Below are 69,929 nucleotides of genomic sequence, written 5' to 3'. Positions count from 1 at the left end.
GGCTGGGAGCTGAACTGGGAAGCTGCAGCTTTCGGGACTTGTCACCTTGGCCGTGACGCCGTACTCGAGGTCACCTCGCCGGGAAGCGAGGGAGGGCAGAGCTGAATCGTTGGACTCGGAGATGCGGTTGTGTTTAACTGAAGCAAAATGACAATCAATGCCCCTGGTTGTGCTTTCTTACAGCACACAGTGGGTTTTCCTTAGGAGAACCCTTGCTGTTGAAAGCTGTGGGAACGGAGCCGATAGTTTTGCATTCAGGTGGCCTCTTAAGTGGCAAATAAATATGTTCCATGGGAAGATAATGTTCTAGCTTTTGGCTTTGTAGGTGAGGTAAAAATTTCAGCTGTTGAGCTGCAGCAGGCACAGTTCTCTGTAGCTTCAGTAATGCCAGTGTCAGTAACCCTTGCTGCTTGTCGGTGTGGGTTTTGAGGGGAGATGGTATTTTACTTGGTATGAAGGACTCAACACTGTTTTACTGTCTGCAGTCCCAATTTGATGCTCTGTTGACCATTCGCAGTGTGTTCAGAAGCGTTCTTAGCCTCACCTTCCTTCAGAGAAGTCCTCTCTGATGTCTCTGGTGTACCTACTGTTCTACGGTTTCCCAAACCTCAACCCAAATCAAAAGGCAGTACCTAGGAATCGTTCCCTTTTGGGTGGAGTTTCTAAACAGTTTTGTGTAGGTGCCTCCAGCAAAGAAGATAAAAATAGCCATTTCAGTTTCTAGGTGCTTTGTCTGAAGTTTCTGCAAAGCTTTAAGCTCGCTCACATCAATCCGTGAGGCTTTAGAATTATCTCTTGTTTTATTTTGTTTTGTGGTTTTGTTTGGATTTTTTTAAACACAACTTTTCCTGTGTCCCTTGAAACAACTCTCCTGGTAGAGGTGGAGGGAGAAGGACTGGGAAGAGTCATGGCTCAGGGGTGACGTAGCCAGGCACGCTGCTGGATGCAAACTCTAACGGACTGAGGCCCATGGACTGCAATTAGACAGCCCAAACTGCTACAGCCCCCAAAGGTGTTCCTCGTGCTTCTGAGTGTGGCTGTGCTCGAGGCAGGAGTGTTCGGCCTTCCTGTGAACCACCAGTTGAGCCCTGTGTTTGAGGGTGCTGTAACACTGGGTAGTATGATGACTTGGGGAACTTTTCTGCCCAGTTAGAATCCAACAACTTTGCAAAGGCAGTAACTTTTGTAATTACGTCTTTTTTTACGAGGTGCTTGGTGGACGAGGAGAAGCTGAGCCTGGAGAGCTGTGGCTGAGCAACCCCAGGGCGATGCTTACGGACTGGTCCCACATGTGGGATTGGAGAGACGGGAGCAGGTCAGTTAACAAACACCTCCATCTCGGGGGGACGTGAAACGAGCTTTTTTGGCAATGAAGGGGGAGGGAAATGGCTAGCTTCATCTAGCTAGAGACAGGCTGATTCAAAGTGTGAAAGTCTCCTTGAAAACAAAGAACCCTGAAGTAGTGGAGAACTTGCTGTGCTTCAGAAGTTTTGGTTAAAATTTAGGCACTCACGAATAAGAACCTCTAAATACCTGTAGCCTGTGCACGTAAATACAACGTAGGCAGAGAAGTTTCTTGGAAAAGCTTTACACCTCTACCGTGCTTTACCAGTTCAGCAGTGTCAGCAACTGGGGATTTTAAAAGCTCTGGTTCTCAGATCAGAGTTCACGGTACAGGTTTCTAGGTGTGCGCTGTGTGTTTTATTCTGGCAGAAGAACAGGCCTGTATGCTGTGACCCCTGCGGTACCTTGTGGGTGTAGCTATCAGTACACCTTCAAGGTGAAAAGTGTGTATATGTCCAGAGAACCCAGTTATTTCCAGGCCCACCCAGTTTCCTGGAGGATGGTGAGGACTGTGCAAGGACTGAGCTGTGAACGGAAGGAGTTTGCCATCAGCTGAAGTAAAGGTCTGCAGGGTTGTTTTGTGATTAGGAAAGATAATTGGCTGCTGGTCTTCCAGTTCCTCGAGCCCCTTGCTTCTGTCAGGAAAAAGGGCAGCTGTCTGGTACAAGACCAGTTGTGCTGGTGGGTTGCTGGGGAGGTGTTCAAACCAGGGCTCGCTTGCCAAGGGCAGCATCAGGTGGTGAAGAGGGAGACCCCCGAGTCCGAGTTGCCAGGGCCAGGAGCAGCAGTCGGTCTCTGCCCAGACTTTTGGAATGCTGTGGGGACAGGTTTGCTCGTGCCAGGCTGGGGTCTGTTGGGATACAGCCTACGCTCAGCCACGGGGAGTGGAATTTCGGGGTGGGATTACTGTGCAGCACAGGGGGGCACAAATTCCTGTGTTTTCATCTCCCCCTTTAGCGTAAGACTTAAGTTTTTATACGGTGCTGACTCAGCAGCCTATTTCAGCAGCTTAGAATTAGGAAAGGTTGTTTCACAATTAAAGCTACTGAATTTCGTGCTGCTAGTCAGAAGCTGGAGGTGTGAAGTAATTCGAATTCAGATGTTTCATGTGGCTGTAAATGATTCCTGGGTTGTCACCTGGGGGGTCAGTCTGTGGGCGCGGGGGTGGAGGCGGCACAGCAGGAGGTGTGTTCCTGCGGGGCGGGTGGCGAAGGGGTGAGCGTGCGAGGGGAGACCTCTGGGCGTAGTCACAAGGGAGACTTGTGCAGGACGTGCAAAGTGGGGGGTTTATGGTGGTCCTACGCTAGCGTGGTACAAACTGCCTACAACGGCGGGCACTGGTGCTGCGCTGCAGAAGGGAACGTCCTAACCCCTGGCCTGTGTTGCCCCCGAGACTTCCTCATGTCACATCCCACTTCTTCGTTGCCCCTTCCCCATGGGCTCAGGGTTACAGTCTTCCCGTGTCTCAAGTGTGTTTCTGACCGTCAGAACAAATTTCTAATGAGTTTAATATTTAGGAAAATGAATGTAATACTTATTGTAGTTTACTCATGCATTAATTACCGAGTTGGAAAAAAAGCCGTGTTCTTTGAGGTGTGAGCCATGTTCAGCGTCCTTGTTGTGATCCATTTTATACTCATGTTGTGTAATGCTGACCTTGGGGATGAAGGTATTTCTACGTGTTTTATTGACTTACATCTTGAAAGTGAGGTGTTGATATGTACATTAGATGTTAGGCAAGACAAAAACATAATAAAAAAGCACAGTAATGGTATCTTTCCTCTCACCCAGTTATTATGGTAGAGCAAGTTTTTTTTGTTGGGGCTTTTGTTGTTGTTGGTGGTGGGTTGGGTTTTTTTGTATTTAGAATGGTCTGTCTGTTCCTGTTTAGACACAGAGGCATGTGAGATGTTAAAGCTGTTGTGACCTGATTTATCTACAGCTCCAAATTAAGTGGATGAGTGGGTTAATTGATACAATATTGAAACAGAGGAACCTATTTTATTGTAGTTCTGATTTTGCATACATACGAGATATGATGTAATAATATTTATGCAATGCATGAGTAACTATTCATTATTAAAAACTGTAGAGCCTGAGGTGGTCTGGCAGGTATCAGGCTTTCTGTGTGTGAGGTTAACTCCTTCAGGCTCATTTTCTTTTAAGAAAATGTTTAGGCTCTGCCATATCACGAATGCGGCATCACAAAGTAAACAGTGAAGTAGTTTAGTTGTCCAGCTGTTAGAAACACAGTAGGAAATCCCTGGCTTCTCAAGCCGTAAACTGTGATATGAGTTTGCATAATACAGGCGTTTCTAATTTGTCTTGGTTAGAGAAGGCACTTCACTATAGTCTGCAAAGGAAGTGTGATTTGGCCATTTTCTATCTGTTTCCATGTGAAACTTTGTAATGGCTTTTTTTACTTTCTATACCTTTAGTGATGATTGCTAATAAGCTTCAAGAACTTCTTATTACATCTGTGGTGTTTTTTTTTTTTTTTTTAAAAAAAAGGAGATAAATGTAATTCTGTCTCTTTTCAGAGGTGTTGGACCCACGCAGTCATTGTCAGAAGTCCTGTAGGTGACTTCAGAGAGGCACCTATCCAATTATTTGCTTGAGAGTTGAAATACAGAATGAAATCAAGTGTAATCGCCTGTGTCCACACTGACATTTTCTTTGAGGAGAAAGAAATAGCAGAAACAACTTCTAACCTGCTGTACAAGAGAGCGGAGTGTCCTTCCTGTTTGGCTCGCAGGCAGCGCGATGCTTGTCTTCCCTGGAGTTGGTAGGGATCAGAACGCCCCTTTCTCACGGGGTCTGACGTGCGTGTCTTGCCTGCAGGAAGGCGCTCAGCTGCCGGGCTGCCTGCCTGCCAGCCACCCACCCTGCCTGTACAGGCTGCTGCTCCTGTGGCGTGGGGAGCTCTGCACCAGCCTCCGTCTGTGTCAGGCTGGGTGTCCAGGCTGGGCAGCTGCTGGGGAGTCAGGGTCAGCCCAGGCTCCTCGTTCCACCTGCGCAGTGAAGGGGCGGATGGGCACGTGGAAGCGGCTGATGCGGATGTTCAGAAGCCGAACGTCCAGCAGCGCTGCAGCTCGTGGCTAGTGCCAGCTGTGGGCGCTGGCTCTGAAGCTGCCTACCTAGTCTTTCTGCCTCTTCTTCTGGAGGGGTTGTGCTCAGCGAGGTGTATGAACAAGGCCTGCCAGTGTTCTTCTCTCTGAGGGCTTTTGTGTGCTCCTGTGCTCAGCCATCGGTTTGTAAAGGTTTGCTGGTACAATCTAGGAAGTTAAAGTGGTTTGTGCTGTGGTGGTTGGGGGAAGTGAAACCCTGACTTTTAATTGAAAATGGTGGAAGGATCAGCTCCTCGAATGGACTGTGCTGGCACTAAGGTTTGACAACTTCTGTAGGTCTTCTGAAGGAGAAATCTCGTTGCATTTGGCAAGACTATGGGCATCCTCTCTTGATGTCCTGCATCTTTACGTAGTAAGAGCTTGAAAGGCAAGGCATCAAACTTTTGTTTGAACCCAAAAATCCGCCTACGATTTTCTGTTGTTCTGTAAAATACAGAGAGTAAAATTTTGACTACAGTAGCAAAGTGAAGTGAAGCACCACTAGAATTCATGTTTGAATGCATCTTAGCTGGTTGAGCCGTTTTATTCCATTTTAGCCCTTCGGTGCTTGGAGCAGACTGGCTTGTCTGTTGACACAGTGACTTGGACAAAAGTGTAATTTCAGAAATGCTGTAACGCTGCCGTAGTGGTAATACAATGAAAGCAGAGTTAAATTCATGCTTTGAGGTGCAAGGTTGTCGGTATTATTTGATGCGGTAGTCTTTGTATCTCTAAAGGAGTCTCACAATGTTGCTGCTTATATATAGAAACAATAGCTTGTAATTCACTAGGCAATGCTGAACTGTGAAACAAAATTTTGTTACCTTCTAAGGCAGTATTTCCTTTCAACACACAAAAAAACCCCTTTGAGAAATTGCAAGGCCTGTTTATTAGAGAAAAATCATAATGAAAATGGGGTTTTCTGTTTACATACGGCCTTTTGTTTAGTTGGTGATTCTTGAATTGTTCTTGTTGCTAACTTGGGGTGTATGGAGGTATCAAAGTTTTGATTTATTTCCTACCAGCTCTTGGCCATTTCAAGCTCTTGAGTCTTTCCTCAAGATTTCCGTGACTGCTTCAAAATGAGTATGTGACTGTTCAGTTGGGCGTTTCTGTCAGGTGCTTATTCAGCTGCAGGAAGACAGAACCAAGCTGTAAATCCAGCCGTAAAGAAATCAGAGGGAGACTAGATGTCATGTTAGGGGAGACATTAACAAACGAGCCGACGTTGCTAAATTACTGCTTTGCTTAACAAGCCTGAGTGCAAAGCAGCTGAGGACACTGAGAGGAAACAGCATACAAGATACCTGTTGGTGTGTGTTGAGTGTTGTAAAACAGATAGGTGAAGTGTTTTTAAAAATCAGAATTCTGATTTGAGGCTGCCACGTGACAAATTTTACAGAAATAGGTACACATTTTAAAATTGCATTTGAAGGGTGTTAGCCTGAGAAATGTGTGTTCAGTTGACAGGAGGGCCTTTGGAGAAGGCAGATTGGGAATTTACCTAAGAGAAAGCAACGTGTAATTTGAGGAATATTATAACTGCTGTCCTTAACTGCCACCTTATGTATTTGTTTCTTTTTGAAGGGTTTTGTGTTTTACATTATGAAATCACTGATCCAAGAATGAATCTTACTTCAGGGCAGCACAAACACTCAGCCAAAGAGGAGGATGTTCTGAAGTCACTCTTGTGTGCTTTTGATGGCGAGTTTTTCTGAGGCTAGGTGTGATTCAGAGTAGGGGTTTGCAGTCAGCAAAATCTGAATGCATTTCAGGTAGGGGTCTAAGTTTGGTGGCTTCTCCTTGGTTTTCTGAGAGGGGAAAAAAGCAGAGGCAAGTGCTCCAGCTCTAATCCGGCTCCCTTCTAGCAGCAGTAGCTCTGGTCTGGCTCAGTGAGGGGGCCTGCTTCTCTTCTTTCCTCTGTTCTTCCCTTCCCTCCCCTGGCTGGGCTGTGTATCTGATGCCATCCAAGTGTCTGTCTCTCCTCCACTGCTGCTCACTTGAGAAGGAATGAGCTCATGGCAGGAACTCGCTGCTTTCTACACTCAGCGCGGGATTAACTTTTCATTTCCCACAGTGCTCCTGCCCCGTAGCCTCCTTGGTTCACTGTCCCAGTGCTCACGGCCCGGCATCGTTCCAGTTGCCGTCACTTCCCGTGTTCCGTTTTTCAGAAGTGGGCACTTCTTGTCCACAGCCTTCCGGTCCCTTCTGTGGTTTCATAGGGAGGGGCTGAGGCTGCAAAGCGGATACAGCCATTGTGGTGCGGCTTATGCCTCTGCCTTCCTTTCTCACACCCTCTCCCAAACTACCCCAGCGTCCAGCTCCGGACAGGGGGTTATTCTGCGGGCTGCAGCGTGGCCTCGCAGATTGTCGGCATCGTACAGTGTAGCTCCGCTTCCAGCACACCATTTCTGCGCCTCGCACGGGCAGGCTTCTCGTGCTTCTGAAGAGCTCTTTGGAAAATAGCCTCCTGTCCTTTTGTTTCTCTTTTTTCTCCAGAGGTTTATAGCTTCTGTGAGCTGTGAATAGGGCTGGAGTAGGACTGAGGAATTGGAGACCGTGTAGTTATTCTGAGATTGTTTTCAGTGTTGGAATTTTGTCAGTGATGAGATGGGAGGTCATTAGCCTCTACCTTCCCTGGTTCTTAAAAGGATGTGTTGTCTGGTGCGTCGTGGGGGTGTTTTTTGGAGAACCTTCTCCTTTTTTGAGGCGTTTATTCCATACTTTGTATAGATTGCCTGCTGAGTTGTTTGAGCAATGAGAGGCTGCCTGAATAGACTGCGAGATTCAGCTCTGCTGGCATGAAACTCGTTCAGTAGCAAATTTAGTACCCATCTGTGGTACCGTATATACAGCTTGCTTTAGTTCTGTTTCTTGAATAAACCTTAAAATACTGTGAGAAAATCGATGTTCTAGAATGCAGATATTGCTTTCATAACCGTTCTTCGGTTTGCCACTGTGGGTCACCTCTTGATCAAGTCACTGAATATAGTTGTGCTTTTGTAATTCAACCAAAAAACCACATGTATAACTGACACTGCATGCTTAGAACTCCATCAGCTGCAGACTTCAAAGCGTTTCACAAAGTAGCTGCATCTATACTGGGTCTAACATATAACTTGGGACTGATGTTTATGATCAGTGCCCCTGGAAGCAGGCTAACAGCTTATGTCTCTCAGCTACAACTTCCAGTTCTGTCACATACTTCTTAAGGGTGCTCTTTGGCTGCTTGTTGAAACATCTTCTTTTTCAGGGTGTAAAGTGAACCTCCTCAAAATAACATGCTGGCCTGAAAACAGTTGTCTGTCTTATGTTGTCTCTCTCTGTACAGCTTGTTTGTGTGTCCGGGTGAACACAGTCGCATCCAAATGGTGTGGAAAGGTTGCCAAGTAGCTGTCTTGAAGTTGATGACCCTGCAGCTGTAAAAGTTACTGGCAGGTTTTGGCGCTGTTAGTGAAAACTGATTTAGATTTGAAAAGCAGAAGAAAAGAAAGAGATTAACTCCAGAGCCCATGTCAGCTTGGGTTTGTTCCTCAGTGACAGGTTCTTTTCCTGAAACTTGCAGAGAAAGTAGGAGCAGACCCTGCTTATTTCCATCCCAGTTGTGCCTCTGTGCTGTTTGCTGCCTAAACCAGTGTGTGCTACAGCAAGGCTGTATGTCCTGTTTCAGGTGCAATATCAGTACGCGGTACCCAGTGGGAATGTTGAAAGGGCTGTGGGATGTTGCAGCTCATCCATAATGCTTGGCATTGCTCCTCAGGGGAGGTTTGCAATACAAGTTTTCTGAGTTGTGTATGATGAGATGTACAATGAGTCTTTCCTTTTGTGTTTGAAACTGCCGAGGTGGGTTTCTGTGTAGCACAGTTCTGGTTAAGCAGTGGGGACTGGAAACTGATTCGGGCCTCACTTCTGCGGGTCCTGCCTTCAGATCAGTAATGAACACGTTTTTATTGCTGCCACCCCTATTATATTTGTCATCCAGTGGAGGAGGTTGTTTTCTGGAGTTCTCGATACAGCAGCTTTTGTATTTCCTTTTAAAAAGCTGTATATTTAACCTAGCTAAAATGTTACAAAAGACTTTCATCACAGATGGATCTTGCTTCATGTTCTTGTGTGGTTTTATCCGTTGACCGTTAAGCATTCACATTTGTAAGCAGTGAAACCCAGTGTAGTGTCTCTAGGAAACTGAGAGAGATTACAGGCAGTTTCTTACATTGAGGTAAAATGAAGCTGGTTTTATAAATACTTGGTATCAAATATTTTGACTTCTGGGCTGTTTGAATTAGCTTTGTAGTACTGAGGCTTAATCATCTTTACTGTTAGGTGTAAATAGCAGCAGGAAAACCAACCCAGTTCTGCTGTGAGTATTATCTGTTCCTCTGTTTCCTACCACAGAAGTGGGTTTTTTACCCTCAGACTAATGTTCAGGTTGGAAGGGACCTCTAGAGATCATTTAGTTAGTCCGAGTGCCCTGCTCCCATCAGGGTCACCTAGACCAGCTCCAGGGATGGAAACGCCACAACCTGTCTGGGTAAGTTCCAGTGTCTGACCACCCTCATAGAAAAACAAAACAAACAGCAAGAGGGGGAAAAAAAAAAAAAATAAAAGAAAGAAAGAAACCAAACCCACCCCAAACTTCCTTTTTAAGTTTCTTGTGTTTCCAGTTGTGCCTGTTGCCTCTTGTCCGTTCACTGGGCACCACTTGGGTGAGTCAGACCCACTCTTTTTTACTGCTTCCCATCAGGTTTTTATACGCATCAATAAGATTCTTTCCCGCCACCCCCAGTCCTTCTTGAGGCTACAAAATCCTGGCTCACACAGCCTTCCCTTGTATGCCCGATGCTCCAAGCCCTTCATCGGGCTCCAGTATGTCCGTGTTTGCCTTGTACTGGGGAGCCTAGACCTGGGCCCAGCACTCCAGATGTGTCTCACCAGTGCTGAGCAGAGGGAAAGGGTCACGTCCCCCGACCTGCTGGTGCTCTTCCTAATGCAGCCCGGGACACTGTTGGCCGCCTTTGTGGCCGAGGCGCGTTGCTGGCTGCTTCACCCAGGACCCCGGGTCCTGTTCTGCAGAGCTGCTTTCCAGACAGTCTGCCTCCAGCCCGCAGTGAGGGACGGGGTTATTCCTCCCCGCGTGAGGACTTTGCGTTTCCCCTTGTAGGGCTTCAGGAGATTCCTCTCTGCCCGTTTCTCCGGCCTGCCGAGGTCCTGCTGAATGTCAGCGCAACCCTCTGGTGTGTAAGGCACTCCTCCAAATGTTATCATCTGCAGACCTGCTGAGGGTACACCTGTTTGCTGTCCAGGCCGTTAATGAAGGTGTTCAGCAATATTGGCCTCAGTGTTGACCTCTGGAGCACCACTAGTGACTGGCCTCTGTGTTGCATTACCACAAGGCTGCTTCTCCTCGCTTCAGTTTCATTTCTCTCTCCGCTGCATAACAGCCAAATCTGGTTTAGAGCTCTCCAGGGTGTGTTTTGTTGTTACCTCTTCCTTTTTTTAACATGCCGTCCTCTGGGGTGAACGTGTACGCGCTGCATTTCATTTCTGATTACAGCAAGGCTTGTTTTGTAGCTTTTAGAAAACTTTTATGTAGATATCTTGGGTACGGTATGACTAAAGTAAAAGTGATAAATCCCGGGGCTGTATTTTCTGATTTTTGATGGTATGTGTTACCTGAACAGAAAACACAGGAATGATCTAAAATAACTGAATATAAGTTGTCATTTGACTAAGAAGGTGTTCTGTACCAGAAATACAGTTTTAAATTGTCCCATGTTTTCTTTACTTCAGAAGAGTGGCATATGTTGTGCATAAAGTAATTTAACTTGCCATGGTAATTCAGGTCATTCTTTATTATGTTCTTTTTTAATGGATGGTTCTTAAGGAATTTGTGCATTCACATGTATGTTTGTGAACCTGCAATGCCCATGCAGAGATGGATTTAGTACCTTTACAGTCTAGATTTCTGGTTTGAGTCTGATGCCTGAAACACCCCCAAAACCCACCAACAAAACCACCCACCATAGGATAGGTGGGAAGAACGGACTAAAGCTCTGCTAAGCATTTAGAGGTTGTGCCAGCATGTCAGGTTTTGGTGAGCTTGTGTTCTTATGCCAGCAGTTGGAAACCTAATCAAGGAAATAAATAGTCATTTTTAACCACAGCTATATTAAAGATGAAAGACTTAAGAACAGAAACGAGTTGTTTTAGACAGTGTAATGGTGGATAGTCCTCACTCCAAAAGAATTCTGTTCTCTATAAAAGGAGGAATTAAAAGGTGTAGGAAGAGTGATATGTTAGGAAAACAGATGGCATGGCAATATTGTTAGTCGTCATTTTGAAGTGGGGTTTTGTAGGAGGGATTGCCCGAGTGGACAAACAGGAGGAGGGGAGGATGTGTTGAAAGGAAGGCTGGGAGTGGAAAGGGAGATGCAGAGCATGTGAGGTGAGGTGGGGGGGAGGGTGGGGGTGGCTGGAGGAAGAGAGTGCTGAGAGCCAGGGCTGCAGAAAATGCTGACGTGGGAGTTGCAACAACAGGGACCAGTGATCCAAGGTGCTCCCTTTTGGTTTCGCTTGCTTTGGTTCACGGGGCTGACTCATCCCCTGGAATTTCTTATCTCCAGACTTGTGGCTGGAAGTAGGTGAAGTGTTAGGTGAGGTTGATTGCTCTGTGCAGTGGGAGAGGAGAGAAGGAGAACAAAGTCCCCCTGGCTGAGAAGTGTCCAAGAGGTGTTGAACATAGTGAGCACTGTGCAGTTTGTGAGCACGTTTTGTGTTGCCTGCTTTCGTGAAAATTTGGGTGGTTATGTTTAGGTTAAGGGATGTGAAAATGTAAATAAAATGGATTCCAAATATCTAGTGTTCATCTTCCCCGTGTATCAGCAGAAATAAACTAAACCCAGCCAGACTTCAAGCCTGACTGCAGGGTGATGCGTGCACAAGAAAATACTTTTGCTGGCGGAGAAAGCTTGGTGGAGCTGCCTAATCTAGGTGCCTATGTGGCAGACTTAAAAAACAGAACAAAACACAAACACAGTGAGAAACAGGACACTTCTTCAACTGATCATCTCTTCTTTAGGCTCAGGGGGCTTTCTGTAGCCTGTTTGTTTGTCATGTTCTTCAGTTGCTTCCATAAATACCTTACTTGTTTTGTGGGAGCTTGAGTTGTTGAAAGAAAACCTTAGCAACATCTGATTCTTTCCAAGATAGTCTTAGGCTTTTTCAGAATGTCATTCTCTTGTGGAAACCACTAGCAATGCGATATTTTAATTTTATTAATAATCTGGTTTCTGTCAATAGTCATCTGTCTCGTAGTAAACCATTTAATTTCACTGGATGTTTGAATTCTGTAGTTTCTAAAGGTTGAGCGGTTCCATTTTTTTACTTGTGGTACCCTCATGACCAGGGACTTGGTATTTTGATAGCAGAACATTGACGGCGAGAGGCCGAAGCTTATACATTTGACAATAAAATTGTGGAGATAAAATGGTGATGGAAAAGTAACAGTAGATCAGAGTGGCGTTGGCCAAAGACCCTTTAGTAAGAAGTTGGTTTAGGAGAAACCTTGGCGACTAAGATTGCAGCGTAATGCTTTTATTATCTGAAGATAGATAATTTGGTGTAGAAAGGTCAGGAGAAGCACAAGTAATGCTTCAAACTGAGTAGTACAAAACTTTGGCCGTTTTTACAGCTGCTTTGCAGCAGCCATCAGTTGAAACTGGAAGCTTGGTCATGCAGTTGAATCTGCACCTGCCTCGAAGGTGGATGGCTGAGTTTTCAAATCCAGTAGCTTGCATTATTTTTCTTTTATGTTTTGTTAATAATCCTAGATGTTTCGTGGTGTGCAATAGTGAACAGGAGTTTCCTAGTGCGAGGGTTTGATGCAGCAGCCGTCACACGGCGTAAATGTTGCTTTCTGAAGCCGTCTGATTTCATTGGGCTTGTTTGGACAAAGGCACGGTGTGGCTATTTGTGAGTGCCTTTAGACTAGAAAGTCACTTAGAATTGTGGGGCAGGGGGAAGCAGAGGGGAAAGCCTGATGCGATTTATTTGCTGAGCTGAGGAGGGCTGGGGGGTGTTTTGGTTCGGGTTTTTTCTTCGGGAGGTCGACTCAGTGTGTTGTCCTCAAATGACTGAGTTCTTTGTTAGCACTAATGGAGGTTTGAGCTGTTCTGGAGCTGAAAGTAGTTTACTGTTTCAGAGTATTTTGTGAGCTGCCTGTGGATGCTGCGATGAGTAACTAAAGAAGGGCAGGGGATTTTCTACCAGTTGTGTGTCCTGAAATGCTGCACACACTGAAGCTCTGCAGAGGAATTCTGCTGTTTCAGCTCCTCAAACCAGGGTACTGCTAGCACTAGAGGTAGTGTATTCATGTGAGGATTATGTTCTGGAGTTGTCTGTGTTAACAGAGACCTTGATCCCTGGCTATTGACCAGTAGCAGCCACAATAATAGGATGAATGTGTCAAAAATGTCACCTTTAAATATTTTTGTTAGCTTGCCGTTGTTGTAGGAAATCACGTATTAGATCTATCTTTTTGTTTTAAGACAGTTTCTTAATAGTTGAGACATGATTAAAATTTCAAGGGGCAATCCTTCCGTTGGGTGCAAGGAAGTTTGTCAGGAGATGATCTGCCTGGTCTGGCTCCATAACATCGAGAACGTGGTTTTTCAAAAGTATAGAATGATCACAATTCCTATAAAATCAGTGTATGTCTGGCTGCCTCCAGGAGTTCCACCCTTAATCCTTTTTTCCTAGAAATACGCTACAAATGTTTTTAGTTAGAAACAATAATTGGAGCCCTGCATTTTTCTAATGCATAATTGTCAAGGAGAGTTACTTATTTGTAGGAGAGAAGCAGCAGAACCCACGGTCTCATTTGTGAGTTGTGTATGGGCTTAAGTTTTTAGTTCTTCAGGATGGTAACTTTTAAGTGATTGCTGTTGTTCATGCAGTCATAACTTCAGGGTTTTGTCTCCCCCACAACTCCCCAGTTCATGTCCTGAACAGAGTTTTGTACCTCAAGACCTGAAAACCTCCTAATAGCAAGAGTAATCAAAAGGCTTGCCGTGTCAAACCACTGCCCTTTTAAGCAATATCTCTGTTGTTGGGTGCTTTTACTGGAGTTATTTGAAATTGGATTAAACTCTCGCCAGAGGATGATTCCTTCACGTTGGCCTTTCCAGACTGTGTTCAGATTGAAAGCTGAGAATTGTGTGCAGAACCTTTGCAAAGGCTCTTGATGTTTTTCTTGCTTTTAATTCTACTCCTGCAAAGAAATTGTTTTCAGTGTTTATCGCCCATACAGACTGCCTGACTGCATTTGTGTCTGAGTGCCACGTATGCAGTTAGCAAATGATTTTAAAAAATGTAAAATATTTGAGCAATTCTTAATTTGGTATTTTAGATGTGGAATATAGAGCGAGGGATTGGATGACCTGTACAGGGTCGCGAGGGATTTGAAGGGGGGTTCGTCCTCCTTTTCTTGCCTTTAGGTGCCTTAATCACAAGACCATCATTTAAGATAACAGTGTGCAGCAGTGCTTCTAAGAAACCCTCACCAGATCTGTGCCTTTGTGCTGTAACGCTGTGTGCAGATTTGTACAGCTAAACTGATGGGCAATAGACTGGAAACAGGCGCTGTAGAATTGCATTGAAAAGTCATCAAACCAAAGGTGTTATTAAAAGGTTGTATTTTGAGGGGAGCCAAAGATGTCTGTGTTCATCAATTTCAGCTTGATTTCGTTAAAGTTTATGCTTTTTTCATCATGTGTTAAGAACAACTTTGAGTATTCTGTACTGGTAAATGATTTCCAAGACTCACAGCATAGCATTTTGGTTTTTGTAGACTAAAGTTTTGACTGTGCTGTGTCTTGTAATGGTTTTGAACCGTATTCAGATACAAGTCTGCATACGTGCTGGTGCACTTCCACTTTCTGCAAGAACTGTTGGAAGGAGAGTCCCTGACACAGCTTAGCTCACACAGTTCCTTTCTTTTTTTTAAAAAAAAAAAAAATAAAAAAGCCAAACAAAGCCAAGCCAAACCCTGGACAGGGAAACTTGGCAGACAGTCATATTGGAAAATAATAAACAGGCCTCTGCCAGGAGTGTTTGAAGTTGTTACGTTTGTCTGGTCGGGACTCGTAGCTGCTTAGAAATCTCTGAATAGCAACAGAGCAGGCAGAGGAACAATTCTTCTACAGGCATAGGGTTGAAATGATTCTTATTTGGAAGTCTGCCTTTGTCATCAAAGAGCTAGAAATAGCGGGTTTTTCTCTTAAAGGTGGTGTTTTGGTTTTTTTTTTTTCTGAAGAAATGAATATGAAGTTTGCTGGAGCATTCATTTTAGAACAGGACAGTGCAGAAACACCCCGCTGACACTGATGAATGAGTTTCTGACCAAAGCCACGACAAAATAAATAGCCTGACCTGTGGTTTTAGATCTCAAGGTCTTCTGGTGGTTTCGATGGCAATTCTTTTCTGCTTTTCCTAGAAATAAAGGAATTCTTTGTCTCTTAAAGGGCTAGAGCCCCAGGGATTTGAATGGCCAGCTTCTCTGTAGAGTTGCACAAGCCTTAGTCTTACTTTCCGTCAATAGGAGGTTTTCAGGTGGTTGTCCCAGCCCCAGCCATCACTATTAATACTATGCTGTGGCAGTCACCTGTGTGAGAAGTTCCCGTTGGTTTGTGCTTTGCTCTCAATGCACTTTGTGTTTATTTTACTTTTGATATACTCAAGTTAATTGGCCAGGACTTGCAATAATCAGTCAAGTGTTGGCCTTAACTATGCAAAATACTTTTAAAGCACAGATTTTTATTCCTGGTTACAGTCTGTTTATTTCAGTTGTCCCAAGTGTTGGAATGACCACTGGAAGAGTAAGTGTTGACTGAAGAGCAGTCTGATGGTTAGGGTGTGAGAGTTCAGATTTTGGTTTTTCCATCAATTTCTACTGAGGCTTTGGAAAATGCTTCTAATATCGATAAAAATGTCAAATGAAATAAAGTCCTAATTTATAATTTGGCACAGTGCTGCACTGGTAATCTGATCTGAATGATTTGAATCTACTTTATAGCATTTTCCCTTCTTGGTCTAATTACAAATGAAAAATAGATCCTTTTCTTCATCGTCCTGAACTTTGCTCTCAACACTTCCAGGTTCTTTTGTTCTGGATGCCTGAACAAGTTTGTGTGTGTCAGTTCTTTCTTAAACTCATTGTTAGTAACCTCATCGTTATTGTTCAAAGGATTGAATGAAACCTTTCTCTCAAAAGGACCGGGAGCCAGGACAGCAAAATAATAAAACTGGCTAGAACAAAAGTGATGCCATTAGTACTGGAAATAAAATGCAAATACTTCCAAATCTGAAACACGAGAACGGGAATAGTTGTGTTCTGTGATACTGGTGTTCACAGAGAGTTTTCCAGTCTCAAACTAGAGCCTCTAGTTAAGTAGTACTCTGACTGCTTTACAAAACTGAGTGCGTCCTGACAACCTTTTTATTTTGAGTGAGAGACAGTTGCAACTTTATAGTTCAACAGCCCCAAAACATTTTACTAGTTAGTGATCTTTGTGGACTGTGAGTTCACTGCAGCGATAACTCTCCAACCGACCTCGGGGACAAAAAACTTGGAGGTATGATTTGTCAGTGTACTTCTGAACTTGTACAACTGCTTGATCTGTCTCCTGACACTGGATGATTAGCATGAAGTTGTTGCACGGCTTCAGAAAGACAGCTTGTCTTTTCAGTTCTTGGAAATGTCAGTGATAGTTTCTGAGGAAGACTTCAGTGCTCTTTTGAGGTGTGTCTTCACTAAGCAATGAGCAGTAGGGCTGTTGCAAAGTGTATCACACCGTTGACGTTAACACCCTGCGTGCTTTCGGATCTGGTCACGTCCAGTGACTTTAGGAAAAGTCATAGCTTGGCGTTCAAGTGCATTCCTTACTCAAGCTTGTCATGACGGGGCACGTAAGCTGACATAATGTGCCGGTAAAAGCTCTTAGAGCATCTCACTACAGAAAGTAGAATATACCACTAGAGGCACATGGCTGAACAAAACCAGTATGGAAGGTGCAGAATCACTGAATGGTGTTTTACAAGGTTCACCTGGGTCTTCAGATTTGGTTGTTAATCTTTGGAGTTCTCCATAGGGTAACCAGCTGCAAGGGTATCTAAACACACGGGCATAAAGCAAAGTCTGTTTTGAAAGAGATCGAGACAGTCACTTCTCTGACAATGAACAGGAAAATATATTCAGTAGCTTCTAGTCCTCTCTTTTTTTCTTTTAGGGCTAGCTTCTACTATGCCAGTAGCTGTAGCATGGGAAAACAATGGTTTGGGCAGATTACCATGTGTGTATTCTGCCATCAGCGGAAAAAAAAAGACCTAATTAATGCTTATTTCTGTAAGCCCTTGGGTAAAAAGCAATAAAACCACTACAGAAAACCAACTAGTAGGGAACAAACTGGCTTCAAATGTTTGCTTTGTAATAGCTTCATCAAAAGTTATATTCATATGCATAAAATGCATAAAACTACCTCTCATGGCTAATCTATAGTGTTATCCCCAAGTTTTACCTGTTACTGTGATAAGGAGACTTTGTCCTGTTCACTTACAAAGTGTAGAGTGTCCTGGGAGTTAAACGGATCGTATTTTGTTTAGTTTTATCCCCTCTCCATTGCACCTTCCTTTGGCGACTATTTAGTCCAAAAAGTCTCCAGTGTGCTTTATGGGTTTTGGTTTTTTCCAGATCTGTACTACCCCGGCTTTTGTACAGAAACCCTTAGTCCCCATGGACCTTTGAGTAACGCAGTGAGATGTCTGTGTTTTGTTTGGATGTTGTTATTTCAGGTGTCAGGTGGTACTGAGGAGCTTAAGGAAGTCCTCTGGGTATCTTAAATGTGGGAAGTCCTCTGTTCTTTATTAAAGCTCTGTTATTAAATATGGAGCCTTTAAACAGATAACAGATAAAAAGCGAGGACTTACTTTGATCCGACTAAATGATGATGATGGTGGTTATTATTTTTTTTCTCAGTGCATTGGAAATGCAAGTTCTCTTCCATTTTTTAAGCAGTCCTGTTGCTTTTGATGATCCATTCCACTCAAAGGCTTAATACAGTAAGATTTGAAATATTTGTAGTGAACTTGTGTAGCTATTTGATTCCTTTTTCTGAACATGGTGATCAGTAGCCATAAATTTTCACAACCTGAATCAATGAAGTTCTGTTGGTGGAACTTTGTGTGCAGATTTGTGTAATACATGCTGTTCCTTGCCATCTTCAATTTAAGCAGGATTTTGTGTAAAGCCAAACTTCTTAGAATAATAGCAGCAATCCCAGGGGACATAAAAGAAAGTATCTTGGGAACAGAGGTAGACCTGTGTTTTTGATTTTGTTTTCAAATGAGAACCAGTTCTGTAGTTGTAGTTGCCAGGAAATATTCAACACCAAAACCAAGTCAATCCAGTAACACACTGTCTGCTTGAGCTGTCAGAGAGCTTAAAACAATAGCTCTGAGGTATGAACTGACCCATTCTTAAAACTGTGCCAGTAGTGATCATAGAATCATGGAATCATTAGGTTGGAGTAGACCTCTAAGATCATCAAGTCCAACCGTTGACCTAACACCACCGTGCGCACTAAACCATGTCTAGAAGCACTACATCAACACGTTTTTTGAACACCTCCAAGGCTGGTGACTCCACCACTTCCCTCGGCAGCCTGTCCCAATGCTGGATAACCCTTTCGGTAAAGAAATTTATCCTGATGTCCAATCTAAACCTCCCTGGCGCAACATAGAAGAATCATTTTGGTTGGAAAAGACCTTTAAGATCATCAGGTCCAACCGTTATCCTAACACTACCAAGCCCGCCACTAAACCAGGACCCTGAGCACATGGGTGCGTCTTTGAACACCTCCAGGGATGGTGACTCCACCACCTCCCTGGGCAGCCTGTTCCAATGTCTGACCACTCTTTCAGTAAAGAAAATTTTCCTCATGTCCAACCTAAACCTCCCCTGGCACAACTTGAGGACATTTCCTCTTGTCCTATGGCTTGTCACTTGGGACAAGAGACCGACCCCACCTCACTCCAGCCTCCTTTCAGGCAGTTGCAGAGAGCAGCAAGGTCTCCCCTCAGCCTCCTCTTCTCCAGACTAAACCACCCCAGCTCCCTCAGCTGCTCCCCATCAGACCTGCTCTCCAGAGCCCTCACCAGCTTTGCTGCCCTTCTCTGGACACGCTCCAGCACCTCCGTGTCTGTCTTGTCCTGAGGGGCCCAAAATCGCACCCAGCATTCGAGGGGCGGCCTCACCAGTGCCCAGTACAGGGGCACGATCACCTCCCTGCTCCTGCTGGCCACCCCATGGCTGACACAGGCCAGGATGCTGTTGGCCGCCTTGCCCACCTGGGCACACTGCCGGCTCACGTTCAGCCGCCTGTCGACCAGCACCCTCAGGTCCCTCTCTGCCGGGCAGCTTCCCAGCCACTCCTCCCCAGCCTGTAGCGCTGCTGGGGGTTGTTGTGGCCGAAGTGCAGGACCCGGCACTTGACCTTGTTGCAACTCGTGGAACTGGCCTTGGCCCAGCGATCCAGCCTGTCCAGATCCCTCTGTAGAGCTTCCCTGCCCTCCAGCAGATCGACGCTCCCACCCAACGTGGTGTCATCTGCAAGCTCCCTGCGGGAGCACTCGATCCCCTCATCCAGCTCATCCATCAAGATGTGACACCAGAGCGGTCCCAATGCTGAGCCCTGGGGGACACCCCTTGTGACCGGCCGCCAGCTGGATTGAACTCCCTTCACCACCACTCTCTGTGCTTGGCCATCCAGCCAGTTTTTAGCCCAGCTTGGAGTGATGATTGGAAATGTCCGAGTACTTTACTGTGTCACTGTTCATTGAGATAGAAAGTAGGACCATATCTATATACATCTTTTCCCGTTACTTGTTCCAAGGTGAGACCTTGGACCTGATCCTTTCCTTTTTCTCCATAAACATTGTGCAGGGTTTGTCCCATTTACCTGCCTAGCCTTGGATGTAATTCCTACAGCCTCGTAAAAGGGCGGTTTAATGCTATAACATAGCCAGCAGGAGCTGGTTATTTGCGGGTTAGTCTTATTTAGTATTCGGTAGCTAGCTTGCATCACTTTCCATAGGGTATTTCCTTCTAAGTTTTCTTCTTCTGAGATAGTTATACCAGAGTGAGTATTATTACCAGTAAACTAAGTATCATTGCTTATACCAGAGTGAGTACTATTACCAGTAAACTGGGTATCATTGCTAGTTTCAGTATCATTCGCGGGTCCCAGAGTTTGTTCATGTGTTAGCACGGGATTTGGTCCAATTGGTTCTGGATCATTTGGAATGGTCTCTTTTTTTATTAGTATCAGTCCTCCTCTATCAGTTCCCGGTTCCCAATAACACATTCCCCAAGTTTTTCCCACAAACCATGTAGGGTTCTGGTCTTGAGAAATATTCATGTATACAAACTGGCAATTTCCAGACAATAGTATACCACCAGAACTATCACGCTGAGGGGGTGCACATCCCACTGGTCCCCATGTTACTGTAATAAACTTGTCATTCCCTCCCCCGGGAGCCCAGTCCGATGCTATGGCATCACAACCCCAGTATGTGCAATAATAATGTCCTGGTGAATTACAATAGGTCCTTCCTGGATTTGAACTAGGGCAAAAATAAAACCCTTTCAGGTTTAAGCATGGTTGTATTGGCACGAGTTGGCACAATGTGGGAGTAAAACTGGGAGGTCCAGAGACTATTTTTGTCTGTACTACAGCTTGGTCTTCCCATCTAAACAGGGTCCATTTAAAAGGTTCATGCGCGTACGGCTCACAAACAGGGATGCATAATACTACCCAGATTGCCCCTATAAATACGTATCGGGAAAAGTGGTGGGTTTTGTAATATACCAATTGCTTATTCCTACCCCGATTTGATACCCGTCCCCGATTTTTGTCGTTTGCACTCCAGGGCTTCGCCTTTTCGCTACCATCCTTGAGGCAGGATCTCAAGCACTGCTTTACGGTCCCAATCGTTGGGTTCATTCCTCCATAGTCTTTTACTCCTCTGCCTCGCTCGTCGACTCGGTTGCTTCGAGCCACGAGGGGTACCATCTTCTCGGCAGCAGAGGAATTCTTCAGGAGGACTCGTGCTTACTTTAGCCACTTGCCTCAGGATGTATGAACTCCAGTTGGTATCTTTAACTTGGGGTGCGTTGCACTTCACCCCTTTCAGGAACTTCCGGCACTGCCCTCTTACTATTTCAGCGACAAAAGGAATTGGTTCATTCGAATGGTAACAATAATTTTCGGGCCGAATTCCTTTAGCAAATATCTCCCACCATTCCTCTGATTCAAGAATAATCTCTCCCTGTGATTCTTTTAATTTTAATGCCAATTCTGTGAGTTCCCTTTCCCACTCCCAGCAGATCCGGCAGACACTCTTTGGGGTCTTCCGTTTCGGCAATGGGCCCACCACCGTTCCCGACACACCTTACACACAAAGCACACGAATGGGTAACAGTTAATATACCACACTTGATTTCAGCATCTACATGCCCATCTTCAGTCAGAATTGGATTCTCACTATATTCAATTTTAAAGGTGTTCATTCAGGTCCTTTGAAATTTTATTTTTAGGTCCCCGTGTACACTGGTCACTTGCCACTGTTGATTCTTTACGGGTCCTTTGATTCGGCTGGCGTGAGTCCACCCTCTTTCAGCTGTTCGTATGGAGGTTTCTGTAGTAAGTAAAACAGGATAAGGCCCTTCCCACTATGGGGTTAGTAAGGTCTCTTTACTTTCAGGTCCCAGCTGGCTGAGTAAAATATACAGATTTGCCACAACTGGGAACCTTGCAAGTGTTCTTTTGTTAATTTCCCATAGGTCATGGACTAATCTATAGGACCCATCAGTTTTCTTTACGGGTAAGATGGGTGTATTGAAGGGAGACATGCATGGTTCCAGTAGCCTTGGTTTAATTAATCTTTCAATCTCTGGTTTCAACCCCATCCTGCCTTCTCGTGAGATTGGGTATTGGTTTATTTTTATTGGAATTTCCGGATCCTTGATAGTTACAGTGAAGGGTGGGATATCTAATTTGCCCACTGTCTCCGGAGTGTACCAAACCTCAGGGTTAATTTTTACTTCATCCTCACTCCTAAGGGGACATAATTTTACTTGCATCTCATTATTTTTAACTTCCAAATTAATGCCCAGTGTGATGATCATATCTCATCCCAATAGGTTATAATCTGCTTCTGGGACCAACAATAGGGATCCCACCCCAAATTTAGATTCCATTTCAAAAAGAACGTCTTTTATTACTGGAACCCCGAAAGGCTCTCCTTTTGCTCCAATTACTTGCATTGTCTCCGGGGACAAGTGACATCCCCGGGGTAATTCTTGTACTGTGGACCTTTCGGCCCCGGAGTCCACAAGGAACTCGATTTCCTGTTGCTGGGGACTTACTTTAATTTTTATCAAGGGCTCGGTCTTACGTCTAGCCCCCAGCAAATAGAGCCCCTGACACCCCTAATCCTCCTTGAATATTTTCTCATCCTGCAGCCGCTTTCTGCATTCCCTTCTCATATGACCCTTCCTCCCACAATAATAACACCCTACATCCTTTCTCCTTGTTCCTTCCACCCCGGGTCTTGGGTCCGTTTTGTGAGTCGATCTAATCCCACCTCCACATTGTCCTTCCCGAGCCACTGCTACCATCACCTTTGCCTGCTTCTTAAACCTCTCGTCTTTCCTTCTGACAAACACCTTCTGTGCCTCCCTCAATAGCCCGTCCAAACCTCTGTTCTGCCAATCATCTATCTTCTCAGTTTTTCTTTTAATATCTTCCCATGCGTTTGCTACAAATTGCATTTTCAGCAGGGCCTGCCCCTCCTGAGTGTCTACATTCAGACTGGAATACATTTGGAGACTCTTTCGTAGTCTCTCTAACCATTTAGTGGGCGACTCATCTGCTTCTTGATATTCCTTGAAAGCTTTATTAATTCTTCCTCTCTATTCTTCCTCCCTTGGTAGCCACCCCCCTTTTCTTTTAAAGGGTATAAATTTACCCTAGTGTCGGCCACCATCCACAGACTGGCATATTCACTTTCTTCCAAATTAAATGGTTCCTTTGAGTTAACATAAATGTTTAGCGCCTGACATATCCAATCCTCAAATGATCCAAAAACAGGCCAATATAGATGGTCTCCTCGAATCTGTTTTCCGCCCCAGACCTCTATGCAATAATGGATCATTTTTACCTTATCCTTTCCCTGCCTAGAGGGAAAGTTATCCCAGTGTTTCAACATCAGCCCTAGGGGACTATCGGGCGGTATTTGGGGCAATTTCACATGGGGCCCCTCTCCCATGGGCTCAAAGGGCTTGCTTTTCCTTTGTCCCATCTTCTGAGGCACTCACACACACACACCAACCGCTCCCCTCGTTTGGGGCTCGCTCCCTCGCGGGCTACGAGAAACGCACTACTAGAGGGTCCGCACTCACTTCGCCCTGGCAGGACGTCTCATACACCGTGCCCCAGGATACCCAACCCAAACCGAACGGATTCCCGGCCTATACTCACGCGTCCTGCGTCTTCGTTCGGAGCTTCGTGCACAAAGATTACAGGGTTACCGGTTCTCCTTTGCTCAGTGTTCAATTTAGGGTCGTCGGTCGAGACAGAAGCGACCTGAGGGCTGCAGGGGCCGCCGGATGGCGGGGCGCCTCCCCAGTGCAGCTGCAGGCCACAATCTAGTCGCGATCCGAGTCACGGCACCAAATTGTGATAGGTAGAGACACGGACAATTTAAAGTGTCAAAATCCAATGCGAATTTTATTATATTAGCAAGCGAACAAGAGCAAAGGCAGCGCTGGGCGGCCGGGGAGTCTGCGCTCCGCCAACGGCTCGCGCCTTCCCGCCTCGTGTAAGCACATTATATACAGTCTCATTTCCTGCATTCGCGATGTCGCAATCGGGTCGATACTCTGCACGTGTTCCTTCTGTTGCTGGGGGGTCTTTCTCTGCCTCCTGGTGGTCGTAAGGATGAAGGCTGAAGGTCTTCCTCGTTGCCCTGTGGGTGGACTTATGCAAGAATGTGATTACTCAACCCCCTCAGCTGCGGGTCCTGTTTACTTTGCCAGATGTCCTTCGGTTGGGCTATCAAGCCTTGCGGGCACATAAATCTTCCATCCATACCCTCCCATACAGGTTTAATGAACAAAGCACAATATGTTACTTATTACACCGACCATCCACCTTCATGTCTCTGCTGATAACAGCAAAGGAAGAGGTAGATACTGGGGCAATTTGAGAGAGGACCCCCTCCCCAAAAGGAAGGCAATCCTAAATACACCCCAAGCTTTAGGGAGCCAGCCCAGAACAGCAGAAAATAAAGTTAAAATGAACTCTTTCGCATTCCGCCAGCCCCCAGCCGGCAGCACACCGAGCGCCTCGGGGCTCCGGTGGGAAGGGAAGACAAAGAGCGGGAGAAAAGAAAATGGATGCATCCCCGGGGTGCTGGGCAGCGTCCCGGGTGCCTCGTCCCCGCAGCTCCCCCCGCCCGGACTCCAGCCCTCGGCGCCGTTACCTGCTGCCCCGCACCGGGGCTGGCGCCGCCAGGGCGGCCGGGACGCCGCGGGCCCCCCCCGGGCCCGGCGGGCTGAGGTAGTGCGGGCCGAGCGCCCCCCCCACAGCCCCCCCCATCTCCACGAGCCGAGGTGGTGCGGCCCGCGTTCCCCCCCCCTCCACGGGCTGAGGTGGTGCGGCCCGGAGCGCTCACGTGACCGGGTGTCGCTGCGTCGCCTGGCAACGGGAACACGGGAACATGGCGCAGACGGCGGCGGGTGAGTGCGGGGCTGGGCCGCGGCCGGGCCTTGAACCGCCCGGCCCTCGGCCGCCCGGCCTCCCCGGCCCCGCGGGTGCCCGTGCCCAGCCCCGCGGCGGCCTGCAGCTGGCGGGCCCCGGGGAGCCGGGCTGGTTCTCACTCTTCCCTCCGCTCTGGTTGCAGGCACAGGCCATCCCCAGCCCAGCAATATGGAGGAGGCCGCCGGTGGCGCAGCAGAGGGCTCTGGGGTGGAATCCGGCTCCGCTGCGCGGGATATCGTCCGAGTTCCGTCGCCTCTTGCTATGGAGGTGATTTCCTTCAGAACGTTTGCGGGGCAGCATGATGTTCCTACGCTCTCCTTGCAGAGTGATGGCTTCGTGGAAGCAGTTTCGATAGGGAGAAGTAAAACAAGGGAGCGGTTGTTGAAGTCTTGCCCTGCCTATTAAAAAAAACAAGTTAAATGTAGTTGTAGTTCTGTGTGTCAGCAGCGTCCTGAAGCATGTGCTTCTCACTCAGCTCCCAGATGGCTGTAGGCATGTTTAACGGGAGGTTGCCCCCATCTCACAGACACACGTACGGGGGCTGTGTTCGAGGTTGGTGGTGCTAAGTTTTTTTGGTCTGTTGGTACTGCACGATATTTGAATTTGGCAAATGATGGTACGGGATAAAACGGTGTCTCTTTAAAAAGAAGATAATAGTTTGGCTACGTGTAGCACCAGCTGGAGGACTAAAATCCCTAAGGGCATTTTTTAAAAAAATAGACGTGAGCCAGAGACACATCTGAAATTAAAAGTGGTGTGTAGAATTTTTGTCAGGATCTTTACCGTCTTCATGCTGCCTGGGTGACTGTTTTTGTGAACGAGATTAAACTTCAAAATTAAACTCCCATGACAAAAAGCAGTTGTTACAGCACCGTAGCATGAGCATTAAACCAAATGCACAGCCTGCTGTAACGCTGCTATTCTGCTTTTTGCCTGTGTGTGTGCTAGGCAGTAGAGGCGGAGAATGGGAGCGACAGTGAAGAAGAAGGGTCCGTTCCTCTGCAGGACCAAAAAGAGACATTTCCCCCAGCAGAAAGAGGAGCTACAGAGCTGTTTGTTAGTTCTGCAGAGGTGAGACACTAATAACACACACAATCTTATTCACAGAAGGCATGGCCGGTATTTGTAATTTCAAATTCTCCTGGGGCGGTTTTGTTGCTGCCAACACAAACCCGACCAGAACTGAACAGAGAGAAGCTAACTGGTCAGGCACAAAGTCTACAAAAGCTGTGACAGAGCTGGAGAGGTTCCTCTGTCGTGCTGCATGTGGGTAAAGGTGGTTTTTGAATCGGCAGAGGCACAGCTTTGCCAGTGTATCTGTGGGCTGAGTTTAGAACAAGGCCCTCTTGCCGATTCTGTGTCTGCATCGTTCTTGTCTCGTGATGACAGAAACAAGCAGATTGTCAGGGCAGACTGAAAAGCTGTTTCAGGTGGTGGATTTTACGTTTCAGAAAAAATCCCCTGAGACTTTCTTGGACAAAGTCGAATTAGACAGTTGTCCTCCTGCGTTGGGTGACATGGAGCAGCCAGTAACCGAGAGAGAAAACCCTCCCCTTCCTTCAGGAGCTCCTCAGCAGGTGTCTGCGTGGTCAGCGGAGCGGAACAGCTGCACAGAGTCAGGTATCCTTCAGTCCCTTGCTAACAGTACAACACTCCATACCACCCGTCAAGCACAGTTTCTAGTTTTCTCCCTTTCTCGTCATTGTTAGTCCAACTGGAGGCACAACGCTTTGAAATCTAAGCATTTTCTTTGTCTTTTTCTTCTCTTTTTTTTTTTTTTTTCCTTGGGGGGTGGGGTCCAGGTGACATTGGAGAACCCATTTCTCTCTGCTCAGAGACTGCCTTTGAGCAGTTGGATCAGCTCACCAGTGAGCATGGTGACCAAAGGCGGGAACAGGCGTGCCAGCAGCGTGGAGCTGAGGGGCACGAAACGAGTGGAAGAAGTGAAGAAACCGTAGAAGAAACAGAGCTGGTTGTCTTGGATCTAGAACATGTGAGAAGTCCTCCAATCTTGTCGTTCTTCTTCGCAGACCTGCTGTTTTTATTTGTATGAAATACACAAGGTAGATTGTCAGCGTCGGCTCAGCCATAGGCTGAAACCACGTGTTTAAAACAGGCTTTTGCAGAAGTACTGACTCCTGAGCGTGTCTGCTCCCTCAGGGTTAACCCCAAACGGGGGGCTCAGGAGGGAGCCGTGTGGTGGGTAAATCTGATACTCCTCAGTGCTCCTGAAAGAGAAGTACTGTCAGCAAGAGCGAGCGGATGGGCTCTCAGAGGCAGCTCTTCTGATGTGTTTCTGACTTTCAGATATCCTCAGTAGTGGCTTTCTGCTGTCAACAAATACCCACTGTGTAACTCCTCTCACTCGTTACAGTGAGCGTAGCTAAAGGAAGAATGCAAGGGTCTGTGGCAGAAAATACGCTGTGTTATTTAACAGCGGGGGTAGCAGTAAGGTTTCTTCATAATTTCTTTACACAAGTACGTTGACTTGTATCAATGTCATACTTCTTGACAGCCTCTGATGAGAAGATTCCAGGCTGCCCTGAAGAGTCACCTCACTAAGCAGATGGAAAAAGTGAGCGTAGAGCTTCAGGAACTGGTACGTGGCATTCTTACTTTGCCTTCCCGCAGCAGCCCACCCCTGCCCGAGCTGAAGCCAGGTAACTGGTTTCCTCTTGTGTTTGCAGAGGGCAGCAGCGAAGAAGGGGCAAGCAGAGAGGGAAGAGCTTGGGCTGGTTCTTTACGGAGCGCAGCAGCAGCTGGCCCGCCTGCAGCTGGAACTGGAGAAGAGCCACGACCGCCGTTCTCAGGTGGCCACAGCACGTCAGCAGCTGGAGGAGGAGCTGGGGGGCCTCAGGCTTACTTACAAGCAAATGTGTCAGAACACACACGATGAATGCCAGAAAGGTGACCGAGGCAGCCCTTGCCAGGTTTCCTGGCTCTAGTACTGTGTGGAGAAAGGGATTTATTTGAATCCAAGTCAAGCATTGGATTGAAAAATACAGTAACATTGATCAGGAATAAGGCACTCGCTGAAACCTTTCACAGGTATTCCTGGTTGTTTCTAAGACCGTGTGGCTACCTTGTACTTCTAAGAAGGTCTTTAGGACTAAAACTGTTCCGGGCAGATGGGCTGCTCTGTGACTTAGAAGGAGGAAGATCCTGTCGCTCTGTTACGTTTGCCTGTGTCTCTGTAAGGGTGTGACGAGATCGCAAAGGTCGTGGGTCGTGAGGGGCACGCAGGAGCCTGAGAGTGCCATCCGTGTGGGAACCCGTCCCAGCCAAAGAAATGGACTTGACTCATGCTGGTTGTGCTGCAGGCCTGTGGGTAGGGGACAGGAAAACAACTGTGATGGCGAGGGTAGCTCAGCGTAGGATAAACTGCCTAGAAAGGTTTGGCAGGTTGCTGAAAAAAATAGAGAAGCGTTCAACAGACTGAGAAAGAGACAGTTCTGTTTTGGGGCAGAGGAGTGGAGTCACAGCCTCCTGAGGCCGCCCCTTCTTTGATCTCCTGGGCTTCTGAGTGCTGGGAACCAATGAATTGCTTACCAAGATATTAGCTGTGCTTGTGGAGCTGTACTCCAAAGCCGATGCACATTCACATTTCAGGGGGGCTGATTTGGCTGGTCAGTGTGCGAATTTGGCTTTGGGTGTTTCTGTGTTTCTTTCCCTTTTACCTCTGTTTAAAGTGTGTCTTACAAACATACTTTTCTGTAAATATTTTTCCCCCTGCCTCCCCAGTCTCTGCAATGCAGACCCAGCTTGAAAACTTGGCCTTGCACCTCTTCTACGTGCAGAACACGGACCATATGCACCATAATATTTTACTAACGAAACGGTCGACAAAGAGGGCTGAGCTGGAGAAGGCCCAAGCTGACGTGGAAAAGAAAAAACAGGTATCAAGTAAAACTCTCTTCTTTCAAATAAATAAATGAATTCAGGTGACAGCTAGCGACGAGTCTCGGAGGACGTGCTGCCTTGGCAGAAGGAAGGCTGTAGTGAATATACAGACACCATGGAAGGTGCGTGGGGATATTTTCCCCAAATAATTGAAAATGAGAAGAATCCCCACCACCAAGATAGTGGCATGTACTGAACAGAATTTTTTTATGAGCCTTATAATAGGAAGTAGTAATCAGTAGTGATCACTCTTCTCGCAGGCAACGGGGGTGTGGGGACAGAAAGATATTTAGCAAAGAAGTATCATATGTTGAAGTCTGGAGAATTGCTCTGAGTCCCAAGGAAGAGCGAACTTGGAAGGTGAACTGAGTGGTCGGTGTGCTGGAGCTCCCTCTGCTGCCTCCTGCTTGCAGCAGGACACCAACTAATTACTGTTGATGCAGAATTGTGGGCAAACGGTTGAGATGGAATGGGTTTAGATGGTTTTTAACAAAGGATTTTAAACCATAAATTATCAAGATTCCCAGCTGCTGGAGAGGTGGCGCAATGTAACCCATGCTGGCAGGGATGAATGCTGCTTCAGATCTGAAGGACCAATTTCCTACTGTGGGTGGAACGATAAAAACCAGCAAAGAAGGTTTTGTTCTCTTGAAAATTGTCACTGCTGCATTCAGGAGTCGTTTGGATAGGAATGGAAGAGTTTCAGTAGGAATCAAAGCTAACTGAATTCATTTTCAGCCCAAGTTATTGCTGTAGAATTTAGTTGGTTAAGCCTGAGATTATGTTACTCATCCTGAGCTGTTTGGCTCTGCCTCTCTAGGATCTTCTGGTAGACCGCTTGACCCGGAAAGCCTACGAGCTGCAGGAACAGATTGCTCTGTTCGAAGCTCAGTTTGTGGCTCAGGCAGAGGACACAAAAGTAACTCGGCAAGCAGCAAATGAGGTAGGAGAATGCTTTTTTTTTGCTTCTGGTTAATATTTCCCTCTGGAAGGACCGACCCCGTTGGCTCATGCTCACGTGGTAGCTACAGTGTAGGACAGAGTTGTATGATCAGTTCCTGTTTGGAGGAATGAAGACTTTTTTGTTTTGGTTTGTTTTGTCTTTCCCTTTGTCCTCAAGAATTGCCTATAAATCACTTCCTCCCCCACCCTCTCTGCATTTTTTTCCTTGCAGACCTATGCTCTGTGGTCGGGGGTGACCATAAACCAGAGGCACATTAGCTGAAGCTGTTCCTGCCCAGCGTATTATGAACACACACCAAAAAAAAGGCATTGTAACGTGAATTTGGTTTCCCAGCCTAGTATAGATTTATCCTGTCTACAAATCCTCTCTCCCCCAGGCTTGTATGGAGGTTCAGGCTATTAACATGGAGAAAAAGCGACTGATGAACCACTGGAATAGCAGCTTGGCGGGAATGAAGCAGAGAGATGAGGCCTATATCGCCACCCAAGCGCTGCTGAGGTACGGTATCTGAGAACAGTCCCAGGAGAGGCCTCACACGGGTTGGACGGGAGGGATGCTGAAAGGGGCAGTGCGTCTCCAGTTTATTGCTGCGCGTGCAGGATATGTCAAGCAGAACAAGTTTGCTGCTCTGAAGCACGTAGTAAGGTTAAAGGATAGGAAGCACAGTTCTTCGTCACTATTCTGTATCCAAAACACAACTCTCCCCCCAAATGTGTGGGGTTTTTAAAGCTGTTTAGAGTTTTTCTGTTCATATTTTAGTCCTTTAGAAGAGTTCCTTCACCTTTGCAACGTCTCTCAATCCAAAGAGCTAGACTTCAAGAGGGATTTTACCTGTCGCTCTCAGTTAGGGTTTTGTGATGCCTTCAGAAATCATCAGGAAAACCGTCCTGTTGTTGCCAAAGGAAGCGCTTATTTGCTCTGGAGTCAGCCTGGCTGATTCCCTGCAATGTGCTTTGATGGTGGCATCCTGGTAAGAGTGGGGGGTGGGGACAGGACTGAAAGCGGGAATTAATTTTCCTACGTACGTTTGCTTTTCAGTCTTCTGTCTCCATCCATCTTCTGATGACTCTGCACTGTCACAGCAGGGTGGCCTTTGTAAAGATCTTCCTCCTTGGTCTGTTGTCGCTGCAGTAGCGTGTTTGAAAAGAGGAATTTGTAGATGACTGTTCAGCGCGTGAGTCTACCCCTGTGGTGATTTTCCATCCTCTTTGCCTCTCCAGCAAGTACAGGCATGACCTCAAGTCCCTAGAAACGGACATCCATGGCTGTAGGAAGTCAATCAGGAAGGAGGAGGAGAAGAATGAGTTGCTTGTCGCCATCCTGAGCCGTTCACAGAACGATGCCAACATGACAAAGAAGCTGATTGCCCAGTGCCTTTCCAGGCAGGAGGCCTTGAAGGTGGAATCTGGCACCTACGCTCGCGTTCTCCACGAGACAGAGCAGGCCCTCAACAGGACCAGGATGGTGAGGAGAGTTACTTGGAAGAAGAACCTTTCAAATCAGACACAGATGTTTAATCCCCTTCCCCAAACAGTTGTAGTGACCCTGTCTCCTGTCTTTCCTGCGTTTAGGATCAAGCTGCTTGTCTGAATCAGTTGCTGTTCGTCAGTAAGGACATAGAGAAAGGAACTGATGCCAAAGTGCAGATGGAGAACGAAATCATGGCAAAGCTTCAGGACCAGATGGTGTCCAGCAAAGCCACAAAGCACTTCTCGCAGCTGGCTGCAAAGCTCCGTAGGAGAAAAACAGACCTGGTGTGTTATCTCTTCCGTTTGGGAGGGCGGGGGAAGGAAACCGCCCTGAGCGGTGTTTCTCAAGTGTGTTTCATCCACGCCTTCGTTCTGCTTTTCAGATCTGCAGTTGAAGGTCTGCTGAGTTTGTGACTTCAGTTTTGTTCTTCCAACCAGTTTGGTTCTTCCAGTGATCTTAGTGCGGGATTCTGGTGTACGCGAGAGGGTTTGGCCAAAAAGGCCTTGACACATAATGTACTGTTCTTTCTTTACTTAAAAAACGGGACAGAACGATGAATTCTGGGAGTTTTTACCATAAAGTAATACCAGTTCTTATGTATTGGAGGAAGACAGTGGATATGTAGTACTGCTGTACTCCACATTGAACTAACCTGTATCTCTGTCCGGCATCGTGGAATGCGATACAGGCCTGCTCTCGTTCCTGAGTGAGGATTACAGCCCAAGGAGCAATTGAACCAGACCCACAGTTCTTTGTGGCACGATCAGTTGCTCTCTTTGGGAGTGTGTAACTGGAACAGATAGAAAAATGAGAAGATCCAGCGTAGTGTTTGTGGTGTTGAGTTGTGTGGGCTGGCACTAACAAGGCACCCACACCTCTGTATTTCTGCGGGTTACTTCAGCCTGGCCCTGGGATTTTTAAATCGGGGGCATTATCTTGAGCAAGAGGAAGAGTTCCAGGGCTGGCTTCCGTTGTGAGAGAGGGGCCCCCCGCCCCCTTCCCACAGGCACACCAACAGGCGGACACTCGCGTTGTCTCCCATCAGCACCTGCGGTGCACGGCTGGATGTAGCCAGAGAGTCGTGGCCGCTGGCGGCGCGGGGGCAGCAGAAGTCACCCGGCTGCATTCGCGCTGCGCTCAACAGGCACCCGCCTTTCTGGCTGCTGCGGTGGTGGTTCGGTGAGGGACGTGCTTGTCGGGTGTGGTGGAGAATGTCCTGCTCCGGTGAGCCGGGCAGCTGGAGACACCCAGGCAGGGCAGGTAACTGCAGAGATGATGAGCGCGGCCTCTTAAAGGCTTTGGGATGTTTGGGCTCCTTCATGCTTTTCAGCCGCCTTATGGCAGAGGTAAATGTTGGTATCTCCGTCAGGAGATGGAGAAACAAAGGTACAGAGCGGGTAAGTGGCTGGCTCGCAGCTTGTGGCACAGACCTGGGAGGAGAATCTAAATCCCCTGACTCCTGTGCCTCGGGAAGCGGGCGTTCCAAATCAATGGGCTGCTGCTGGTGACAGTAATTTGTTTTCTGTCTGCTGGCGTTCCTAGGAGCTGCATTTTTCCAAGGTTGAGAATGATGTGGCCCAGGTTATTCTGAATGGAACTCATACCAGCTGCAGGCTGACAGTTCTCCAAAACACACTTTGTCAGCTGGACAAGGAAGTGAAAAATACCCGTGACCTGATCAGCTGCAGGGAAAACGAGATTGCAAGGTGCAGTCTCCTGACCGAGAACAGGCAAGCGGTGCTCAGCCAGTACAACAAGAGGTTGGAGAAGATTCTTGCGCGGCAGGGGGTATGTACATTCCCATTTCAGTCCCAGGCTTGATTTTATTCTTTGTGGTGACCACAGGTGCCCCTGATAAATGTAACTGTGTAAGTGCTGAGTAGTTAAAACTTTCAGGCATCAGTATAGAGGTTTAAAAGCTGCACTAGTTAATGTAAACGTTTACGTCTGTCAAACAGCTCTTAGTGCATGGGGGGAGGAGCTGGCATGAGTGAATTGTGAAATGAGGGTGTGCCCAGCACAGATTTCTGCAGGGAGTTGTCTGCGCCCGATGAAAACGTTGAATGACATCAATACCCTGGGAGTAACTAGGGTCTCATCAGAAAACCTGCAAATCCTGACAAGGGGCGAATGGAGCAGGCGGGGTGATGTAGATCACTTGGTGCTTGGCCCCATTCAGCTGATAGATACCCAGGTCTGCCCCTGGCACCGTGAGCTGCAAGACCTTTATAGAGCCCAATGCAAGAATGAGTGCTGTGGCAGACTCTTGGACACCCAGATGTGCCTGTTGTAGGAGCTTAGGAGGCCCCTCTCGCCCCAGAGCCTGAGAGCTGTTCGGGCTTCCCTTGCATTTGTTCCCGTGAGGTCAGGAATGATTGGTCCCATCCAGCTCCTGGGAAATAGAGGCACAAAGGAAGTAACAGTATAGCAGAAGTATTCGGTAGGCATCTCAGCAGCTGGACCGGCCTTCTGCAAAAAGTGCTTCAGCAGCTTCTGCCTGATTAATCCCCAACCTTGCCCTCATCCAGGGTCAAGAACTGGGGCCACTGGAAATGGAGATCAACAAGCTGTCCAAGCAGATAGAAGAATATCACTCTGAGGTGATGACGCTACAAAAGCACTGGCTCAATCAGCAGCAAGAGCTGGTCAAGTTAACACACCAACGGGAGGAACAAGTAGCCTCCCTGGACACGTTAAAGAAACGGATCACAGTAATGCAGCAGAAGAAAGTGCGCAGGGAAAGTAGGTCATTCCCCAACTCTTTTTAAAACGTTCAGCTGTGAATGGAGGAAAAAGGGAGCGAGGGCTTACGGACGGGTGAGCCAGACCTTCACCAGAGAATGCGCCATGCTCCTACGTCCGTGTGAGCAGTAACGCAGGCGGCCCCAGCGCTGCTCTGGGGCTACGAGCCAGGCACCTCTGCTGCTCTGCCTGGCGTTATTCCCTGTCCCGACTGATCCCGCTGCCTTAACGGGCACAACCGAACCGAAGTGGCCGTGTCACGTGCTACACTTCTTAAATAACGTTTGCAAGTAGTTGGTGGGTAAATGTCCCCACCACGATGGCGCTTCCCTTGGCTCAAACCAGCTCTTTTCCACAGCAGTCTCCTTCAAAACCTTATTTGGGTTTTGGGCTTGTGGAAAAACGGTTTGGCTGGGTACGTGGGACGCAGGTGGCTCTGCAGGCAGCGTTGTCTGGTCTGATGGCAGTCTGTCACGCCTTGCCTGTGTTCCACCTGCTGCTTGTGGGAATTTTAAGACTTTTTTTTTTTTTTTTCTGTTCACCTGTAGATGAAATTCAGCAGGAAACAAAAGAGCAGAAAGACATCGAACGTCACATGAGGAACATGTCCAATGACTTGATAAAGCTGAATGTGTTGATCAACAAGAACAGCAGCAGCTTCGAGGAGCTGCAACATGGCAACACGATCACCGAGAACGAGTTTGTGCGCTCTCTCAAGGTACAGACATCTCATTTCCAGGTCTCAGCCTCCCGTGCAGATCGGAGGCAGACAGTGACCGTGTAAATCTTTCTTAGTCTGACCACGTTGTGTTGTCTGACAATGTTATGCTTCCCAAACCTAGGCAGCAGAAAAAGAGTCGGTTGAGATGCAGGAGAAGCACAGTCAGCTGACTGAGGAGAAGGAAAGACTCCTAAACAGCCTGGTGGAAGCAGAGTAGGTACCAGAGAGGTTCTTGCTTTGTGCCACCCTCTTTGAATGTAGGTGTCCATGTCACCTTTCCTCTCTGCTCATCGAACTGAACCAGCAACAGCAAATGTGCTTCTGTCCTTCTCGGAGAAGATGAAAGGAGTTTCATGGATTTTTGGGCGCAGAAGCTGAAAGGTGCTTTAGCTGTCTCTGCAAGCAGCGAGAGCCGTGAGGATGTCAGCTTTAACAGTTCCAGCAGGCTCGTGCTGGACGTTGCTGAGATCTGTACGGGGTGACTCTGCCTGCGCTCTCCTCCGCCAGTCACTCGGAGCGAGCGTGCTGCGCTGGGCAGCTCACTGGGGTCCACCAGCCCCCGGCAGCCTGGGCACGCTTGTTGTTAGTCACCGTGCCACCACCGTGCCACGTTGTGGATGGCGGAGCTCCCTGTCTGGTTCCACGCTGCTCCTGGCTGCCCTTTTACGTGTCCCACGTGCAAACCCTCAGGTTCTGCTGCACCTTCAGCTCCATGTTCAGGACTGAGCTCGGGAGCGTGCTGCCACGCGTGCACAGGGAGCGAGCGTCCTCTCGGGCGCTGACAAAGGTGCCGCTTTCCCTTTCTGTCACTGAAGGCATCAAATCCTGCTGTGGGAGAAGAAGATCCAGCTGACGAGAGAGATGCGTGCGGCGGTGGAGTCTGAGTCAGGGCACGGCGAGCTCCACGCCATGAGAACAGAGATTCACAGGATGCAGGTGAGCCCCGGGGGAGGAGCACTGGGGAGGGGAAGCTGCACACGATGGATTCAGCTTCGGCGTTGCTGAAGGCAGGAGATGAGAAACGGGCTGGGGAAGCAGCATTGCCAGTTCACAGCAATGTTGGAAATCGTACACCCTCCAGCTGGGCTGAATGAAATACATCCAGCGTGCGTGCTCTTCGTGCCTTCCTTGCGCCTGCCGTGTAATGGGCTGCAGCAGAGTCTAGAGACACCTGAGAAATCTATTTAAAACATAATATGTTTGCCACCTTATGCCGTGACCCCAATTTATAAGCAAAGGAATGTTGATGACTAAATATTGCATCATCTTAATCAGTGGTTAGGGAAGCCTTCTGTCTTCTGGCAAAGCAACTCTTCCCTTTTGTTCCCAGGTTACTTTACTCTTCTGCTTTTCCTATTGCTAAGGAGTTCCAGTGAAACCTTTTGAAGATTACTTTAGATGAGTTGATAATCCAGCCCTTTGCTTTCCAGATCCACACAGGGCAAGCAGGGTTTGGGTTTAGAGCAAATTTGGCTTGCCAACGCTCACGTGTCACGTATGTCTGGTTTATGTGGAGGGGATGTGCCGCACAGAATCGGTTCAGTGCCGTTTGTGAACATTTGTTACTTTCAGCCTATTTCATGTCTTGACACACGGCAGGTCCGCTACGGCCAGCTGATGAAGCAGCAGGAGAAGATGATTCGTGATATGGAGGCATCTGTTTCTCGCAGAGAGGTGATAGCGCTTCGTGGAGAGGGTCAGAACAAAAGAGACAAGAAGCTTGTCCCCAAGAGCGTCTTCCACTGCGAGCTCGCGAGCCCGACGGGACCGGCTGCTTTCTCCTGGTGCCGGCTCCCCATCTCCCTGTCTCGCCACCATCCTGAACTGAGTGTGCTTGGCATTTTAGCGGCATTTTAAGTTAACTGAGCACACCTTGAGGGCTCATGGGGGTCCTGAATTGGGGCTGCAGTTGTACTCTTAGCGAGGCAGCATTCACCTGGAGACATCAGCCTGAAGGACATGGTTTGTGTCTTGAAAATACCCGGTCACAGCTCTCCTCTGTGAGCGCTTTCTGGCTGCTCATATGTCACAGATTTGAGAGCCAGCTGAAGGTCTTGAATGGCCTCCTGCAAAGGTTGTAAGTTGGTCAAACTCTGTCCTGGCGAGGGTTGCCCTGTGCATGCAGGTATTTCTCTGATTTATGGAATTCTGTGATGAACATTTAATTTTTATTTTTTTTTTTCTATTAGCTGACGTGTAGATGTGGTGCTTAGGGACACGGTTTAATGGTGGACTTGGCAGCGTTAGGTTCATGGTTGGACTCAATGATCTTAAAGGTCTCTTCCAACCTAACCACTTCTCTGGCTGTACCCGTTAGCAGCTGTTCTGCCGGTACAAAGGGGACTTCATAGCCCTGTCCCTCTTCAGAAGCCCTTCCCTTTCAGAATGTGATGGTTCCAGTACCGGTGACAAAAGTCACCTGCCTTTCTTAGTGCTTTTCTCTCTGCGGCCTGCTGTCAAAGCAATTTCTGTTGTTGCTTTCCTCAGAACCTTTTGGAGATCGTGTCCTACCAGACTCGCCGGAAGCACCTGCAGGCGCTGAAGGAAGGGACGTACACTCCCCTGTGCCGCACGGAGCAAGCCTGGAGAAATGAGCACCAGAAACTGCGCCACCGGCTCCAGACCATCGATGCCATCGTCCAGCAGATCCAGCAGGACCATCCCCAGCACTACCGGACTCTCCAGTGGCTCAGACAGTGCTTGGGCTCCAGGCTGGGCTCGCAGGAAGCCTGACTGCCACCAACCCCATCCATGTAACCCTCAGCTCTTGTTCTGCTGGAGCCTGCAGGCTTTGTAAATAAACAAATATCTAAAAACTAAGTCTGTGTAGCAGGTAGTGGTCACCAAAGCTGTAGCAGTGCAAATGATTTTTGTTTCCTTGGCTGCACAAGGGTGGCTTCATCCCTCCCCCTGGCCTGGGGCGCTGGGGGCAGCCGCCCCCTTCCCCTCCGGGCCCCCCCTCTCTCACCGCCTTTCCCTGCAGCTCCGGGAGGCGGAAGGCCCCGGCCCCGGCGGGGGAAGGCGCCCGCCCGCTCCCGGGGCCGGTCCCGCCCCGCAGACGCCTCCGTGACGCGGGGCCGGTCCCGCCGCGCCTGCTGGGAGGCCGGGCCGGGCCGGCGGGGCCATGGCGGGGCCGGGGCTCCCGGCCGCGCTGCTGCTGCTGGCGCTGCTGGGCTCCGCCGCGGCGGGCAGCCCCGGGGCCGCCGGCTGCCAGGTGCCCCCGGGCGAACGCTTCGACTGCGGCCCCGAGCGGCTGCTGTCGCGGGCGGACTGCGAGGAGCGGGGCTGCTGCTACGCACCCGCCGGCTCCGGCTCCAGCCCCGGCTCCAGCCCCGGCTCCAGCCCCGGCCCGCCCTGGTGCTTCTTCCCCAGCGGCTACCGGAGCTACCGGGCGGAGAACCTGACGGCCACCGCCACCGGCTACGCCACCCGGCTCCGCCGCGTCGCCGCCAGCTTCCTGCCGGGGGCCGTGGGCAGCTGGCAGCTGGACGTGGCGCTGGAGACCCCCACCCGCCTCCGCTTCACGGTGCGAGCCGGCCCCGGGACCGGTGCCCCGGTGCTCCGGACCCCCCCGCTGACACCCCCCCCCTCCCTTCTGTCCCCGCAGCTGCGGGACCCGGCCCAGCAGCGGTACGAGGTGCCCCTGGCCACGCCGCGGGCGAGCGGCCGAGCCGCCTCCCCGCTCTACGGGCTGCAGATCAACCAGGATCCCTTCGGCCTCGTCGTCTGCCGGCAGCGCGACGGGCAGGTCCTGTAAGTGCCCGTCCTGCCCCGAGCCTTCCCGAAGGGATTCGGTCTGGAAGCGGGTCCTGGCCCCAACCCCAGCGGTGCGTGGGACGGAGCAGGGATGCGGCAGGGGATGGCGGTGACAGCAGCGGGGTGGCGGTCAGCGGCTGCGGGGGCTTTGCTTTGAGCCCCTCTGCGGTTCGGTGCTTGGGAAGGGAAGCAGGAGCCCCAGAGATCAGTCGAAACCCGGCTGCTGGGCACCGCTAGGGCTGTTTGCCGGAGTCTCCCTTTCTCTCCAACAGGCTGAACACCACCGTTGCGCCCCTCTTCTTCGCAGACCAGTTCCTGCAGATCTCCACCTCTTTGCCCTCCCATTTCATTTCTGGGCTGGGGGAGCCCCAGACGCCGCTGGTCCTCGACACGGCGTGGACCAGGGTCACCCTCTGGAATCGGGATATGGCGCCTGTGGTACGGAGCGGGGCTGAGGGAGAGGGAGGTGGCTCATCTGCACCTGTGGGGGTGGCCCTGCAACCTCTGACATCTTGTTTGGGGCTGGGGAAAGGCATCGGTGGCTGTGGAGCTCTGGGACCTGGCCTCAGCCCTGGGCAAGCCCGTGGGACCGTTGTCCCCAAGTCAGGCTTTGTCCCCCCTGGGGCTCTTGTTTGGCTCAGAAGCCGCTTTCCCTGACACGGTCCAGGGCTCTTGTTTGGGGCAGAGCTCTGCTGACTCGGGCAGTGTCTGGGGCTGCAAGCCCTGGCTTTGCACCCCGAGTCGTGACGGTGCTTCTGGCCAGTGGCAGGCAGGTGGGTGGGTGGGTGCTGTGCTGGGGCCTCCAACGGAGCCTCACCCGCACTGCGCTGTGCTCTACTCCAGCCCCAGGTCAACCTCTACGGCTCCCACCCTTTCTACCTGGTGATGGAGGACAGCAGTTTGGCTCACGGCGTCTTTCTGCTGAACAGCAACGCGATGGGTGAGTCCCACGGAGGTGCTGGGCATGGGCTTGGCCCACGTCCCCATCCTCAGCTTGTTCCTCCGGCGCTCGTGCTTCGCCAGATGTGCTCCTGCAGCCCAGCCCGGCCCTGACCTGGCGCACGACGGGCGGGATCCTGGACTTCTACGTCTTCCTGGGCCCTGACCCCAAGAGCGTGGTGCGGCAGTACCTGGACGTCATTGGTAGGGCCGAGCCGCGGGCGGGGGGCACGGGTGCTCCTGGGATGGCTCTGCCGGGATGCTGCGTGGCCCGTCTGAGGTGAGGGCTGGGGCTGCCCCTGAGGTGAGCGAGGCCCTTGGGTGGGTGACGGGGTGTCTCCTGCCTGCTGGCTGCCCGGGGGTGGTGGGTGGGAGCTCCAAGCCGGAGCCGGGCCGGCTGGGGCATCCCCGGGGGTGACCTGAGGGCTGGGCAGGGGAAGGAGAAGGAGACAGACCCCCCAGCACAGGCACTGGGCACCCCGACTCTCAGAGCCCCCCTGATCCCCCCCAGCCCCGCTCCCCCCCTGCAGCTGCCCCGTCCCCAGCCCCTCCCCTGAGGCCAGTCCCGCAGCCCCAGGCTGCCCCACGGCCTGTCCTGGCAGCGGCGAGCGGGGCCTCGGGCAGGCCCAGGGCTCTGTTAACCCAGGGGCCTTCAGCAGCAGTGCGGGGAAGGAGCGGGGTCTGCAGGAGCGGCTGCAGCAGGAGGGGCTCCGGCCTGGGGCCGGCTGTGACAGTCAAGGTTCTTTCCCTCTGCCAGAGGCCGTGCCAGGGGCTCGGTGGTCTGTTCCTGCCCTGGGGATGTCGTCAGCTGCATCCAGCTCAGGCTGAAGCTGAAGAGATGGGCAAAAGGAAAAGCAGCCGGAGAAGGACACGAAGGGGATCCGGCTGCAAGCTGCCCCCAGCTGCAGACAAGAGACAGCCGGCCTCTCGGCGTGAGGAAGGGTCCCTGTGAGTAGTCCTCAGCAGAGCTGGTCACCAACATGCACCGCGGGGTCTGTGTGCGTAACCAAAGCACGGTATAGCTGTGGGGGCGGGGTGTGTGTGTGTGTGCGCAGTGAGGCTGTGTATGTAGGAAGCCTCATGTTGTAAGAGCTGAGAGAGGCAGAGACAGAAGTGTCTCAACAGTAAAATCCTCCCAGCAGCACCAAGAGCGGGAGCGGCAGTGAGTCCTGGGCCCTTGTGTTATAATCAGATCTGAATTTTGAATTTCATTGATAATTAATTGTTTTGAATAAACAACTAATTTCTTATAGTTAATTATTTCCTGATTCAATTAATTTACATTATGGTAAGGAGTAGACAAAACCTCACTTATGCTAAGAGACAGCAGATGCAGGCCTTAGGAAGATGGCCAAAGCTGAAGCTGCTGTGGATTGGGAAACTGTACAGAACACAGAACGAGGAGGGAGGGAGGCAGGTACAAGGGGTGAAATTGTACGTTCTCAGCTAGTTCTCTTATGTGATGAAACCATGGAAACAAAGGAATGTTGCTGTGAAGACTCTCCCATCCTCCCCATCCTAATTTGTATATCAGAGATTTTGATCAGTAAAATAACGAATGACTAGATTAGGAAAGGACTGTTAAGAAAGTTATAGAATAGGGCGGACCAATCATTGTAACTGTCAAAATTAATAGCGGGCATAAGATACATGCTTATGTTAAAATCTGTTAAAGATCATGACTTTGCAGAAAAAGGGTATAAGATGTTGAATTTTTGATGTAACTTTGAAGCACGTCAGATGGAGCTGTCCCCATGCTTCCCAGCGCTGCAATAAAGACGTGCTGGCTTATCTGCAGTTGTGTAGATAAATTTGTCGTGATTGCAACCCTCCGTCCACACTTGGGGCCGTGTCACCCCTCTTGTGCTCCGGGTGCCTCCCTGTGCCTGTGCCCTCCCACCTTCCATCACTGACGTCACTCTTTTGCTTCCCTGTACCTTTCTTCTTCTGTCTGTTCTCGTACCCTGCTCCCTCTTCGTCCCTCTCTGCTTTCCAAGCCCCTCTCTTGTTCTGCTATTCTACCTGCCCCTTTGGTTTTTCTTGCTCTCCCTCTGTCCTGCTCCCTGCCCCTCTTTTTTCCTTCCTCTGTCTCTGTCCTGCAGCGCATGGCTGGTTTTTTGTTCACTGCCTCTTTGTCCCGATCTGCATCCCTCCTTGTTGTTCACAGTCTCTCTGGCTTCTTGCCTGCGCTGCTTTTTCTCTCTCTGCCTGCATGTCCCACTCCCTGCCCCTGTCCTCCTCTCTCTCCTTCATCGAATTGTAGAATGTATTGGGTTGGAAGCGACCTCTAAAGGCCATCTAGTCCAAGCCTCCTACAACAAGCCGGGACATCTCTAACGAGGTCAGGTTGCTCAGAGCCCCATCAGGCCTGACCTTGAATGGCTCCAGGGATGGGGCTTCCAATACCTCTCTGGCAACCTCTTCCAGTGACCCAGCACCCTCATATTAAAGAACTTTTTCCTAATGTCCAACCGAAATCTACACTTTTCTAGCTCAAAACCACTACCTCTCGTCCTATTGCTACAAACCCTTGCGAATTGTTCTTCCCTGCCTTCTTAGAGGCCCCCTTCAGGTATTGCAAGGTTGCTACCAGGTCCTCCTGGAGCCTTCTCTTCTCCAGGCTGAACAACCCCAACTCTCTCAGCCTGTCTTCATAGGGGTGTCAGACCTTGGTGGCACCAAACTGATCTCAAACAAAGACAACAGGAGTTTGAAGATAAGAGAACGGTAAATGTCTGATTTCCTAGGTCAAGTTAGGAGGGACATCATTTACTTCACTGCAGTTCCTTTGTTGTTGTTTTGTATCTTAAGACCCAGCTTCTTTCCCCAAAGGGGTGCTAGCTTTGTGGAGGTACCACCTAGCACACTTTTCTGTGCAGGACTGGAATTAAACAAATATCCCGACTGTGTTTTTCAGCTCTTTGCAGACTGAGTAAAAGAACCCTGATTTGGGGGACAACAGGACTTACAGTGCTAATTCCCCCCCCCCGCTTTTTGGAAAGCACATAGAAGAAAGTGTGACAAATGAGCTCATAGAGAGGAGGGGGGAAGAAAACCCACCAGATGACTGAGAGCTATGTCTGTAGTTGGATAAAGCTGCTCCGAGAGAGAGAGAGACATCCATCTTCCCTGCATGGGAGAGTCAGGGCAACGACTAGAAATGAGGAGCTGTAATCAGGTGTCCTTTTTCAACCCCAGTGTCGAAGCTGTCCTTTGAGCATTTCCTAATCCTACTGCAGCTGAAGTGGGTCAGGTACCTCAAAAGCATCTCTTGACTGACCCAGCTGATCTCTGCACTTGTCCACATGTGAAGGCGGAAAATACCCGCTTTGAGTAATGGCCTCATTAATGCCTTTAGCCTTAGGGTCTGGGTATGGACTCTGACAAGCAGGAGGAGTTGAATAGACCTTCTGATGGGTCTCCCCCTGTTGCTGCTAGTGTTTCTGTAGGGATCCTTCATCTGTTAAGTACAGTTCTTGCCTCCTGTCCCACTCCTCTCTCTCTGCTGGTTTCAGCTGGTAGTGAAAAGTCGGGGGTTTTCTCCATTTTTCCCTTTCTAAAGCAAGGGGTTTATATGTAAAAAAAAAAAAAAAAAAAAAAAAAAAAAAAAAAAAAAAAAGCTAATGCTGCCTTTAACTGAATGTTGCCCTGCCCTGTCGGTCCTGTGCTGCTTCTGACTGCAAATGAGCCTCAACACGCAGGACAAGTGGAGGGTGGGAGGTGAAAATGATGCCTTGCTGTAGCTGGAGTTCCAGGGCAGTAACCTGGGGGGCTCCAAACCAGGTGCCTGGTGTCGTGCTCTGCCTAACGGGGCAGTGAGCTGGCTGAGCCAGATCTGAACACCCTCTACAACCAGAGCTTGGCTTGGGCTGCTTTGTATGCTGACTGCTTTAGATAAAACAGCTGTGTGTACAGCTGAGCCTCTGGACTATAAAAACTGAACACCGTGTTACGAGCAGGAGGCTCTCCCAGCAACATTCGCTGCAGATTGGTTCATGTTCTCCCACTCTTCCATAAACAAACCCAAGGTAATACTGAATTTACTGCATGAGCTGTGTTTAACAGACTGCTTTGTTATTTCTCCTTCCACTAGAAGGCCCTTCCAGAATCAGCAGCAGCACAGCAAATACATTGAACGAAAAGAAGCCGGTGTTAAACTGTCTTGTTTAGTGTCATCAGGAAGCTGATGGGAATATCCTTAAGTCAAAACTGGTATGGAACTGGAAATGGGTCCAAAACCTCTGCTGTGTGGCCCTTAGTAGGGTTGAAACCTTTTCCTTTCCTGGTGATTAGTTCTAGCTGTCCAGAGCAATGCAAATCAGTTGTGTTAAGTTGGTAGCAACTTGGATCTTTTCTTCTATCCCCAAATGTTTTTCAAAAGAGGTAGTTGTGGCTTCTAAATTGGGTCAAGTTATCTAAAAATCATCAGCAGGATTTTTTTTCTCATTTCTGTTAGTGCTGGGTAAAAGAGTAGAAGTTGATTTGGAAACCTGTAAGCTGAAGGGTGTTTCCCAATAAGTTTCTTTTTTTGCTTTTGTGGAGTCTTCAGCATTTTATTTTCTCCCACAGTACTTGTAGGCTGCAGAAGCAGCCCCGGAGGCACTATGGAATTACTTGTGTAATTAGCTTGGCTCCTGCTAAGGATATAGATTGCCGTCATACTCAGAAGCTGGTTGAAGCGATGAAGCCATGTGGGGTATTTGAAGACGAGGAAGATCTGAATCGCAGGTCTAACAAGGCTGTAAAACTTGTTCACTTCTTCATTTTTTTAGGACAAACGGATGAGTTTTCTTTACAGGCTGGTTGTTCCTGGAAAACTGAGTAACTTGGTCAAAGAATGGATGTCAGACCTTGGTGAGAGCAAGGGAAGGATTTTTTATACGTTCTTCTCAAAACAGCTGAAGCCTTTTGATTTCTTTTCAAGGCCGTACTACTGGGCTTTATGCTAAAGCTCAACTTTTGACTTTCTTCTCAAGTATTGAGTGGAGCCGTTGTAACTGTCATTGAAATAAGGTCTAAAAGATACCTCAGAGGAAGATCTTGAAGTCTTTGGGGCCCCGAATCAGTCTGTGAAGTGGCTCCATCAGTTGACTTGTAGCAGTTCACAAAGCTCGAACAAGGTGTTGTGGGGGAGGTAGATGGTAAATGGGCACTGATTTGCCCCAAACAGCCTGCAGCACCCAGTCTGCTTCGACATTGTGACAGGAGATTTGCCTTTTGTATAGCTGCTTCATGTGTGCCTGCTGCAGGGAAGAACAACCATAGGTCTTATTTTGGGTAAAGTAATGAAAGGAATGCTACATTGGGGTGGGGGTTGGGGGGTGTGCTTTTGGGTTTTTTGAGTTGCAAGCACTCACTGCAGAAAACCAGCATCAGTCTGTTAGACTAACCACTGGGTACGGGCCTGAGAAGACACTTTATGGAGGCTGTTCTGGTAATGGTGGTGACGGGAGCCTCGGTGGAGTTGACAGCATTTGTGTTTCCTTTCAGCAGAGTGCTTTACCTGAGGAGAGTTGAGAGCAGAAGGAAATGACTTGTGTTCTTCTGGTTGTTTGATCCAGCCTTGTTCTTCCTTCATTAAACCGCCTGTAATTGCCATGCTATGGAATCAATTAGTGCTGTGTGTGAGCTGGTGGCTCCGTGAAGGCGCTGTAGAGCATTCAGCCTAAAGCAATGCAGGGGCAGCAGGCCCACCCCAGCTCAGATGCCCCTTTCCGCTGAGGAGGTACATCCATGTGACGATTACTGGGTGAACAGTCTCAGTTCTGTTGAAGCTGCTCTAGACTGAGCTGCGGATGGGAGCAGTCTGACCTTCAGCCATCCGGTGTCCCAGCAGGGTTGAGATTAATGGAGGAGAAAGAAAAGGACAAGGCTGCTGGGGAAGGACAGGAGGAGCAGAGCAGGAAGGAGGATGGGAGGACAGTGTGAGTGACAGTGGCAGGGAGAGGGGATGGAGGAAAGAAGAGAATGAGATGAAGAGGAGGCAAGCAAACAGGAGGGCGCAAGCGTGGGGTCAAACCCTTTCTCTCTCTCTGGAGAAAAGCTGCTACTTAGCTGAGTCATGTTTTTCTGCCAAACAACTGCTCTTTTAACGTAATAATGATGGTGATGCTGCAGACCGTGGAAGACAGAAAACTCTTTCCTTGTTCTCTTTGATCTATAAGAGTTGCTGAGGTAGTGTGGGTGGCCCTTGTGGCTAACTGCTGTGCGGCAGGAGTGTATTGTGAGGGGTGTTTGTGAGAAGATCCAACAGGAATGCCCAGTATAAACCCCTTGAATCCACTCAGTCATTGCTTCAAGGGAGTCATGCCTTTTCGTCTCCTTTTGCCAGCTTACATAACCCAGAAGTGATGTGAGTTGCAGGGCACAGAGAGAAGTGTCCGAGTTTTTAGACTGGGGAGGGGTGAGGGTGTTGCAAGGAGATGTTGAGTGCTGTATTTAATTTATGGTTTATCAGCATTTGGATGACGGATGTTCTATCCCCAGTCTGGTAGGCAGAGGTCTGTGAAGCAGATGAGGCAAATCTTAGGGAATGAGCTGGTGGAAGACTTGCCCGCTGGCAGGAGAGGCCTAGAATGGACAAGTGCTGCTTTTGATGGAACGTTTCCTGTAATGCCTTATTTCGCTTCTAGATTTGGCTGTTGCTTTGAACTGAATTTGATGATCCTTTAAATCTAACTTTCACTGCATTTGCTTGGAAATGCTGAGGTAGGAGAAGCCAATTTTGTTATCTCCAGTCAAAAGTTATATGTGCTGAATGGAGATGATGTCTTGTAACTGGCAACATCTATCCTGAAAATCAAACAACATCGTCGTAGAGATAAAAGAAGGAGAAAAGCCTTTGCCTTTGTATTTGATCTATTGCTGCCATCTTTCCTGCATGCTAACTGAAAATAATTCATCTCTTCACATTGTGTAGGGGTGTGCAGTACAGACCAAAGGTGACAGTTAATTATTTAATGAGGGTAAATGCAACAATGCAGAGAAAGGATTAGAAACACCCAAAGTACTCTAGACTGTAATTCTGAAGAGAAGAGCAGAGCATCTTCCAACTGAAGGAGGCTGTAAGGCAGGAGAAGAAAGGCACAGCAAGAGAGGCCTTGTGGAGCTAGTGTCTGTGAGCAAAGACAGACCCAGGCTGGGAGGGTGCTGGTCCATAGCGAGTTCAGGCTTTGGATGAGACCCCTAGGTAAACTTGGGCAGTTGGCAGACATAATAGTAAAACATCAGAGAAAAATGTTAATTAAAAGTCCATGAGCGTAGTAGTGCTTTATGTTAGAAGACTGATGTGCCAGGAAATAGATTTCGCAAAGCTCCATCCTGGTTGATAAGGGTGGACGGGGACACGTGCTTTTGAAGTCAGACACACGCAAAGTTGTCTTCATCCAGCTCTTTTTGCTGTGCATAGCGTGGCTGTCCCTGGCGCTGCACGGAGGGAATACGGAAGGCAAAGACAGGACCTGAACAACTGCTCCTTCCTCTCCTGCTGATGTGTTACTATGGCACGTGTATTCGTTTTCGTGTTGTCATCGATAGACGGTGATACACGGGCCTTTGGAGATCCCGATAGAGAGTCCCACTGGGAGAGGCACAGTATAAACCTCTCGTCTATCTCTGGGTTTCTCACAACTGTTAGCGTGAAGTCACGTCACATCAGATCTATAGAGAAGCCTGCTCAGCACCACGGTGAGGATATGTCGACCAGACACACCTTAAACTGGTAAGGAGGGCAGCCGAGGTGAGGGGGGATCCTGGGGGGCAGAGTACTTGCTTGAAAGATGTGAGAGGATGTGACTGTTTTGTGTTCTACATGAGCGCTTTAAGCGTGACTGAGTTCCTGAGTTTGTGTTAATAGCTCTCGCATACTGCAAGTGAGCGCTGTAAGACAGGAATTTGCTCTCGACAGCTCCCTCCAAGGAAGTTGTAGTGAGGCTGGTGTTGGTCTCTTCTCCCAAGTAACTAATGACAGGACAAGAGGTAATGGCCAGGGCAGACTGGCTATTAGGAAAAATTTCTTTACTGAAAGTGTGGTCAGACATTGGCCCAGGCTGCCCCGGGAGGTGTTGGAGTCACCATCCCTGGAGGTGTTCAAAAGACGTATAGATGTGGTGCTTAGGGACCTAGTTTAGGGGTGGGCTTGGTCGTGTTAGGTTAATGGTTGGACCTGATGATCTTAAAGGTCTTTTCCGACCAAAACGCTTCTCTGATTCTATAACATTTTTTCGGTCATTTTTCGAGTGAAAAGACAAATGTATTTGGTAGAATGGCAGTTCCCCTCTCGGCTGTTACAGAGGTACCACTGGCACTAGAGAAGATCCTACAGACAGCTCTGTGCTGTATTATCCAGCCACGTGGTAGTTAGTCTTGGAGAATGCTGGTTCTGCAGGGAAGCCCAATATGTGAGGTACCCACCAGCAGGATAGATGTTTGCATGTGGGTTTATGCCGTGTTTATCTGGGTGTTTGGGAGTTGTCCAGAACTGGCATTATTGTGACCATTTCTCAGAGAAATAAATCTCTGTTGAACATGGGTTCTTGATGCATCAGAGGGAAGGCAGCTTCTCTCAGCCTTTGTTCCACTCACGCTTTATCAGGGTCACTAAAAGTGGGCTGAAGTGAGATTTGTCAATCGTAAAAGGCTCAGGAGATGGATGACCACAAGCGATGTTACTTTTGAGAGTTGTTAAACTAGGAGGGAGGTGAGAAATGGACGCAGACGCAGACTGACTGACTTCCCAGCCAGTCAAACCCTAGATTGGGGTGGCACCAAGGCTAAGTTTAAATGTTCTTCAGGTGGAGTTTTTCATTCAGTAAGGCCTGCAATTGGCTGGTAGGTGTTGGCTGTGCAGGTATATGGGGAAAATGACAGGCTTTCCAATTCAGGAAATTGCACTGGAGATTTAAAGCAATTGTTCATCCATATAGTTTGAACGCAGAGCTGCGGCTTTCAGCGATTGGATCAATTTTGAAATGCCACCCTCCCTCGTAAGATGTCCGAGACTTCAGCCAAGGCTTTGGCACTTTCTGCCTGTTTTCCCAGTCCCTGGTTTCTGCATCTTTACAGGAGAGAACCTAGAGAGCTACAGGAGCTCGCAAAAGAGGCATCCTTAGCAGCAGTGGTGGAACTCAGTGTTAGGATTTTGAGAATTTAAATGCAGATTCTTAAGCCCGCAGGGTTCCCTGGTATGCTGCAAATGAATTGTATCAGGATGGGGTTTAGCTTTTAGTCAGACAGCAGTGATCATTTCAGCAAGATGGGTTTGCGTTATTAAGCATTCAAAATCCAGTGTAAAGCTCCTAAAATACACGGTGTTGTCCACAAATACAGAACCGTCTGGTTGTGCCTGCACTGAATCCCCAGGAAAACAAGTGAAGCCTTAAATCATTATGCCATGAAGAGCAGAGTTGATTTAAAATGAGTTTCATGCCCTTTTTTTCCTATCACAGTCCTAACTTTCTTTTGATTGTAAAGTTAATCCTGGTTTTAGCTGTGTATTTTGGTAGAGAAGAGAATGATTGCATCTAGTGTAGAAGCTACTAACTTGAATGGTAAGGTGTCAACCAAAATTTGTGAAAGTAATCTTAGAGGTAGCATGGGAGCTTGGTCAAGATGTGTGAGGCTGCGGCTGTTCAGTATTCTAAATGCTCCTTCTTTCCACTTGACATCTACAGGGCACTCCAGAGCAGTGGGCCAGGCTGGTCCAGACCTCCAGCGTAACAAAACTGGAGCAGAAGAAGAACCCACAAGCTGTTCTAGCTGTTGTCAAATTCAGACTGGGTACAGGGTATACTTGTTTTGTGCGTTTTATGAGTTATTGTGGGATCCTTTGAGCAATGTGTTCGTGTTCCAGAGGAAGAGAATTTTTTGGGATGCTTTGTGACACAGCACATTTTTCAGGGCTGCTGTCATGATGTCACGGGAACGTTGGCCCAGAGGAGAAGGAAGGTGTCAGTGCCCAGAGCAGCCTTTGTAGCACGCTCCTTCCAGGAGGGTGTGACGAGAGTGCCCTTTTGTCCCCTTGGTTGGGCCCCATCTGCAGACTTGTAGTGTAGCGCTGCAAAGGTGAAGGAGCAAGTCTGTGGTGTGCTCTTCAGTGTTCTTTTGCCTTTGGCCCATTCCTTCTGTTTTTTGCTAGACAAAGTGTGGCTGATGACGGATCTAGCAGGTAAGCAGAGGGGTTTACTAGGTGCAGGATATCTGGCTTCTGTATCGATGTGTCCTTTTGCTGTTCCTTAATAACCAAGTTGATTTTCCAACAAAAATACCATTAAGGTACCGATAGTGCAGAGGAGGCCACAAAGGTGGTGAGGGGGCTGGAGCACCTGCCCTGTGAGGACAGTCTGAGAGAGTTGGTGTTGTTCAGCCTGGAGAAGAGAAGGCTCCGGGGAGACCTTCTCGCGCCCTTCCAGTGCTTAAAGGGGGGCTACAGGCAAGGTGGGGAGGGACTCTTTGTCAGGGAGTGCCGTGATAGGACGAAAGGTAACGGTTTGAAACTGAACGAGGGGAGATTTCAATGCGATCTTGGGAAGAAATTCTTTCCTGGGAGGGTGGTGAGACACTGGAAGAGGTTGCCCAGAGAAGCTGTGGCTGCCCCCTCCCTGGCAGGGTTCAAGGCCAGGCTGGATGGGGCTGGGAGCAACCTGGTCTGGGGGAAGGTGTCCCTGCCCACAGCAGGGGGTTGGAACGAGATGGTCTTTAAGGTCCCTTCCAGCCCAAACCATTCTACGAAAAGAAGCTGCTTTAGCTCTTGGGCAGAGCAGAAGCATTGACTGTTAAAGAGCAATTTGCATTTTCTTCATCAAATTTCTGTTTATTTTATTGGCTGGCAAAACCGGGCAAAACATAGACACCAGAAACTCTAGAAAAAGAGTAGCCTAGTATATTGTCCTGCTGTCTTGCTTGCTATGTAAAATAGCTGTTGCTGCTGGCGGGCTGTTGTGAAAGAGAAATGCTATCTGTTTGGATTTACTTGTTTTGTGGGGTTCCCCCCATCAGGCAGTTTTATAACAGCATCTGGTTAATTCTCCCTTGCACGTTGCAGGTGAAAGCGCCCATGGATACCCAGAAGCCCGTCCTTCGGTGAGTGTGAAAGGAACCTCTTCCTTCCATGGCGTTTCAGAACTGTGGAGCAGGCTGTGAGCTTTGCCTTTGGTGACAGAGTGCCAGCCTCGCAGGCTGAACGAAAATACCTTTTAGTGTCTATGCAGCGGCAGTAAAGGGGTCACTGGCTGTTCTCTAATTTTCTGTTCAAGAACTTTTAGACAGATGAAAGTCTGGTTCTGCAGACAGAAGATCGCTTGCTGTTCTTGGGCATGGTGGAATATATCATTCACAACAGTATTCAGTACTGTCTAATTAATCCATTTTAATTTTTAACAACTTAGTGTCGATTTCTGTTACTTGTTATGATTTCTCCTTAGTACAGCTGGATGTGGAGCTGAATATAGATAAGGTTAGAATTGATACGTAAGTGACTGGAACCATTGCAAGAAAGTTTGAAATAATCCTCCACTCTAATGAATACTGGATTGCATAGCAATCCCAGAGATGTAGTCATGCCCTCCCCGTGAATATTGACCAGCTTTAGTAGTGTTGATGTGAGTGGACTGAATAGCAAATGACTGAACGGGGATTTGGCCTTTATTTTCGAGTATCAAGCACCTTAATTTGAGGTTTGGGATTACACAGCAGAGAGCGTGTCTAACAAAATGAAAGTCATCTTTGAATAGTCACACTTCAGATTTTCAATTGATGCCACTTTCATCATCTTGCTAAAACACACCTTTAAAATGAAGTTTGGGGTTCAGCAGAGCACCGTAAGCCTTCCCCATGGCTTTTCCCGTGGGTACGGGTGCATTGGCAGATGCTGTGGCAGTTTGCTCTAGCAGACGTAGGCAGTGGTGAGACAGTCCAGACGGGAGCTTTCAAAAGTTACTGACTCAGAGAATGCTGGTTGGATGTCACAGTGCAGGGAAAAGCAGACTCAAGTGTGGTGTGATTATCAAACCTCCCAAGTGCCAGAATGGGGACTGTCACTCACGCTGCTGGCTGTCTGTCCACAGAGCACAAAACCAGCCTCACAACCCCCACCAGCTCCCTCTGTTTCTGAAGGAGAGGATGAAGGTGATGAAGAAGAGGAAGAGGACAACAAACCTCCCCCTGTTATCGCCCCGTGGCCTGAACATACAAAACCAGTAAGTCCCAGCTTTGGTCAGCACTGCAGCGGGTGTCATTCAGAGCTACATGTTTCGGATCAGACAGCATTTGCCGTCCACGGATGAACGGGCTGGAGTCCTACCGTGACCCAGTGCTTCACCCACGTCACCGACACCAGGAAAGTGTGCCTTGAACTTTCCCATGTAGTCATGAGTTTCCTGTGATTCTGAGAGGGACCGTGTGTTCATCAGTATCAGATAAGAGGCAGCACTGTGTCTGTTAATGCCAGCGGTGTCAACGTGAGCAGCTCTGCCCAAAGTGCCTGTATGGGCTCTCTGGCATCAGCGGAGAGAGCGGTCATCAGACACAGTCCACCCCCTTGCGGGATCCTTAGGAGAAAGTGTCCCCTGGAGGTAGCCGTCGCTCTCCGCAGGCTGTACAAGTAGGTAAATGAAGAGCTTAGGCTGCCCCCTTAGCTTTTCCATGGCTGCAGTTTGGTGAGGAGAATCCTGCACAGCTCTGCCTTGTGAAGAGAAGGGAGGTCTCTGAAGGACTGGAACGCAGTTCCTCGTGGCCACTCCCTACGGCTTGAAATCCTGATGAGAAGTCAGTTCCACCATTGTGATCAGAAAAGGGAGATGCTTCCTGCTTCTGTTCAGACACTTGCGTAGCAGCTAAAGAGTCGTGTCGTTACCCGAGAAAACACACGAGCATCAAGGCACAAGGCTCTGGGGCCCTGGACAGACCTATTTCTGTATCCTTGCACCACAGTAAATTCATTGTTTGAGGCATCTTTTCAGAAAATCAATGAAAATTGAAAAAGAAACTGACCATGAACTTGTGTAAAGCCAGCCTTTCACTTTTGTCTGTTGAGGTTGAGAAGGGGAGAGCAAACCCAAACATTTTAAGAGCCCTGGATGGGGCAGACAGCATCTTCCTAAGGGTTTGCATTTGAAACACGATCTCAGGGGCATCTCTGCAAGCTGCTTTTCTGACGCAAAATACTTTCTCGTCACAGACCTACACCCGCTCTGTAATTGAACCTGCGGCTGCACCAGCACCAGCTGAAGGAGCCACCACTCGCCAGCCTGAAAACTCAAATGCTTTGTACAGAGACACGGACCGGTGGCGAAAGAAACCCGAAATGAGCGATGAGGAGATCCTAGAGAAACTGAGTATGTGTTCTGTATTTCTTGTCTGATAAAGCAGTGTGTGCTCTACGCGTGTCTCGGGGTTACAGGTGCTCAGTGTTCATCCTCAGTTCAGTGTCGCAGCGTCCCGACTCCCTACACGAACTGTGACTGTGCTGAAGAGGAAGCGAGAGAGCGCTCTGGGTGTTCCTTGTGCCGCCGAGGGCAGCTGTGACGCGGTTGGATTTGCCTGAGCTGCCTTCTCCGCTGAAGGCAGAAGCAGAGATTGTTTCTGGTTGAGCAGAAGGCTGTGACCTCCTGACTGGCCTAGCGAACACCTGTGTGCTAATGGCCAAATGGACCAGAAGATTTGGGTTCCTGAGTGATCTTTAGACTCCTGATTCTCGGCAGTCATTGGAGCCAAATATACTTTGCAGAAATCTGTTGGGCTGTTGGTTTGGGATTGCTTTGCTTTGTGGTTTTGTTGGGTTTGGTTTCTTTTTTAACCCATAGACAACCACAGCACTAAGCTGATTCTTTCAGCCTCAAGGAGCTCTCCTGCCCCAGATACTCCATTGGTGACATTTTTATGCCTGCTGTTACTACTACTGCTTCTACTAATAGATGGGAGTTCATTTTCATAAGAATTCTCTGTTTTTGTCAGAGAGAACTCCTTTGAAAGAACATCAGTTGGCACTGTGGATAGAGAGGAGGAGGTGTTTTCAATGTGCCCCAACAGAAAAAAGAAAAAACTTTTATAACAATCCTTGTTTTATTTCTTAGCTTTATGCTTCTAAAGATGTACCCGAGACACATCTGCGTGGCTCGATCAGGTAAAACTGCACTGCAGGCGTGTCTCAGGAGGCAGCCTGCAGCACATCCACTGTATATCCTTCCGATACGGGGCACTTTGTCATAGCTCATTCCCAGCCAGTTCATACCATTAGAATCCTGACCGTTGGCCCCAACCCCTGGCTAGGCCCTACTCTAGGAAAAGACACCAAGCCCTTTGTGATTCTGCAGTACAAGAGCTTAATCTGCTTCTTGCACTTCATAACGGCCAGTGCTGTGTTCTCAGGTGGAAACTTGTTGGGTCCATAGCACAGCCCAGTTTACTCTGTGTCTGCTGTTGACTGTTAGGACAGCAAGTGGATGGAGCTACACCTCCTCGTGTGTGATCTCAAAGCCAACACCATTCTGTCTGTAACGGGGACAACAGCTTGTAAAGGGGTGCAGTCTGGCTGTGGCTTCTTCACAGCGGCTGTCAGTGCTCGTCCTTGTGCTGTACCACCCTTTCTGTCGCACCTGCCCTGCCGCTGATGGCTGGTGTGACTGCAGAGGCTGAAGCCTTCCTCAGCTGGGAGATTTCAGCTGCTCCTGTAGAGTTCTCTGCACCCTTAGCAGGTTGACAGGACTCTCAAGAACTGAATCTCAGTGCCATGAGGGAGTATCCAAGGTCTCAGTTCAATAGCTTTAGCTGAGGGCACAATGAAGTAAATTCCAGGGCAGAGGGTTCCTTGCAGGTATGTTAGCTTATAAAGGGAGGAATTAGAGCATCTTCAACAGAGGCTAAATGTTTGAGGCAGGCTTTGCAAAACAGTGTTAGCAGGGGGTGTAGCCGGTGGTGGGGTTGCCCCGTCGTCTTGCCGTGCTGGCAGGCAGGATTCCTGGCTAGGCATCCAGTCAGATGCCCATGTGGATGCTGAAGCCCTCTGCTCCAGAGAAAAGGCCTGGACAGGGGAGGGAGGTGTTTGTTCCTACTTCCAGTGAATGGTGCATCACCTGGTTTTGCTTTGGATGCACAGGTGAACAAAGAAGCCTGTGTTTGTGTTGGTGATACAGGAATATTGCCAGATGGGTCAAACAAAATACACTGTGAAACACTGAAAGTCTTCCTCCTGAACTAAGATTCTTCAAGTATTTCAGTGATGTACGTTGCAAGTGAAACCTTGAGAAGTCATTTGCATTGAGTGATCACCTTCATTGTTTGTATTTTATCTGGGAAACTACCGGACCAGAGAAAGCAGTATGTTTTTTTTCAGTTATTCCTTCAGATTAGTGTAGCAGATCTTGGCTCTTTCACTCAACACAAACATGGCACCCTAATGACTGCTTGCTCTCCTCGCCGTTCAGACCGCCTGCAACTCCGAGTGGGCCAGAAGCCGTCAGGCAGCGCACGCTTCCCTGTTGGCCTTCAGTGGCAGCTGAGCTTTTTTCTGTGTAGCTCCCTATTAATATTTTCGATATATCTTCGGTTATAAAATATATTTTCTATATGTCCCTCTATCAATTCCCCCCTTTTCTGTTAAGTGAATTCTTTTACTTGGCTATTCTGGTTGGTATAATGCTTCGTACATTGAAGTTATTCTTCTAACTATACGCCAAACCCACATATATAGGGTCCCTACTAGAAATAATAAAATAGCGGTAGCTATCAACAACACTACTATTGGATGCATTAGGAGGTTGAAAAAGTCCAGTGTCTGAAGGTGACCACCCAAAAAGTGTATCCCACCATTTGTGTTCTCCATCCTTTTTGACCCTTTTCAAGACCCTACTTATCTCATTTGCCTCATGATGAACAGTTATTAGAGTTTCCTTTCCATTATTCTTGGCTTCCTCTAATATCTGCATTAAGTCTGGGTGTTTCAACAACCTTTTTGTCACTGCTAAATCCATCCCTGTAGGTGTGGGTTCTAGTTCAGAAATTAGTGTATAGTTTGATCTCAGGATTTGATGAGAAACCACAGGAGCAAAGTAGCTAAAGTCACATCCTGTGATGGTGGTAAAATTACAAATACAGAAGTTCGAGTGATTCCTGGTGTCTATTTCTACTCCTTCTACAGACACAAAGCGACATGTTGTTCTTAAACAAGCACAACCTTTTCCTGCATAGACAACAAGATTTCAATGGTAATCTTATTTCACCACGTGCCCAGACCCAGGTTACAAAGACAGGTTGTGTTAGAGTAAAATTATGCCAACAATCCAAGATACTGCAAGGCTTTCTATTTGTTGTGTTTGTTATTATATTGGATACAGCTATCTGGTTTGCCCTTTTGTAGGAAGTTCCGTTAATTCCTCAGTATCCTACGCTTATGTTTTGACCCAGCATTCCCTGCAGTTGAGGCATCATTCTCTGAAGGTCTGTGCTCCAATAATTTTTGGGCTACACTTCATTTTTATGCATAACCACGGTGGCAAGGCTTAAGCTTTTTCTATCAGAGAGCGATCCCATATCCCCAGTATATTCAATATGAGCTTGGGTCCATGGCCATTCTGGGGTGTTGCTGTTCGACCCTTGGGTTACGATAACTACAAATACAACAATTTTCCTGACTAAATCTTGGCAGGCCGAGTTACTAAACACTTCTGGCTGCAATATACTCATTTTGCTCGGCAAAGCTTTAGTTTCAGTTCATCCTCACCCTGTGTTACTTTCCAAGGAGTTTTAGGAGCTTTCTTCACTCAGGAGTGGTGAATCCAGGCGCTTTGTTCCCTGATCTTGATTGCCGTGAAAGAGGTAAGAAGCACTTGGTATGGTCCTTCCCACTGTGGCTCCACAGTTTTCTCTGTAAGAGACTTAACATACACCTAGTCTCCAGGTTGTATGTTATGCACTGACCCACCCAAACCCCTGCATCGGGTTCCAAACACCTGTTTTTCAATTTTACGAAGCTGTTTCCCTAATGCCACCATATAGGAAGTCATCAATTCTTCACCAATTTGTGAAGAGGTTCCCTTTTGTACCCCATAGGGTCGCCCATATAGGATTTCAAATGGGCTTAGCCCTTCTTTAGCTCGGGGTCTAGTTCGTATCCGTAGCATTGCTAGGGGTAGAGATTGTGGCCAGGCCCGATTGGTTTCTTGTCCTAATGTAACAATCTGTTGTTTAATCAAGTGATTCATGTTCTCCACCTGGCCACTGGATTGTGGCCGGTATGGAGTGTGTAGTTGCCAATCTGTCCCTAGATGGTGGCTTATTTTTGGCACAACTTTGGAGATGAAGTGCTGCCCTCTATCTGAGGACATCACCGCTGGGACTCCAAACCTGGGTATGATTTCTTGTAGCAACACCTTGGTCACCTCTCGAGCTTTAGCTGTTCTGCATGGGAAGGCTTCTGGCCAGCCTGAAAAGGTATCAGTTGGTACAAGCAAGTATTTATACCCCCCTTTTCTAGGAAGTTCTGAGAAATCAGTTTGCCAATGTTGTCCCGGACAATTCCCTTTCCCAATTTGGCCCATTTCTGGTTTTGGGACAATTTTTGGATTAGTCTGGAGGCAAAGGTCACATTGCTGAGTCGCTTGTCTGAGAGTGATGTATAAATATCGAGCTGTCCCGTGTCTGATAAGGTATTTGTGTAATGCCTCCGCCCCCCAGTGTCCCTTCTTGTGTTCCTCCCGGACCAATGGCCAAACCGTATAAGAGGGGACTATGAGTTTCCCATGTGATGTTACAGCCTACCCATCCTCATTGTCTGTTCCTTCCAAATCTGTGATTAACTTTCGATCCTCCTTAGTGTATTCTGGCTTACCTTCTAGGGTTATCTGTCCGTCTGGGACTAGTGCTCCCTCTACCTGTACTGTTTCTTTAACTGCCTGTTTTGCCTCTCTGTCCGCCAGTTCGTTTCCTCTTTCCAATTCAGTGCTCGCTTTCTGGTGTGCCCTGATGTGCATAAATGCCACTTTTTCAGGAAGTTGGATTGCATTCAAAAGTCTTAAAATTTCCTTTGCGTGCTTGATAGTCTTTCCTTGGGAGTTCAACAGTCCTCGCTCCTTCCAAATTGTTCCGTGGGCATGTACCACTCCAAAGGTGTATTTAGAATCAGTCCAAATATTCACAGCCTTTCCTTCGGCCCTCTCCAGGGCCCGAGTGAGGGCTATGATCTCGGCCTTTTGTGCTGAAGTGTCAGCCGGTAGTGGTCCAGATTCTATTACCTTTTCAGCAGTGGTGATGGCGTACCCAGAATGTCATTTTCCGCCGAGGATATAGCTGCTCCCATCTGTGAACCAGTGCTCTACCCCATCCATGGGGGTATCCTTTAGGTCCATGCGGCTAGAGTACGTGGTCTCAATCGTCTCGAGGCAGTCGTGGTCCACTGGTTCTCCAGCCTTCCCACTAAGAAATGAAGCTGGGTTGACAATGTTAGTGGTCACAATCTCAACATCATCCTGCTCGACCATGATAGCTTGATATTTCAGGAATCTCTGTGGGGAGAGCCAATGTCCCCCTTTCACTTCAAGGACTGTAGACACTGTGTGAGATAGGAAACCAGTCATTTTCTGACCCAGGGTAGACTTCTGAGGTTCCTGGACATTCAGGATGACTGCTGCTACCGCCCTTAGGCAGCCAGGCCACCCTTTGGCAGCAGCGTCCACTTGTTTGGAGAAGTACGCCACAGCTCGTCTGTATGGTCCCAGGTCTTGTGCCAGTACTCCTAACGCTATTCCCTGCTTTTCATGGGAAAATAGGAGAAATGGTCTACTCACATCAGGGAGTCCCAGTGCAGGTGCTGACATCAGGGCCTTCTTCAGCTGATGGAATGCCCGATCTGACTCAGCATCCCATTGGAGGTGACTTTGACTGGATTTTATCAGGGAATACAGTGGTTTGGCCAGCAGGCCATAGTCACGTATCCAGAGCTGGCACCACGCCGTCATTGCCAGGAAGGTCCGCAGTTCTTTTACAGTCTGTGGCCGAGGGGTCTGGCATAGGGCTTCTTTCCGGGCTTGCCCCAAGGACCGTTGCCCTGCACTGATCTCAGAACCCTAAGTATGTAACCTGCTGCAAAGTCACTTGTGCCTTGTTTGGGACACTCGGTACCCCTGAAGCCCAAGAAAAGTTAATAAACTTACAGTCCAGGTGACACAGGCTTCTCTGGTTTTAGTTGCAATGAGGATGTCATCCACGTATTGTAGTATTTTTCCTTCTTCCAATGGTGGTTCCCGTAATCCCAAATCTTTCGCTAGTTGGTTTCCAAAGATGGTAGGGCTGTTCTTGAAACCTTGTCGCAACACTGTCCTTGTGAGCTGGGTCTTCCGACCGCTCTTAGGGTTTTCCCACTTGAATGCAAAACTTTTCTGACTGGCTTCATGGAGAGGGAGGCAAAAGAAGGCATCTTTTACTTCTAAAACTGTAAACCAAATTAAATCAGGGGTTAAGGTGATTAGCAAGGTATGTGGATTGGCAACCCCGGGGTATAGAACCTCTGTTATTTTGTTAATGGCCCTCAGATCTTGGACTATTCGATAGGACCCATCTGGTTTTCGGACCGGGAGAATGGGGGTATTGAACTCCAATTCACATTCCCTCAATAAGCCCAATTCTAGGAATCGCTCTATTTTCAGGTGAATCCCTTCCCTGTCTTCTTTCTTTAGTGGGTATTGTTTGATTCTTACCGCTCTCTGTCCATCCTTCAAATTTCTTATTATTGGTTGGGCATTCTTGGCACGTCCTGGGGCATCAGTCACCCAAACCCCGGGGCAGACCTGATTAATGATCTCCTCGTCGATTTGTCCTTCTATGGGAATATTCACCAAAGACAAGCTCATTATTTGTACATATTGATCATCATTTACCTCCAGAGTAATCTCACCCTTTTTGAATTTTATCGTGGCCTCCAGCTGTTCCAATAGGTCTTTTCCCAACAGGGAATTCGGTGAATTTGGCATAGACAAAAATTTATGGATGCCTACCTGCTTGACCAGTTTATATTTTAATGGTTCATAAAAATAAGCTTTGTCACTCTGGCCAGTTGCTCCCTTTACCATGACATAGTCATTTCCTAAAGGCATTAAAGCTTGATTCAAAACTGAGTATGTTGCCCCCGTATCAACTAGAAACTCCTTTTTTTTTTTTTTTTTCTTTTTTTTTCTCCTCATTTCGTTGTAATCAATGGATCCTCTAATCAGTCCATTACATGTGCGATCGTTTTTCTTGGGTTATCCCGCCACCTATTGTTCCCCTGACGCTGTCGCTCCAGACATTCCCTTTTCCAGAGACCATTTTTTTTACATATAGCACATTGATCCCTGCTCAGGGGCGCCGGTCCACGTCTCATCCTGGATTTAGGTTTCCATTCTCTCTCTTCTCTAACTACTGCCACCAATTTGCCTAGACTCTGCTTATAATTGTCCTCTCTGTTGCTAAACACCCTCCAAGCCTCTTCCAATAACACTTCCAAGTTTCGACTATTTGGTGGACGTAATTTTTGTCATTTACGTCTGATATCATTCTGAGATTGTCCTAGAAATAGGGATACCAGATGTTGTATTCCCACTGCTGACCCGGGGTCCAGTGGTGTATGACAACACATCGTGTCCCTTAGTCTATCCAGAAATTTGGAAGGGGACTCAGAGGGACCTTGTTTCACTGCATATAGCACTGCTCGATTTATAGGTTTTGGAATTGCCTTCTCCATTCCTTTCACTACCCATCCTTGGTCTGCTCGTAATGTATCCACCTCAGCTGATCGATTAGGGTCCCAGTTTGGGTCCTGCAAGGGGAAGTATTCTTTAACATCACCCCTTTTTATCTCATAATATTCTTTTGCCAAATCCCCGGCAGTTTTTATAACCAACTGTGTTTCTGTTTCGGTTAAGCAGTCCAATAACAGTTACATGTCATTGCAATCGGGGCTGTACTGTTTTATTATAAACTGGAGATTTTGAGTAACGCCTACTGGGTCACTGCGATATTTTTGGGCAGCATCTTTCCATTCCTTCAGCTCGTTACCAGAGAATGGTATTTTGACTTTTCCTGTTTCTCCATCCGGTCCACCTGCGTCCTGGAGAGGAGCTTGGAGAACTGTTTCTGTTATCTGCCTTCCCCGGGTTCGGGAAGATATCGGGCCATCTGGTGGGGAGGAGGGAGGATGTGGAGGGGTACGGACCCTTTCTAAGTCCTCATCTCGCCCTTGTGGCTGCTGAGGGGGCCCAAATAGATCACTTAGGGCTTGTTCTGATCCACGGTTAGTTTGACTTCTCTCTGTACACCTTTGGCCAATGCTACAAGCCGAACAGCACCTTTTAATTTATTTTTGTTGTTGTTTTTGTTTTCTTTTTCTAATGCAAGGACAATGGGTTCTCGTGGGGGTACTAATCCGCAGTCCCTTTGCCACTCAGGATTGTCCCGGAGAACAAAGAACATATCAGCGTATGTTACTTCATCCCATTTCCCTTCTCTCCTCAGAAACAACATTAACTGCAAGAGCGTGTTATAGTCTAACGTGCCGCCTTCCTTAGGCCATTTTGCCCCATCTTCCAGCTTATAAAGCGGCCACCATTGATTGCAATACTTAATTAACTCTTTCTTCTTTTCTGTGCCCCCTTGTCCTGCTCTGTCTTTCCAATGTGTCAGAACACATCCTAAAGGGGATTTTTCATGAGGTTTACTCTTTCCTCCCCCCATCTTTTGTTTTTCAAACCCGAACCCTTCGCTTATCTTTTCCTTCCTTCTCCGCACAACTCTACTTTCAACGGACCAACATTACTACTTATCAATATCCACGTGTTACACAGACGTATCAAGGATGGGCACGGCACTCCTTATTCATACTTCAAATTATTACACTCGCTTCGCTCTTCTCCGGCCGCCTCAGTCGCCCCAGCTCGGAACCGCGGATAGAGCTCCTCACTCACTTCGTACGTCTCACTCACTCATACACTCAGAATGTCCGGACAGTTTTGATAGTAACGACAGGAATTGTAATTGCAGGAAGCTTCAACTAACATATAAAGCCATTCACAAACGACTCATGTTGATCCCCAGGCAAATCATACAATTACCTCCCGTTTTGTTGCCAGGTGATGGAGTCCACCTACTCATCCAGGGCACAGGCAAACCGACTTCCCTGGACAAGAGTCATAACCAACATCCCCTGGCAAGATTGTGGGGTTTAAGTTTAGTTATTTAGCCTTCCCAGTGAACACCATTCTAAGCAGCTGCAAATATTGGAAAGATGACATGATCGTGAGAGGCCCGCTTACCCTTCTCCTGCTTCTTATGTACCAGTCATTAGCAGGTCCGTCCTGGCTCCCGATGTTGGGATGCAGCGGCAACCTCGGATTTGCTCGATCTACTGCCAAGATCGCTAGCGGCCGCCCTATCAGTCAGCAAATCCCCCTGTTACCGTGCAGGATACCCTCCTCCCATACGGGGACTATGCTGCACGCCAGATGTCTCTGCTCGGTTTACCAGCTGCCCCGGCCACGCGTACGACTTACAGGCCCCTCTCACAAAACATACCGTTTGATCCGCGGCTTCAGGAGGTTGTTGTCTGCTCCCGCGGTGAGCGGCTGGCAGCGGAGGCTCCTCCGAGGAAAGTGCTTGGGGTGCGCCCAGGGGCGTCCGCTCCCCAGGCGATCCCACAGCCGAGCAGAGAGCCTTCTGGCTGGCTCGCCAAAACTGATGTAGGGAAAAGACTTTACAACCCGAAAGGTTACACAGTAGGTGTGTTTATTGCGCGCAGATGCACGGGGGATCGCTCCACCACAAACGTGCATCCCCACTGTGGCCGCTTGTCCAGTATTTACCCAGTTAAAACATCACCTATTTCGAAACGCCTAGACATATTCATGACCTGTCCCCAAAAAGGCCATTCCTTCCTGTCACTCCATTTCCATAATCTCCGCCTCGGGCTCCTCCTCGGGGCGCTTGCGCAGTTCCTCCTGGTGGTCCTGGGCAGGGGTCTTCAGGGATGAAGGCCGTAGGTCTTCCTCCCTCTGTACTCCTCCCCTCTCCCCTGGAATCTCTAATTTGGCTGAGCTTGCAGTACCAGACTGGTTTCAGCCTGGTTTGTCCTTGTGTGCACACCTGGCTATCTCCTTTTTGTTCTTGTTTAGAGATGGATGTTAGCGAGCCCTCCTTAGCTCTTATCTCCTCCTGCCTTTGACGCCTTTGAGCCATGAATTAGGTCCTTGTTTCTGTCTTTTCTGTTTCCTTTATCAGCTTCTTTCTTGAGCAGTTTGCAGGGGTTAGTGACTAATTGCCTACTTGCATGCGTGTTAGTTCTGGGATGCAAGTTTTAATAGTTTTAGCTTTGTTTTTCTATGTAGCTCCCTATTAATATTTTCGATGTATCTTTGGTTATACAATATATTTTCTATGTGGCCCCCTATCACCAGCTGTCTTTTCCATGAGGTAATTTAGCTGTGCCTGTTCATCTCAGTGCCCTTGTTTTCTTCTTTCAGCTACCTGGTCGGTGATGAGCTCCGGGCGGTGACGGAATACATGGCCAGAGGCGCTTTAACCGAAGATGTTACCCAGTTTTGTATGGAGGAAGGGCAGATGGCAGCTGTCTGTAGGGAGGTGAGGGATCCCGCGTGTGCTTCCTCTCCCTTGGACGGGATGGTACTGGTGAACAGGTGGCAAGAACAGGAGGGATTTCATCTTGAGAGCTTTGTTTCTGCCTTGCTTTATGATATGGAGAAGAAAGGACACCTTAAGTGAACTGCCTGACAGTGTCACTGCACTTTCTGTACTCTGTGATTACACTCTTAAACACCGTTATTGCATTACATTTTTTTACTTTTTTTTTTTCAGTTTGACTCTTCTCAACTTTTCCTCTTTAAACACGTGCCTGGAGCATGTCTGTACTGCATTCCTTGCCTGTAAAAGCAAACATGCTGGTGGCAGAATTTTAAAAGAACAGCAAGGCAAAGGAGAGACTCATTTGTCAGAGTCTCAGCTTAAAAGGATAGCATTCCACCCAAAATGGTGTTTGCTCCTGAAAAATGACTAAGGTGCTATTTCCAAATCTGCTGTAGAGCCTGACAATAAAGTCTTTGTCCTGCAACCTCCCACCCAACAGTGATCTACTTCACACGGAAGGAAGGGACTTTCTCATTTCTGGCAAACAATACTTTGTCATATGGATGGACATAGTACACTGATTGCGGCAGCAGCCGTCCTGCCTGTGCTTTCAGGGGCTAGTCTGTGACAGTAATGGACATTTCTCTTCCCAAACCTGATATGCCTTCGTTTGGAAAGTTGTTACTTTAATAGTGTTGAAGCAGCAAGCTATTCCTCTTGACAGTGCAATATTCAGGCATTGCTCACAATTCATCTGGAAATTAAATGTTTTAGAGGCGTTTCATTCTTGAGTGATGAAATCTGGTCATTAATTTTTACCCTCATGTTTCCTTTTTACCTATCAGTGCCTGCAAGCCCTGGATTTCCTTCATTCAAAGCAAGAGATTCACAGGTTTGGGTTCAGCCTGATGCTGAGTCAGCTGAGTGCACCGCAGCTGGCAGGGTGGCACTAGGCCTGTGTCCCTGGTTTGCGGGCTGAAAATTCCCAGCTTCCTTAACCTCAAAGGTTGCTTAGGGCTCCTGGAGAAGCCTCGGGTCAACTGTGAGGCAGGGAACTGGATTTTTTCTCTCTGATCAAATTCACATTCAGCCATTCCTGCCCTTGCCCAGATTATTTGAGATGCTCTTTTTCTCCCTACATGCCTCGTCTGCTGCAGGAGTTGAGATCAGCTTGAGCACTCAGAGCTTCACGGTGTCTTCAGGTGCCTGAGTAAAACTGCAGGAGGTTAAAATCAGGCACCTGGAGTTGGTCCCACCTGTGTTCACTTCCTGGGCTCTTGGGCAGGGGCTGTTGACCCTGAGCTGGGAACAGTGAACAGCTTGTGATGGACCGCCTGAAGTTCCCCAGTTCCCAGCTGGTTTTATGAAAGTGAATCAGCCCCAACAGGGACAGGATCCTTCTGCTCTTGTGTGTGGAATCACAGAGTGCAGCGAGAGCTCTCAGCTGCATCCAAACAGGAGAGCTGATAAGCAAGACCCGTCTTTACAGGTCAGGTTTTTAGCTGATGGCACACAGTAGCTGTTGGGTTTAATAGTCACATTTAGACCCCATCCAGGGAGTTCTGCGAAGCCTGGTAACCAAAGGATGTTCTTTCACATTTTTGTGAATGCTTGTTTTAACAGTGCAAGGCACGCAGCAGCTTCCGTTCCTGACAGGAGTTGAAATATCTAAATGTACTCTAAGGGCATTAAAGGATCATTGATCAAAGAGTTAACACCAGTCTGAATGTAGATATGATTGTTGTTTTCCACGTGTAGAGCAAATGCATCCCCTGTTGCTCACGTTCTTTCCAGCCGATGCAGAACTCACAGGAATGAACCATTTTCCAGCCAAGAGTGGCCTGGATATTTCTGTGACAGTGTTTGTTTTCTCTCACTGGGATTTCCTTCCACCAGGCATACGCCTGGGGCCTGAGGGACAAATATTGGTGCGATAAACGTCCTTTGAAACGCTGGTTGGACCTCCCCAGTTTCAGTTTTAAAAATACCCAACAAACCAAATCCTAGGCATTCCTGTTTCACAGCCAGGCGAATGTAGCCGGAATAAAATTCCCAAGGCTGGCATGGGTGCTGTGTTCCCTTATCGCAGGAGAAGGGACGTCCCTGGGGCAGCACAATTTAACCGCAGTGAGGACAGGCCCTCCGGCTCACCGCTGTGCCCGGTGCCTGAGGGCAGCTGCAGAGGGACGGGACAGGACTGATTTTGTGACACTTCTGTTGTGGGAAAAGTAGAGAAACTTCCTTTTATTGTTTTTCCTCTAGGATAGTTCATTTGCCTTTTTAGGCCTGGAAATTTTCCTCTACCTTTAAGAGGATAAGAGCAAAGTCCCTTTGGCCACCGTCTCTTTAAACGCCAGTAGCGCAGAGCTGTTCTTGTCATGGCGGACATTTGTATGGAAGACTCCTAGGCCTATTTCTATTATTATTGCTGTATATTTGGGACATATTCTGTAAGTTTAGGTTCAAACAGTTCAAAACATTTGTCATGCCGTTCTGAAGAACGTCTTACAAAAGCAGAATGAACTCATCTGTCCAGCTTCGCAGCGTGTTAGACCTTGGTTCCAAGTGAACTGTCCCGGATAATGCTCGCCCAATGTTTTGCAAAATTACGTTCTAATTCCTTGGCATGAGGTCTGTCAGGAAGACTTGCTGATCTGGAATTTGGAGACTGCTGAAAGACAGAGTTGCGGGTGGCTCCTGTCTGCCCAGTTATGTGTTTTCTTCATAGTGTATTTGTGCACGCAGCTAACGTGTCTGTGTTGAAAATGAGGTTCCAAATGTTTCTGTTTAGCCTAGGAATAATCTGATGGATCTACTTTTTTATCCTCTAGTTACCATTTTTATCTAGAACAGAGGGAAAATCTGGACTACCTTTGTTTTAAGGAAGCTGTACTTTAGGGAGCAGTGAGCACTGCAGGGATGCATTTTATGTCCGAATCCTTTGAAATAATACAGCTGGACCAAGTTCACTCTTTAAAATAGCCAGGAAAGCTGGTGTCGATGCACAGAGAAGCCAAATGTGCTTTTGCTGATGGAGTTCCTCCTAACTAGGTCAGCCACTGCAATCAGCTGTCGAGGCAAGATCACGTTGATGTTGGAGTAGCTGTGGCGGCATCAGAGGTTTTTTGTAGGTAGAGAAAAATCATCTCTAACCCTCTGCCAGGGAGGAAACTGGCACTGGAGGCTGGACCTTAAAAAATGGGCTCTCTGTGAGCAGTTCTGGGTAAGAATGAAACAGGTGGAGTCTTGTGTTTCTTGTCACTCTAGGCGATGGATCTGATAGCGACCAACGGGACACCAGAGCTGCAGAACCCCGAGCAACTGTCCGCTGAGTTTCGGGCCTTTTGGAGCTGCTGCCTGGAGGTGGACGTGGGCAGGCGAGGGTCTGCCCAGGACCTTCTGCAGGTAAAACGCGAAGCGGCTGCAGGTGAAAGAGCTGCGCTGTGTCATGGTATTCTCATCAGCTGAACTCGAAAGCATCAGATGGAGCCCCCTCGTGTTAGTCTCCACTCTCGGTGCTTTTCAGCTGAAAAATCAGTGGAATCCTACAGTGGTTTGGGCTGGAAGGGACCATTAGAGGCCATCCAGTCCAGCCCCCCTGCAGTGAGCAGGGACATCTTTAGCTGCATCAGGTTGCTCAGAGATGCATCCAGCCTGACCTTGGATGTCTCCAGGGATGGGGCTTCTGCCACCTCTCTGGGCAGCCTGTGCCTGTGTTTCACCACCCTCAGCGTAAAAAATTTCTTCCTTATATCTAGTCCTAATCTGGCCTCTTTAGTTTAAAACCGTTACCCCTTGTCCTATTGCAACAGGCCCTGCTAAAAAGTCTGTCCCCATCTTTCTTCTAGGCCCCCTTTAAGCACTGGAAGGGTGCTAGAAGGTCTTCCCGGAGCCTTCTCCTCTCCAGGCTGAACAACCCCAACTCGCTCAGCTTGTGCTCACAGGGGAGGTGTTCCATCCCTCTGGTCATTTTCGTGGCCCTCTTTTGTGTTTTGGTAGGAAGTTCAGGTTTACAGGGTGGCAAAATAACTGCAGTGGAACGATAGCAGGTGCAGAGGCCTGAAATGGGGTTGGGGACTGGTGTATGCCGAGAGATGAGCAGGGAGGAACGCGGTGAAGTCAGTCCCAGCCAAGCGGACAGAGGTTTGGCGGTGGGAAGGAAGGGGCTGCGGGTGCTCCCTGTGAGCATCAGAGGGGCCCCGGCTTGTCCCTCCTGCCCCACTTGTGGAGGTTTCTACCAGCGAAACGGGGATGGCTGAGCAGGACTTGTCACAGCTCCTTCTGTTGCCTGGCATAGTCGAGTAGATGAAAACTGCTGCAGGTTTGGTGCTAGGTTTTGTGGCAGATAGGGGGTGGCACCGTGTGCCCCTTGGCTGTCTCTGCTGTGAAGGTGCCAGCCAGCGCAGGAGGGGCAGGACATGGGGTGGTGGACACTGCTGTCCCTGCAACCCAGATCTGAGTGCATCAGCGCTCTGTCTCTTGTCTCCCTGCTCTTCTCTCAACCTCAGTGGCCTTCAGAAGAACACGTGGGCCTAAATATTGCTGGGATAAACATGTCCTAGAGGAACTGGAGTTCCTTGAGGTGTGGCTTGTGCCCCTCATCTTTTCTGAGCACTAAAAGAGCCCGTGTCTGTAGCAAACAGGAACCTAAGTGAGCATTTTGAGGTTCCTGAGAGGAACAAGGCCCTGGGACAGCAAGCAGCATTCCCAGAGCACTGGCAGGGCAAAATTGCCAGCAAGCTGAAGACACCTTGATAAATGGATTAATCGAATGACGGGCCATGTTGGCCTGGGATAGCAAGGGACTGGAATTGCAGACGCAGGTGCAGGTGGTCCCCTAAGTCCCATTTCTGCATATTGCTGGTAACCAGCAGAACACTGCTTGAGCCCATCAGTAACTGAGTTTGGAAAGTAATGGTTCATTTCTTTTTTTTTTTCCTTTGGGCAGCATCCATTTTTAAAGAAAGCCCAGCCTCTGCCGCTGCCAGCCACGGGGCCTGCACGCCCTCATCCCACAGGCAGAGTGTTCAGCAGGGGTTTGTCAGGGCTGTCCGATCCCAGCTTCCGCCTCCCCTCCTGCTTGGAAACCCCCCGTATTGCTGACACCCCCACCTCCACCCCCCCTTGAGAGGCCACCGTGCCCCACGCCCAGAAACGGCGGCTCTGTGACATCAGCCCCAGGGCCAAGGCCATCAGAGGCAGCGAGACTGCTGCGGGCAGTACGTCGGCGGCTGCGCTGGAGGCAACAAGACCTCGTTCTTGCAGCTGACGCGTGCCGCTGGCAGCGATGAAAGTGCTCGCCCTCCTCGTCCTGCTGGCCGTGTGCCGGCCTGCGCACAGCATGTGGGACAGCTGTGGGTAAGTGGGCCGAGGCTCTGGGAGGGAGCTCGGGCAGCCCTTGATGGGCTTCACTGGAGGGGGCCCGCGCGGCCCCTGTGGCCACTCCACAGCTTCCCAAACTCCCTGTGGGAGCCTCAGCTCCTTGCCAGCACCCAGGCTGCTGGCACAACCCGTCTACGGGGCTACAGCGGACAGAGGGCTGGAGGCACAGCCACGGGGTTCCCTGGCCCTGCCGTCCTTGCAGCCCCTCGGGGGGAGGGAAGACGGCTGACCTTCAGCCTCAACAGCAGCACAGCCGTCCAGCAGCACACTCATGAGTTTCTTCTTACACCAGGACCTGCGGGCTCCGGCCCATGGCGGCTCGCTACGGCATGTCGCGCGTCGTGGGTGGCACGGGTGCCCAGCCAGGGGCCTGGCCCTGGATCGTCAGCATCCAGAGCCCCTGGGGCCACGTGTGTGGAGGGTCCCTCATCAGCCCGCAGTGGGTCCTCACAGCAGCCCACTGCTTCAACGCGGCCAGGTAAGGAGGAGCAGGGAAGGGGGCTATCCCCACAGCACCAGCAGGCGCCCCGTCCGCAGCCCCACGAGCTCCTGCCATCCCGCTGCCTTGCAGTATGCCCGGTGCCAGGGCACTGGCGAGCCCAGCTGAGAGACTGCTCTGCAGAAGGCTGGGCTCGTGCCACCGCTTCCTAGCAGCCTCCAGCTCCACGTTCCTGGTGCCCAAGGCATGCTAGGGCAGTGGCACCCTCCGCAGCGCTGCTTTCCTCCCTGCCTTGGGAAGCAGAAGGCAGGGAACCACGGGGCTGCTGCAGCACGTGGCTCCGCTCCCTCTGAGGCCTCTCTGCATCTGCCTTCCAGTTACCTCACCATGTGGCGTGTGGTGATCGGGGCCACCCACTTGGCTCAGCCGGGCCCTGAGACCCAAGTGCGCGGTATTTATCGGCTAATACTTCATGAACACTACGATAACGTCACGGAGAGGAACGACATCGCCTTGCTGGAACTGGACCAGCCTGTCCAGTGCGGCTACTACGTACAGCTGGCCTGCGTGCCCGACGCCTCGCTGAGAGTGTCAGAGCTGACGAGCTGCTACGTCAGCGGTTGGGGTGCCACCATGGCAAGATGTGAGTTCCCAAAGAGTATTCCTGTGCCGAGGGTAAGCTCGGCACGCTGGGGAGGCGGGCTGGGCTTCTGGGCAGCGGTGGCGGCGAAAACCAGAGTCGGGCTGCGGGGACGTACGGCCACGGAGAGATGGGCCCGAGCCATTAGCCAAAGCGAGATGGAAGGGCAAGCCCGGCACAAGGCCTCTGCAGGGGCAAAGGCGAGCCCTAGGGAAGGGCTTCGCCCACACAGGGGAGGAGAAGTGGGAACAGAAGGGCTGCTGGCTGCTAACTCCTTCCTGTGCTCACAGCTGGAGGATCGACTGCTGTCCTGCAGGAGGCCCAGGTCCACCTCATTGATGTCAAGGTCTGCAACAGCAGCCGCTGGTACAGAGGGGCCGTCCACCCCCACAACGTGTGTGCCGGCTATCCGCAGGGCGGCATCGACACCTGCCAGGTAGGAGCGTGCTCCGCGCCAGCCCCCAGCAGCACAGGCAGCCCTGTCGCCAGCGCCCAAATGTCCCCCGGCGCGTGTTGCGCCTGCCGAGTTGCCCTCCTGCCGCTGGGTCCCCACCGCTGTCGGGGCTTGCCTCCCCTTCCCCGTCTGCAGGCCCTTGCCCAGCACCCCTCTTGTCCCAGAGCCCCGGCACTCTGCCCAGAAAGGCCACCCAGTGCTCTTGCCCCAGCCCAGAGGTCTGCATCCCAGTCCTGGAACGTCCCCCTTCCACACCTCCAGGATCAGCGGGCAGAGAGGAGAGAGCGCCCTACCTTGCAGGCCCACCACCCCCTCCCAGACAAGGTCCTGCAGGCTCCAGCACCCGAGCAGAGCCTTGCTGGGCACTGGGTACAGCTCTGGCAGGTGCCAGGAGAGAGAAGGAGCCAGCCACAGTGCTGACAGGGGCCACCCAACACCACCAGAACCCTCTGACTCTCCTCCGCTCCGCTGCAGGGTGACAGCGGTGGTCCTCTCGTCTGCCAAGACAAGCACGCCGACTACTTCTGGCTCGTGGGGGTGACCAGCTGGGGGATAGGCTGCGCGAGAGCCAGGCGGCCCGGAGTCTACACCTCCACGCA

At 49.0% G+C, this 69,929-nt stretch overlaps 2 protein-coding genes across 2 annotated transcripts in view; both read left to right on the top strand.

Moving 5' to 3' along the window:
* The first annotated feature begins 24,284 nt into the window (after window positions 1–24,284).
* Window positions 24,285–36,942, top strand: LOC147412272 (coiled-coil domain-containing protein 40-like). Its single transcript, XM_086481538.1, has 17 exons — window positions 24,285–24,303; window positions 25,715–25,945; window positions 26,128–26,318; window positions 26,841–26,924; window positions 27,013–27,232; window positions 28,067–28,221; window positions 29,046–29,168; window positions 29,566–29,687; window positions 30,410–30,653; window positions 30,761–30,943; window positions 32,202–32,447; window positions 33,188–33,401; window positions 33,950–34,119; window positions 34,244–34,335; window positions 34,938–35,058; window positions 35,722–35,973; window positions 36,532–36,942. Exons 1-17 carry the CDS (start codon window positions 24,285–24,287, stop codon window positions 36,853–36,855), a joined length of 2,991 nt encoding a protein of 996 aa, XP_086337664.1. The 3' UTR covers window positions 36,856–36,942.
* A 31,166-nt stretch (window positions 36,943–68,108) lies between these two features.
* The window catches only part of LOC147412271 (acrosin-like), a 2,056-nt gene continuing 235 nt past the window's right edge, over window positions 68,109–69,929 (top strand). The window contains exons 1-4 of the mRNA XM_086481537.1: window positions 68,109–68,275; window positions 68,614–68,879; window positions 69,167–69,312; window positions 69,805–69,929. The exon at window positions 69,805–69,929 is cut by the window's right edge and continues 235 nt beyond it. Coding sequence (XP_086337663.1) covers window positions 68,109–68,275; window positions 68,614–68,879; window positions 69,167–69,312; window positions 69,805–69,929 — 704 coding nt within the window. The remainder of the gene's footprint in view (window positions 68,276–68,613; window positions 68,880–69,166; window positions 69,313–69,804) is intronic.

Source organism: Leptosomus discolor, unplaced genomic scaffold, assembly GCF_034619465.1.
Source record: "Leptosomus discolor isolate bLepDis1 unplaced genomic scaffold, bLepDis1.hap2 HAP2_SCAFFOLD_80, whole genome shotgun sequence".
In the NCBI taxonomy this organism is placed as follows: domain Eukaryota; kingdom Metazoa; phylum Chordata; class Aves; order Leptosomiformes; family Leptosomidae; genus Leptosomus; species Leptosomus discolor.
This window is presented reverse-complemented; position numbering and strand designations above follow the sequence as displayed.

Coding starts and splice junctions, on each gene's coding strand:
- LOC147412272 (XM_086481538.1), top strand. Junction 26,925..27,012: donor GCGTAGAGCTTCAGGAACTG/GTACGTGGCATT, acceptor TTGTGTTTGCAG/AGGGCAGCAGCGAAGAAGGG. Junction 27,233..28,066: donor ACACGATGAATGCCAGAAAG/GTGACCGAGGCA, acceptor CTGCCTCCCCAG/TCTCTGCAATGCAGACCCAG.